The following is a 72,089-nucleotide window of genomic DNA, read 5'->3' as shown; positions in this document are numbered from 1 at the left end:
AATTATATTGCAATATATAAACGTATCAAGTCCACTCATTGTACACTTTATTTATTTATTTTTAAGATTTTATTTATTTATTTATTTGACAGAGAGAGAGATAGTGAGAGCAGGAACACAAGCAGGGGGGGTGGGAGAGGGATAAGCAGGCTTCCTGTCGAGCAGGGAGCCCGATGTGGGACTCCATCCCAGGACCCTGGGATCATGACCTGAGCCGAAGGCAGACGCTTAATGACTGAGCCACCCAGGCGCCCTCGTTGTACACTTTAAATTTATCTAATGTTATATGTCAATAATAGCTCAATAAAAATAAATTTTAATTTAAAAAGTTAACATTTCATTGAGAGAATTTTTCAATAATATGAAGTTTTTGAAAGGCAAATTTTAGCAGGCATGTATTTTCTAACACATTGGTATAATGTAATTGCCCATTTCCTCCTATGATTTATTTCTTTTGATTTATTTTTCCGCCCTCAATTTTCTTCTCTTCTCTCTCTCTCTCTTTCTGGTAAATAAAGCTACAAGGAACATCAGATTACAGGCCTTGTGTGTGATTAATTACATGACAAAGTCCAAAGGAATTTCTCGGAATTAATGGCCACTAGGAAAGAGCTCTCCATGGGCCAGACCTCCCATCTGGAGACCGAGGCTCTGGGAAATGCCCAGGGATAACATCCTTATGGCTAGATCAACATTTTTTCTTCCTTCCTCAAGAATAATATATTTTTCAAAGTGAGATTTTCCCAGAGGCAACAGCTTTGTCATGTTGAACACACTGGTATTCAGGACAGTTATTTGTTTTTGAGGTGCTGATAAATAAATCTAGGTATTCAAGAGCTTATAAAATAGATTTATTCAATTGTCATTTTTTTAAGATTTTATTTGAGAGAGAGAGAGAGCACAAGTGGGGGTGGGGGCTGGCAGAGGCAGAGGGAGAAGCAGACTCCCCGCTGAGCAGGGACCCCGATGTGGGACTCGATCCCAGGACCGTGGGATCATGACCTGAGCCAAAGGCAGATGCTTAAATGACTGAGCCACCCAGGTGCCCTTCAATTGTAGTTTAAAAATGGTTTTATCTGCCTTAAGAATTTGCTTACATTACTTAACAATATTTAATTGTGTATATAACACAATGCACTATGCTTTTTGCAAAAATAATTTTTAGAAATAACTATATTTCTTCTTTGGCACTGTGGAGTGTGAATTTTCTGGAATATGTCATTTTATCAACAGCCATCAGCTCTGGCTGGGTAGTTCCACAGGCACTACACAAAGTCCTCAAGATCTGCCATTAATATGTAACAACATCCCTAATCTGAGTAGACTTTGACACAATTATTAAATATGTAAATAATCACCCTGGGCTGGTGGTTCCAGGGTATCTGATATCCAAAGGATGTTGTGTCCAATTTTATTTTTATAAATATATTTATGATATACTACAATACAATATAATGTGATATTATAATAAATATTACAGATATATAACTATATTATAAATACAGTATGTATAAACATAAATTTTTGTATCTATAGCTCTCCAGAAGTGTTTTCCCTTGACATATTTTAGTCTAGATGAGATGTTTTCTATGCTTCTGCAGCATTGTATTATGTGACCAATTAATCCATTTCAAAGAGCAAGAGTCCACTTTTTTTCAAGTCTCACCTTTGGCTGTTTGAATAATAACACTGCTTTACGGTGCTTTCACCAGGAGGAATAAATATTACTAGGTTATTTCCTACCTCACCTGTAGCTTTACCTGTGAACTTTACTTTGATGCCTCTCACATCCCTGGTGCTGCCCTGGACCTCCTTTGCTCTCCAACCCCCCACACGAGGTGGATTTTGGGTGTCCCCCGTGAATTCACGCTCCGTTCAGCAGAGAACTGTGCATGAGTCACGAGCTGCGGAGCCTGTTGTGAACTCCACAAAGCCTCTGTCCTTCGGGGTGCAGGCGGCAGTGGGTGAGGATGGAGGGGCATGATGGGCCAATACCTCGGACCCAGTCCAAACTTGAACTTCTTCCGGGCTGTGCCCACACCTGCTCTTCTCCCCTAATCACCATTTCAGTTTTTGGTGCCCCCCATTCCCCTCTCTTTCCGTTCTTATAACAAAATGTGCACCCACTTGGCTGGATGCTGGCAACACGACAGGGAAGAACACAGACCTTGAGCTGACACCTGGAAGGATCACAGTGACAATAGTCTGCTGAGGCAAATGCACACAGCTGTGTTTGCAGGCAGGAGGGGTGAGAGAGGAAGGGTCCAGCTCTGGGATATCAGGCAGTTTGCATTTGGTACACAGACTCCAATCATTTAATTCAGGCTGCCCTGAGCTCTGGGTTGAGTAGGCGACATCTAGGTGGAGGCAGAAGATTACTGTGATCAGTTAGTAATGTCTGTCACGGGCAGTAGCCAAAGGCATGTGGTCATGGATGTTAAGCATTTACATCCTATTTTGCTATTTCTATCTTAAAGAACCAGGGAAAACCACCCCTGGATGCTTGCCTGAGCATTAGATGGTTTGCTGGGCTTCTGTTTAAAGGGCTCTGCTCCCCCTGCATTCTTTTTTTTTTTTTTTTAAAGATTTTATTTATTTATTTGAGACAGAGAGAATGAGAGAGAGAGCACATGAGAAGGGGGAGGGTCAGAGGGAGAAGCAGGCTCCCTGCCGAGCAGGGAGCCCGATGCGGGACTCGATCCAGGGACTCCAGGATTATGACCTGAGCCGAAGGCAGTCGCTTAACCAACTGAGCCACCCAGGCGCCCTCCCCCTGCATTCTTATATCAACAATCAAACCTTCCAAAATTGTGGCTGTTCATAAACTATACTGTGTGTGTGTGTGTTTTTAATGCATGTGACCAGTGAGAATCATCACCTTGATTTCTTAGGATAATATACACATGGGTCTTAAATCATATGTGTTAAATGGATTTTCAAGAGACTTCTAGAAAGGGGTATTCTGCCTGATGAAGGATTATAAATGCATGAGATTATTGTATGAGTTATTATGAGTTGTTATTATGGTCTATGTATTATATTAATAATACATATTATACTATAACATTTAGGGTTTGGAGGAAAACAAATTTTGTGCATTCAATGGTACGGAAAAGGCAAAGAATAAGTAATACTTCAAATGATGTGGATTTGAGCCTTTGTAGTTTTGTGCTCACCTACATGAAAGGATGGGTCTTTTCATGTTCCTGGTCCCCTCAAAATGCCGCTTATTACTACTGGTTTCTTAGAGTTCATCCTTATTAAGTGGATTAAAGATGCCATTATATTTCATTTTATGTAATTTCCTGGTCAATAGAGGCAGGGGTGATGGAAAGTGAGCCTGCCTGAAGGGAGGAAACAGTGACAGTCCTCATACCCTGCAGTTTGGTGTGTCCCAACTGGGGCTGTAGGCTGAGCTGGGCATTTTCCACCATGCCTGGCTCACCTGGAAACCATGGGAGGCAGTTCAGATCAAGTTTGGGTCAGTAGGGCAGGTGCAAGGGTCTCATTGTAAAGTAGGCAAAATTCAGCCCCGTCAAGCCCTCTTCAGTATCTAATCACAGTGTCAGTCATCTAATCTTCGCCTGAGACTTTAGTTCTTCAAGATCATAGCTCAACTATTGTATTTCTCTTTTCTCCCTTAGTTCCTATTTGTTCCTTTTTTCCCCTGAATTTCCTGCTGTGGGTGGGGATACCTACCATTTCATCAGAGTACCCTACAATCCATGCATCACAGGAGGGAGGAACAGGGCTGCCAAAGATGTGGAGAGGACCCTGAGCAAGTTGACAGGGCACCTTTGTATCCACTCTCTTTGGACTCTACCTGGAGAAAGCTCTATACAGGTCTGTTCACCCTCCATGACTTAAGTCTTATGAGAGCAGATTCCCATTCCCCAAAGGGAAGCCTGGATAAGCTTTATGCCTGTCTAATTCTGGGCAAAGTGTAAAGAAGCTGCTTAGCTCTACAGCAAAGCCATGCTCTATAAATGGGACGTTTTATACATCATCTGCCTGACCATTGCTTGCACCTCAGTTATTCCTACATTTTGGCAAGGAAAATGGAGTGTTAGGTATTAACCTATAAAATTTATATAAGGTTCCAGTACAGCTTTTCATTTCATAAGTCCATTCAGTCCTATTTCCATGAATGTCCCAGATACCATGAAAATATTGGAGAGAAAGAAAAGAAGTAAATGAAACATGGCCCATGTCCTCAGTGACTTCTTAAATTGGAGAGGACATAGACAATTTAAAAATATCAGAGAACTACATGGTAAGGGCTTGGGGAGAACTAAATCCTAGTGCTTGAACATTTCCAAATGTAATATGGCTATAAATCAACTGGAGATCTTGTTAAAATGCAGATTCTGATTCTGTAGGTTTGGGTGAGTTGAGGGTTTGCATTTCTTTCTTTTTTTTTTTTTTAAGATTTACTTATTTGAGAGACAGAGCAGAATGAGTGTGAGCGTGGGAGGAGGCGCAGAGAGAGAAAGAATATCAAGCAGATTCCACGCTCAGCATAGAGCCTGATGTGGTGCTCCATCCCACGACCCTGAGGTCATGACCTGAACCGAAATCAAAAGTCAAATACTTAACCACCCAGGTGCCCCAGAGTCTGCCTTTCTAACAAGCTCCAGGTGATGCCTTTGCTGTCGGTCCATGGACCACACTGAGTAGTGAGTAGCAAGGCAATAAACTAAACTACACTTACTCACTGGTAACCATGTTGCATGGAAAAGAGGCTCTCAATCAATTTATTTTGGAAAGGCCTGGGAAGACTTCTCTGAGGAGGGGACAACTAAGTTGAATCTTTAAAGATGAGCCATTCATCAAGAAAGATCTGGAGTAATGGAATGTCCAAAGGTGAGGAACTGTGGAAGGACATGATGGTTTGCTGTGATTGTCTGAGGAGCCATGAGAAGCCCCCACAAGCATGAAATGGAGCATGAGTTGGAAAGAGGAGAAAAAGAGAGCTGGTATTCGGTGCTAAGGATGGAGTTTTGATTTTATCCTGCAAGTCATTGGGACCATTTAAGAACTTAAAGGGATTTTCAGCATCTAATTGTAATCTTTAATAGGCTTTCATTTTGAACAACAGTCACAGAAAAATTAAAAAGAGATTAGAGGATTCCCATTTATCCAACACCCACTTTCCCCTAATACTAACATTTTACATTAGTTATAGTACATTTGTTATAATTGATGAACCAATATTGATACATCATTATTTATTAAAATCCATACCTTATTCATATTTTCTTCATTTGTCTCTAATGTCCTTTTTTTCTGCTGTAGGATACACTAGATTTAGTTGTCATGTTTTCTTTGGTTCTTTCCGACTCTGGCAGTTTCTGAAACTTGCCTTATTTTTGATGACCTTGACAATTTTGAGTATTGCTCAGATATTTTGTAGGATGACAGTCCTCTACTGGGGTTTTTCTGACATTTTTATCCTGATAAACCTGGGATTATGGCTTACCTGGAGAAAGACCACAGAGAGAAAGTGCCACTTTCATCATGTAAAATTAAAGGTACATAATATCTACATGAGTGGGGGGGGGGGAATGAATGAATGAAGTACAGGGATTTTAAGGCAACAAAAACTATTCTGTATAATACTGTAATGGTGAATACATAACATTATGCATTTGCCAAAATCTGTAGAATTTTACAGGACAAAGAATGAGCTTTGGTGTATGCAAATTAAAAAAAAAATCATTTGGAAGTTTAGATTAAGAAAAGCAGATGGGACCAGAGAATCTAAATATATTACAAATGAATGAAATAACTGCATTAAAAGGGATGAAGGCAAAGGTGCTGACCTATGTCATTCTGGAAATGAGCAGAATCTGTAAGACTAAAAGCTAAAGGAACTGCATAGAAAGCTTGCACTGTAGTTGATAAAGTTGTTTCCCACGGGGTGTGGATTAACCTGTGAATATGTTATCTTACTTGGATAAGGGACTTTGAGATGTGGATTAGGATTACTAATCAGCTGACCTTAAAACTGGGAGATTATTCTGGATTATCCAGGAGGAACCAAAGTACTCATAGGAGCCCTTAAAAGCAGAAGCAGGAGAGGAAGTCACAGAGATTGAAAGAACAATGGGTATTCATTGTGCTGTTTCTGCCTTGGAGATGGAGGGGGCCGTTGTCAGGGCAATGGGGACCTCAGTCCTACAATGGCCAACAACCAAGATGCGTTTGGAGGGAGCTTCTTCCACGCAGCCTCCAGAAAAGAACCCAGCCCAGTCAACACCTTGAGTTTAACCTTGTAAGATCCTAAGCAGAATAACCAGTCATGCTGTGTGGACTTCTGACCAAAGAATCAGTGGGGTCACAAATGAGCATTTTAGGGTGCCTGGTTTGTTGAACTTGGTTCTGCAGCATCAGCATCCCAATAGAAGGAGCTGAGAAGAGTTCCTGAACCCTGCTGAGTCAGTCTCCTCAACTGTAGAGAGGAGCTAACGGTAGATGTGCTCAATGAAGATTAAATTAAGTCATCATATGACAATCTCGTGTGATTCACGGAATATGGTGGCAATTCAGTAAATGTGGGCACATTTCATGAGTATACAAAATTCACTGTGGGAGTGAAGAGTGAAACGGAGAAACTCTGACTAGGAGAAGTGGCACTTTCACTGAACTTTAAGGAACCGGCAGAGTTTTGATAGACAGTCCAGATTAAAATTAAGCCAGTAAAGAATCAAGCGGAGAAAACCCCACGGTTTACACAAATCCATCACACATTGCAGTGAAATATGAATTTGCATTTTAATAGGCAGAAGAAAATTAACTGATCTCAGGCTGTGGCAGCTTCCAGAGGCAACTTTCAATCCTAAAAAATAAAACAGGAGCCAAAAAAAAAAAGGAAGGAAGGAACTCAGTATAGACTATACAGCGGTTTACAGCCCATATGTTCATCGAGAAAGACCACAGGCCCAGCACCAACACAGGCTCGTTTTGACTTCAACTGCGTACCGTTCACTCTGTGTGTGCAGCGGCGAGCTGGACATTTCCGTGTAAAGCACACCAGCTCACCTAAAGGCAGCAGGGACCATGCATTCACGCTCGTGATTAACATCCGACAGCGTGATAGAACAACCTCCGCGTTTCTACAGAACTCGAAGGAAGCCAGACTGAAGTGAAACCACTGAGATTTTAAATAGTGTTAATTCAGAGATGACAGTTCTGCTGACTTGTTGGGAAATGCCAATAGGAAAAGAGGGAGAGCGGGAGGCGATCCCGCATAACATGGTTGGGAGTGGATTCGTGTCCTAAGGTTGCCACAACATAATCTCCTCAACTGTCTGGCTTAAGGCAACGGAAATTTCTTCTCTCATGATTGTAGAAGAGTGAAGTCTGAAATCAAGGTGTTGGCATCAGCTGGTTCCTGCCGGAGGCTCTGCGGGAGAACTGGACATCGCCACTCTCCCCGCTTCTGGGGGCTGCTGACAATCCTGCATTCCTTGGCTTGTAGATACATCACTCCAGTCTCTACCTCTGTTTTTACGAGGACTTGTCCTCTTCTCTCTCTTGTCAGGACACTGGCCGTTGGATTTCGGACCCAGCTGGGTAATCCAAGATGATCTCATCACAAGATGCTCAACTTGATGATGTTTGCAAAGGCTCTATCCAAATAAGGTCACATTCATGGGGGAGAGGGGGTGAGGACTTGGAAATATCTTTTCTGGAGGTCACCATTCAACCCATTACAGGGACTATTACCTAAAACCTATGGAGAACAGCATAGACCTTTATAAATGTGGAATTATAAGAGAAAATAAGACAGCAAGCTCAGCATGGCTAATTTCTGTGGGTAGCATTTTAAGTTAAAAAAATTATCTAATTTGAATGTCAGATAAATAATAGCATAATCTTCCACATGAACAGAAAAGTTTATTCTTAAAAGGAAAAACAGGAAAGTTTAAATCTCTGAAGGAAGTTGAGCCATTAGAAGCGATTGGAATTTATAAACCTCTCTTCTCCATTACAGACTTACAAAGATTCGAGCATGAAAAATAAGAAAATTAAAAAAAAAGTACAACTTAAAAATATAAGCTATTTTTCTACCTTTATTTCAATTTTTAAAAAATATTGCTGTTGTTTGGGTCCAAAAATTCCAACTGGTAGTTGGGGTGATTCAGTATTATCTCTTTGGCCTTCTCCCCCCACCTTTTTTTTAAAGCACAGATGTTTTTAGAATCACCTTTATTTAGCAAAGTTTACCCAAGAGTAAGCTAATTTCTAATTATTGTCTTTATAACTTTGTTATGAATTAATATAGGTAAGAGTGCTTTATAATGTAGAAGAGTATTCAGGTGTAAAGTGGGATTTCATCGAAGCAAATCACCTGACAACATTTCATTTTAAGTAGGGGGGGAGTAGCCAAGGCTCAAAAGGAGAAAGGGCCCACGATGAGAGAGCCCAAACTACCACACCTTGGAATCCAAGCTCTATGTCGTCCAAAGAAATGGCAAGAGATTTTTTGAGTCAGGATGTAGCTCAAGTCCACATCCTTCCATAGCTAATCAAAGCTCATCTGGTCTTGACAAGGAAATTCAATTTAAATTATTATCTCTGGAACAAGCAAAGTAGAATTAGCCCTCCTAGGAAAATTTCTTATGGAAGTGACAGAAGTACAGCCTGTCTTGTTCTTCTTTCTTTACTGATGTATAGTTAGAGAATATAATTTCTGGAACACTGATAGCGTTCCAGGTAGCGGGAAATATTTGAGGTGTCTGGGTCACTCTCCAGGCTGATGGTGTGTGTGTGTGTGGGGGGTGCATATATGTGTGTGTGGCGGTGCATGTATGTCGTGCTGCTTGTTATCAAATATCTTTGCTCATATTTGAGTTCCCCTCTCTCTGGGCAAATAATAAGACTTTACCTCCCCCTGTCCTGAAGGCAAGTGTGATCATATAATTTACTCTGGACAGTGAGCTTGTTGGGCGTAGCCTATGTCACTCTTGGACAGAAGAATTTAATTGTCTACAAGACACTTCACTGGTATCTTTCCCCCAGTTAGGATAACCGACACAGTACGTGCTGCGTGGGGGAGTCAATCCATCAAATGCCATCCTGCATTTCCGAATGAGGAATAACTTGGAGCTGAGCCCCTCGCAGACCATGACAGACGTGCAGCCTGAGTCAAAATAAACCTTTGAGATTTGGGCTTTTGTTAGATTATGAAAATAGCCCTAAGTTCCTCCATCACCTTTGCAATAGCGGCTTGTTGCTCTTCCCAGCAAGGGGCAGATTTTCCTCCTCTGCCCCCTGAAACTGGGCTGAACGCGTGGCTTACTTTGATGAGTCGACTGAGGGGAGCAAACTGAGAGTGAAAAAGGCCTCCTGCTCACCCCCCATGCCGCCCTCAGCCCGCCTTTGAAGCCAGCATCCTTGGGGAGGGACCATGTGCAGAGAAACCTGGCTGATGGCCAGCATCCACCTCCAGGACTGCCAACAGGCCCGCCTTGGACCACTTGGCCCCAGATGACTGCACCACATGAGTGACCCCCGGCGAAACACAAAGAAGAACTGCCAACTCAGCCCAGTCCAAAAACTGTTGGCCTGTGAGTGAAGAAAGTTTTGCTGTTTTGAGTCACTCAGTTTGTGTGGTTTGTATATGGCAATGGATAACAGATGCAGCGTAAACTAGGCTCATCCTGATGAATGCATATACGTGTGTATGCCCGTGTGTGCGCGTGCCATTGTGCATGATAGAAATCTGTGTATATATTACATACATCTACACACACACGGATATGTGAATATATATCAGACTGATTTTTATCATCAGGCTGGGTCAAGAATGTGATCCCATTTTTATTTTATAAACAAAGAAATTCAGATGTTCACTCAAATTTTCCTTATTTCTGTCAACATAATTTCAGCAGATGGCTAGATTAAAGTGGTCTTACAAAATGGACTTGAGGAAATCATTCTCTAATAGCTGATTCTTCTAGAGACAAATGATATTAAAACCAGATTGTGAGGTTAGAAGATCAGCATCTCTGTTTTTCCCTCTTTGCCCTATGCATTCCAGAATATTCTATGCAGTCATTGCCAGACGTGATTGAGACCACCTTCAGGGTCAGAAAAGATAGCATTCATTCTCCTTTTTGGAGGTTAGGATTACATCACTTCTAACTGACACTGCTGTGATTAGTCAAGCTGGAATCATTTGGGCTAAAATCGAACATGGAAATCCACTGATGTTTTTAATAGAGAAAGTTTTGTACAGAAAGTTATAAAGACCTTTCTAAATTACTTCACCTGAGGAAGAGGGTTGCTTTACAAGAAGGGACCAGAGTTCAGGCCGATTAGAGTTTGCGGCTAGAAAGATTAGGATTGGCTGAAGTGGAAAAGTTTTAATTAAAAAGGAAATTTGCTTGAAAACTATGTATACTCTATTGCTGCCATAACAAATGACCATTAACTAAGGGGATTAAAACTACCCAAATTCATTACCTTCCAGTTCTGGGGGTCAGTCCAGTGTGGGTCTCAGTGGGCTGCAATGCAGGTGTCGAAGGGGGAGTTCCTCTCTGGAGGAGAAGCCGTCCCGTTGCTCATTCAGGCATTGACGTAATTCAGGTCATCGTGGTTGTAGAACCGGGACCCCCATTTCCTTGGGGACTGGGAGCCGTTCTTTCCTCTCAGAATCCTCTCTCCAATGCTTGGACTTCTTCTTTTTATTTTATTTTATTTTATTTTATTATGTTATGTTAATCACCATACATTACAACATTAGTTTTTGATGTAGTGTTCCATGATTCATTGTTTGCGTATAACACCCAGTGCTCCATGCAGAACGTGCCCTCCTCAATACCCATCACCAGGCTAACCCATCCCCCCACTCCCTCCCCTCTAGAACCCTCAGTTTGTTTCTCAGAGTCCATAGTCTCTCATGGTTCATCTCCCCCTCCGATTCCCCCCTTCATTTTTCCCTTCCTACTATCTTCTTTTTTTTTTTAAATATAATGTATTATTTGTTTCAGAGGTACAGGTCTGTGATTCATCAGTCTTACACAATTCACAGCGCTCACCATAGCACATACCCTCCCCAATGTCCATCATCCAGCCACGCCATCCCTCCCACCCCCCCACTCCAGCAACCCTCAGTTTGTTTCCTGAGATTAAGAATTCCTCATATCGGGGTGCCTGGGTGGCTCAGTCCTTAAGCATCTGCCTTCGGCTCAGGTCATGATCCCAGGGTCCTGGGATCGAGCCCCGCATTGGGCTTCCTGCTCCGCGGGAAGCCTGCTTCTCCCTCTCCCACTCCCCCTGCTTGTGTTCCCTCTCTTGCTGTGTATCTCTCTGTCAAATAAATAAATAAAATCTTTAAAAAAAAAAAAGAATTCCTCATATCAGTGAGATCATATGATACATGTCTTTCTCTGATTGACATACTTCGCTTGGACTTCTTGATCCTTCTCTTGCTGCCATCTGATTTTCCCCCCTGCTGTCTTTTTCCAACTTTATGAACTCATGTAATTAATTTGGACCCATTCATATAATCCAGATAATTTTCTCATCACAGGTGTGTTACCTTAATCATGGCTATAAAGCCCTTTTGCCAGGGAAGGTGACATCTTCACGGGTTCCGGGGATTGGAATGTGGACATCTCAGAGAGCCATCATTCTGCCCCCACAGCCTACAGAGAGGCAGAGGGTCATTAGAGGTACATGTTTTGAGCATCTTGAGACCATTGTGTCTCACTTCCCAGGCTGGGCAGTTTGGGGTTCGAGCTCAGGGAAGGAAGGAGTGCATTAGAGATTCTATGTACCTCGGTGACTCCTAGGGTGTGTTCTATGGGAGGGCAAATGGGGTTCTTATTTAGGCCTTATATTTTGTCAGTTTACTTAGAAATACTTCAGACTTTTCCATTATACCTTTTATTTATTCTTAAAAGGTATTCTTAACTACTTCTGACTATTTAGGGACTCCTATATAGATGAATATTGACTGTTCATGTCCCAGTCTTGAGAAACTCACTGGTGAGACCAGGGCACAGGGAATATGTGTGTCTTGGAGTTTGGGTGTCCCCCCTGCAGGGTGGGACAACCCAAAGGATGTCCCAGCCCTCTTTTCTGATTCTGTGGGGCAATGGTCCTAACCCAGAGACATTCTCTTCTTTCATGGTGAGTGTAGACAATGAGAGGATGCTCACAGGAAGGGAAATCATTTGGGGGTGTCGTACGGATCTCATCCAGAAACAGGGTGATATCAAAGGCATATCTGCTCTGGGCTAATTGTTCCAAGGAGAGGAAGGGTCAGCCTGAGATCTGTTATTAAATGTGGTACTGTCACCCTTCCCAGAGGGCAGCCAGTCTAGGTCTGGAGGTGAGTCACAATTAAGGATGTCAAAGTGGCCTTTCCGAAACCAGCCTCCCTCGCTGCAGTCCCCAGGTCTTTAGGGAGGGATACTCTCTATTTCCTGGGGCAGGAGTTCAGGGATTCCCATGCTCCCTGTGGTCCCACCAAGTCTGGACTCAACTCCCCTTTGAGAGTCCAAGAACTGTTTTTATCAGTTTTCACAGAGGTTATCAAGCTTTAGGGGGTTTGAGCCATACAGGAAAATTAATAACAGACAGATTTATTAAATCTGAAGGCCGATTTGCTAATTTGCTACAGGGGATAGACTTTACAGGCATAAGGATACTTGTATCCAAGGCAACATCTCCTGGAAAAGCCGACGTAGAGTGAGAGCAAGGGGAGGGCGAGGTTTTGTGGGATGCTATATTCATATCCTGTCTTTCGTGACTTCTGAAAACAAGGTTTTAGTGATTATAAGCCCGTGTTGTGCAGTTATGGAGGTTTTAGAGTAAATGATACTCCTCGGTTTTCCATCGCCCTGGACTCCCAGCAGGCTTGTTGCAGGAACGCGTTGCCTCATCCTTGCCGCAATATAGTTGAATAAGTAACAATTTTTAAATTGGATTATCAGCCAACTTTGCTACCAATTACTTCTATATCAATAGCAAGTCATTTGGGGTAAATTAATTTGATCCGCGAGTAACTCATGCATTATTGATTGTTTACTAGATTTAATTCCAGGAACTGGTGCACTTCATTGCAACGCTTCGAGAGTGTCTGCAGCGCCGCTCACTGAGTGGGCCTCGGCCCGGCCCGGTCGGCGCTGCCGGGGAGCTTGGCAGACATACGCAGGAACGATTCCTGACTCAGACTCCGCGAGGACCTGGGTTTAAGGACGCTTCCGGGTGATTCTTCTGTCCCTGCAAGTATGAGAGCCGGGGCTATAGTGGTTAAGAGCATGGATAGTAGGGCCAGATGGCCTGGGCTTGTAGTTTGGCTGTTCTACTGCAGAGGGATACCCTCGGGAAGATTACTTCACCTCTCCGAAACTCAGGCTTCCCATCTGTAAAATGGACCTAATTATGATTCTTGCTTCTCAGGGCTGTTGTGAGGGTTACCAACTCAACACATGTAAAGTGTGTTCTGAATGGCCCCTGGCCTTAGGAAGCATGTTCTAAGTGTTTGCCATTATTTTTGCCTTCATTCGAGGGGTGATAGAGAATAGAAGTGTGCACTCTACTTGCCCTGATTTGCTGAGGGCTCAGCATCTGAATGGTGATGTGATGAAGGCAGAGGAGCCCAAGATGGGGCACTGGGGAGAAAGGACATGCATTTTGGCCACTCGTCTGTTCCAAGGCCATGACCGGATGACTGAATTTATCTGACTCTGATTTCTTCACCACTGCAGGCCTGTCGGTTTTTAAGATCACCTTTGTCTTTGAAACTCTGTCCCTAAACGTCACCCCAGTCTCTTGTCCTGCTACGGCCACATTAGGAGGAGAAGTGTAGGTCAGTCAGTGCTGAGACCAATCAGAGCAGGAATATTTGTAGTAGAAGCAAATGGAAACTTTTAAGAAAAGAGTGGGTTTCAGCAAACTGCTTTTGATTGCGATCCGTTGTGCACTGGAACCTCAAGGTGAGGTCCAGCTATTTAAGATAACAGGGCTTCCAAAGCACATAGTTAATGTTTTCTGTTCTATAAAATTATACAAATGAATCATGTCAACTGACATAAAAACTAGGAAACACCAGATTAGCAAAAGGAAAAAAAATCACCCATAATTCTGTTGCCCTGAGAAAATAGCATTTAATTTTTTAGATGTATGTTCCTCCAGCTTTTTCTGTGTATATATTTTAAATTAAAATTGGATTTTACTATAATTCTCTTTTTAACTGGCTTTTAAAACCTAACATATTGTGAATGAGTTTTTAATATCAACAACTGTAGGTTATTCTATATCACTGTTAATGATTGAATTATATTTCATTGTAATTTATGGTTTATTTAATAACTCCTTTAAGTATTTAAAAAATATCTTTCGGGGCACCTGGGTGGCTCAGCTGTTAAGCGTCTGCCTTCGGCTCAGGTCATGATCCCGGGGTCCTGGGATCGAGCCCCACATCGGGCTCCCTGCTCAGCGGGAAGCCTGCTTCTCCCTCTCCCACTCCCCCTGCTTGTGTTCCCTCTCTCGCTGCATCTCTCTCTGTCAAATAAATAAATAAAATCTTTAAAAAGAAATAATAAAATAAAAAATACCTTTCCATCTTGTAACAAATATGCAATGAGATCTCATGTACGAATATCCGACACTTATCTGATCGTTTTCTTAGAGCACATTCGTAAAGGCTGAATTACTAGATCAAGAGGGTAAAGTATGTTAATGGCTTCCATTAAATGTTGCCAAATCACCTTCCAAAAAAGTTTAGATCTGTTTCTGCCTCCACCAGTAGTAGATAAAAATGCCACAACTTCACACTTTGCCAACACTGGATATTTTTGTTCATTTTAATCTTTCCCAATTTCAAAATGCTGTCTCACTCTATCTAAAACATTCACGAAATATTTACTGAGCCCTTGCATGTCCCAGGCACCATGCAAGGCCCTCGGGCTGTAGCTTCGTCCTTATAGAACTCACATGGCGGCTGTTGGAAGAAGCCTGCCTCTTCATGACAGTAGGACGAGCGCTCTGCTAGGAATCATGGGTGGCACAGCATGCCGGAGGCAGGGCTTCCTAATCAGAACAGGGGTCAGGACTAACTACAAAAGCTGGTGGCATCAGAGGACTCACCCAGACATCAGGGTGGAAATGGTGCTGGAGAAAGAATGGAAACACCAGTCCTAGGAGAACGCAGGGCAAGATCAGGATGCAGTATGCAGCCATTTTAATTTGTCTCTCTTTGATTTCTAGACAAGTTGAACATTTTGAATGCTTATTGGTCTTTTTTTTTCTTGTGAACCATTTCTCCATATCCCTTCTCTGTTTAGCTATCCAAGGATTCCATTGACTTTGCTTTTCTAGTTCTAAGAATCCTTCCATAGTAGAGATACACTGACCTTTGGCCAATCGTGTGACACATTTAAAATAGTATTTCGGGCACGTCTACTTCTTTAATAAATTGCCTATTTTATAATCTTTGTTCATTTTTCTTTTGAGGTGTGTAGTGGGTTTCGTTTTGGGTTTGTTTTTTTTTTTTTTTGGTCTTTTTAATTTTGAGATTTGTTTCTAAAATTAAGATAGTAACTCAGTCTCTTATACATAATGATTTCTTTCTGGTCGTTATTCATCTTTCAATTATTGTTGGTGGTTTTTTGATCCACAAAAATTTAAAATAAGTAGTTATATTTGTCAGCCTCTCCTTTAAATATTAAACCCCTTCTCTACCTAATAATTTTATGAAGATATAATTATCATTTAAGGTTTGTAGTTGGATGAATTTTGGCAAATCCACACACCATGTAACCACTGCTACAATCTAGACGTAAAATATTCCTCTCATCCCAGAAAGTGTCCTCATTTCCTGTTCCAGTCAATTCTCTCCAAACCCCGTGCCCGGACCACAGGCCACCGCTGTCACCACAGACTCATTTTGCTCATTCTAGAACTTCATATAAATGCAACCATCCAGTACGTACTCTGTGTCTAGCTCTTTCCACTCAACACCATGTTTTTGAAATTTATCCATGTTGGTGCGTGTAGAAGCATTTGTTCCTTTTAATTCTGAATCATAATTCATTGTGTGACTATATTTCCATGTAGTTATCCATTTATCCAAATGTCTTTTTGGTGGACATTTGGTTTCTTTTATGTTTTTGGCTATCATGAATAGCTGCTATGCACATTCTTTCTATAAGCTTTTTTGTGGACATATGCTTTATTTCTCTTGGGTAAGTAGATAGGAATGAAATCGTTGGATCATGGACTATGTGTATGTTTAACTTTACAATAAGCTGAGAAACTCGTTCATAGGAACCATATCATTTTCACTCCCACCAGCCAAATATGTTCTAGTCACTCTGCATTTCTACCAACACTTGTTTCATCTTTATTAATTTCTACATAAATTCTGAGATAGGAGGAATCTAACTTCATCTTTCCCTGGGTGGTTAGCCACTTAACATTATTAATCAGATGGTCCATAATCTCCCCATTTCTTTAAAGACCAGAATGGTTTTATGAACTTTTTTTCTTTTTATGGACTATCCATTTATTCCCCTGGTTTTCCTGAGGCCAGCATCACTTGGTTGGAGTCATTATTGCTTCATAATCTATTTCAATATCAGATAGTGAAAGTCATTCCTCTTTACTTTTTTTGCTGTTGTTCTTCCAAAAGGTACCCAGCTATTCTTATACATTTAATCTTGCTTGAAATTCAGGATTGTTTTCTTAAAAATGTGATTTTTATAAGTCAAGGAATAATGGAGGGATAGAGAATAAAATTGAGATTGTTCCATTCTTCTGTACATTTTTGCCCAAGAAAATAACAACCCAAAGTCTTATTTTTTAAAAGGCATTAGGTATTATTCTTACACAACAAATGCAAGAGGGTTCTGTTTGTTTATTTTTTAATTCCATACCTAGCTGAAGTTGAGGAGTCTTTTTAATTACTTCTTCAGGCATGGAAATTCTTATGGAAAGTAATTTTAAATGTTCTTAACTTCCTATGATCTATTTTTGGAGGGGAATTTACATTTCTTGTTAATCTGCTCCAGACACGGTTACAATGCTCTCAAGGCTTGCCACTAAAGTGACCTAGCTGAGTTGTCAGACTCAGACCAAAGTTTGATGTCCTGAAGTTATCCACTAATGCAGAAGTTTGTTACCAGAAGATCATTTACTAACCACAAAGCCAACTGCAACCTTACCTTCATGCTCAGAAATCACTATATAACCACGAGCTGGGTTTTAGGAGAGAAAATAATTGTGGCTTCTATCAAGGAAAGAACAGTGGACTTTGAATAGTTGGGAATTATTCTGCCTTTGGGACTAATTTTCAGAGCTGTTGATTAAAATTTAAGACAGTAATTGATGCAATCCCATTTGGTTTCTTTTCTTGACTTGTGCTGGGGGTTAAGATCCTGGGGAATTCAAAGAGGAAACAATGGGGCTGAGACTCTGGAGAAATTGGAACACTTGTGCCAGGTTGGTGGGAATGTAAAATGGTGCAGCTGTTATGAAAAACAATATGGCCGTTCCACAAACAATTAAAAATGGAACGATCATATGATCCAGCAATTCTGCTTTTGGATATATACCTAAAAGAACTGAAAGTAGACTCCCCAAGAGCTATCTGTGCACCCATGTTCACAGCAGCATTATTCACAGTGGCCAAAAGGTGGAAGTGGCCCAAGTGTCCACGGACAGATAAATATATAAACAAAATGTGCTCTCCACATACAATGAAGTATTATTCAGCCTCAAAAAGGAAGAAAATTCTGACACATGCCATGATAGGGATGAGCCTGGAAGATATGCCAAGTGAAAAACTCGAAAGGCCTAAAAAAAATAAAAGTAAAAAAAAAAAAAAGAAAAACTCGAAAGGCCTGACATCCAAGGGAAGCCGTCTTAGATCTCTTCCTAAGTCAACATGACTATTTAGAAACTTTATGCAAACCAAAGCCTGATTTATGGCTAGCCATGCATGCATTGTACATCTGCTTTGTGAAGGACTAGCCTAAAGGAATCCATCTTGTCCTTGAGATATCCATCAATGCTCCTACTCCCTGCATTCCTTTACGATAAAACTTGTGATTCCTGCTTATACGTTAATCTGTAATCTTTTGAGCATTTACAAGAGGTAAAAAGTATATAACTCTGTAAAAACTGTTCATTCTCCAGAGCACCTTCTTCCCTGGGAAGAGCGTGTTTCCCAGGCAACTGTCCTAACTTGGGCTCAAATAAAACTCTCTTTCATACTTTTAGAGATTCTAAAAGGTTTGTTCCTTTTACAAGAACACCAGTCACAAAGGTTAAATACTGTATAATTCTACTCATCCACAGTACTTAGAGTGGTCAAATCCACAGAGACAGAAACTAGAATGATGGTTGCCAGAGACAAGGGTGGTGGGGATGGGGAGCTATTGTCTAATGGGGGCAGAGTTTCAGTTTTGCAAGATGAAAAAAGTTCTGGAGGTGAATGCACAACAGCGTGAATTACTTACTGCCGCTGAACTGTACACTTAAAAGTGGCTAAAACGGTAACTTTTATGTTATTTACAGTTTAGCACAATTACAATTCATTTTAAAAAGTAAATGAAACAAAAAAGATCCTAGGAAATTCAGATTCTGAAAACCCATGAAGGGTCATCATGCTTGTCAAGGTACATTAACGGAAACAAGCAATCCCAAAATGTAGGTGGCTTAGTGCAATACAAGTTTATTTTGCACTCATATTTCAGCCCATTGTGAGTTTGGTGAGGGCAGGTGGGCAGTGTATTTGCTTCATACAATTATTCAGGGAACCACACCCTGCCGTCCTGTGGCCCCAGCCTCCTCTAGCTCTCTGGAGTGCTATTCACTGGGGAGAAGAGAAGGAGGATGAAGATAGTGCTTGGGTAGTTTTTAATGGGCCAGGCCTCAGAGTGGCACACATCTGTCCCAGCTACTTTCTCCTGGGGGGAACTTTGTCCCAGTGACACATATAATGCAAGGGACACTGGGAAATGTAGTTCAGCTGTGTGTCCATGAGGAAGAAGGGCCTTAGATATTTCTGAGAACTACAGGTCTCTGTTCCAGGTGAGTCCCACTAGAACAGCATATTTGATAAATGTCTTGAGAATAAGATCTGCAATATTCTTAGTCAGAATCCTGTAGGAAAGATATTTCTTATAGGAAGCAAAGAGATACTATGTCTATATGATTGGTCCCAAGTGCTTAGCATGATAATATATAGTCATACATGGAATTATTTCAATTAATCCACATTTTGATCTGAAGATCCATAGCTTTGACAACAGACCTCTAAATCTTCTTCTGACATTCAGGCGAAGAGTGACTCTTATGGTGAGAGTCATTACTAAGATCAAGTTCAGAGATGGGATGGTAAGGAAAGCTGATTGGCCCCCCTGCTCAGATGGGAATATAGAAACCCAGCCACTACGGGCTCCTTGTGAGGTTCTAGACGACTTCTGTCATCTAGATGTTCTAGTACTGAAGTGAGTGGGAGTGGGTGGAGGGGTTTGGGTAGGCTACTGAGTCCCAGTCACAGCTTTAGTGAGTCATAAGTTTGCTTTTGGCCTCTGGAATATTCGTCATCCTCAAACCTTCACCTGGGTACTTCAGAAAAACCTATAGGGGCATACCTCATTTTATTGCCCTTCACAGATACCCCGTTTTGTACAAATTGAAGGTTCGTCGTACCCTGCATCCCGCAAGTCTACCAACAGCGTTTGCTCACTTCATGTCTGCGTGTAACATCTTAATGTTTCCTACAATATTTCTAAGGTTTTCATCATTATTGTATTTGTTATGGTGATCTTCGATCAGTGATTAGGAGTCGCTGAAAGCTCAAATATGGTTAGAGTTTTTTAGCAATAAAGTATTTTTTAATGGAGGTAGGTACCTTGTCTTTTCTAGACATGATGCCTTTGCGTATTTAATAGACTACAGTACTGGATCTACATGGAGCTGGGGCTGCACTCTCTCAAATGGAGTGAGCTACAAATATTGACAGTATATGTATATTCATAAAACTTTGGGTTTGGTTATAATCTTTAAAAAATGAGGACTTTAGGGGCACCTGGGTGGCTCAGTCGATTAAGTGTCTGACTCTTGATTTTGGCTCGGGTCATGATCTCCAGGGTCATGAGATCAAACCCTGCATTGGGCTCAGTGCTGGACATGGAGCCTGCTTAAGATTGTCTCTCCCTCTCCCTCTCCCCACCCTCCTCCTCCCCCTCTCTCTCCTCTAAAATAATAATAATAATAATAATAATAATAAAAATCAGGACTTTAAAATTTGTTACAGATTTCTCTATTAAATGTGCCTACATTAACTTGAAAAATCTTCATGATATGTGAATCACTTCCCAACTTATCTTGTTTGTCAGATCAGAATTTAGTATATTGGGTGATTTTTAAGTAACACACATGCTATTGAATTATTTCACACTTTTCTGCTGGAAATTCTTTCATTGCCGATTTCTGGTCTGGCTATCCTTCCCCAACCCAAGCTTTCCATACCAGCACTTATTTGAATAAACAGAAGTCTCTGCCCAGGTTCATCTTAATGAAATTCAGTCACTACATTGAGGATCAATTCAGTGATGCATTTATGAAACTGGAACATTGTCCCTCCCTCAGGCTGCCTGGTTGACCATCTTGAGAACACCAGTCTGATAGGGTCTGATGACGGATTTTGTTTAGTTTTTCTGTTTGGGATTTCTCTGCACCACAGCCCGACACAGCCTTTGACGCTTTTCATACTCTAAGTCTGTCAGAAGCACACGGAAGTCTTGATATTTTCTAAGTGTTCAAAACAATAGCCATTATAGGAATTGTTTCCAAGCCGATCTGCAAGCTGCACTCTCTACTGGACCTTTCCACAATGTCACTGATGAACAGATGTATTTTTATTTTAGTCACTTAATTATGCAGTCATTCAACAAAGATTATTGAGCATCTATATGTACCAAGCACCATCTAGATCCTGGGGATACATTGATGGACAAAAATTGTCTCTGTTCTAATGGAATTTTAGATGCTAGGAAGAGGAACAGATAAAAAAAATTAATATGTCCAGTAGTGATGAAGTGTTAGCAAAAAAAAAAAAAAAAAAATAGGGAGAGAGAGAGAGAGAGATATGAAGCAGGGGAAGGAGGTGGGGAGTGATGCTGGTATGGGTGGAGGAATCAGGTAAGGCCTGAGGTGACACTTGATCTGAATTAGGACAGGGCACGGATCTCGTGGCTATGGAAGAGTGCTCCAAGCATGCTGGACCTCAGGCCCCACAGAGGGTAACCTGGGCACATCACAGGGTCCACCCTGGTATTTGCACCGGACCCAGCGAAACCCAGTGTGAAACCACAGGCATAAAGTCACGTACTCACCAGTGTAACAGATTAGGAGCTCCACAGAGGATCTAGACAATGCAGTAGAAATGCCAGTGTGCAGGGGCACCTGGGTGGCTCAGTTGGTTAAGCGTCTGCCTTCAGCTCAGGTCATGATCTCAGGGTCCTGGGATCGAGTCCCGCATCGGGCTCCCTGCTCAGCGGGGAGCCTACTTTTCCCTCTACCTGCCGCTCCCCCTGCTTGTGCTCTCTCTCCTTATCAAATAAATAAATAAATAAAATCTTTAAAATAAAAAAAAGTAAAAAGAGAAAAAGAAATGCTAGTGTGGATTCACTCACCCTACATGGCCAGTAGTGCAAGAGAAGGACATCACACATACACACGTGCAATTTTTATTTTGCTTTCTTTCATACCATTTTTTGCTCAGTGTTTTCAAGGGTGAACATGGATGCTGAATTAGCAGAAACCCAACTTCTTTAATTTGGAAAAAAAGTTTTCTTTGGTGAAGGCAGCCATAAACGAGTTTAGCATGTATGTAATAAGATTATAATTCTTAAGCTGTGTTAGAGCTGATTTTCTTTCTGTTATCTAACTTAGAAAATGCAAATTTTCCTATAGCTATACACTTTATTTGTATATCTTGGGTAAGAATTGGCTGTCTCTAAAACTCATTCTTGAAAATCACTGAATGTCTTTTATTGCTCTATTACTAATTTTATTTTTCATATAAAAATTTCCAGGACCAATTGCAGACTGTATAACTAATTCCATTTAGGCTGTAAACTGCTTATAATTAAGTTTGCTTTTTAATTGCATATTTATGTGTAGGCCATTATACCTGGTTCAAAATTCACATTTGGTAAGTATTCTCAGTTTTAGATAAGAAATAAATGCCTACTATTTTAAAAATGCAGGCTTTTCCCCCCAAATGAGGGATATTAGCTCTTCTATTGGTCATGAATCTAACTTTAATAAAATTTTCTTTTGCTCCGAGGTATTGAGAAGAGGGGATGCAGTTTGCATATTTTTACCTCTTAAGTAACAAACGCAAAACAAATGTAAATGTGCCTCCACTTTTAATACACTTTTCATAGGGCAGAACGATTCGCTGGAACATGCATGTGCATATCCATGTTTCATTAAAAATCATATTTGAGAGAGTGCTTGCCCTAGGACATGTTACTGCTGACTTCTGACTGAATTATAGGAAACTGAGAAAATAGAAACTGATGAAGTTACATTCCAGAGAGATGATAAAGAAGCCATTACCGAGGAGTATTTTGGGAAGATAAGACGTAGCTAGAGTCACCCTGAGACTGAGGTCATAAAATTTGAGTCAGCAAATTTCTGCACAGATCCTTTGCAAATACTTCCGACTCCTGCTATTATATTCTCCATATAATATTTGCCATATTGGGCCAAAAAACTGGCAGATAACTTGTTTCAAGTGCAATTGTGAATGGTTCCTTGAGTAGATAAATGAACTTTCTTAACATCCTGCTGCTTCCGCACTTCGCTAGTGATGCGTATGAATAAACGCGTAGCGTAGTGGATGCCTGGTAGGTATGTTGTTCAGTGGACAAATAAACGAGGGCAATGCCAAAGGTCTGGGGGTGCCAACATACTTGATACATCTGCGAAATGAAGTGGTGGGACTCGAAGACTGCTTTGCATTGTAAAAGTGCTCCTACTCTGCAGCTTCGGTCAGGTGCATTGGCGAAGATGAGCCTCAGGATGAAGGGAGTGTTCCTAGCTCTCTTGCAACAGCTGGGAATCGGGGACCTTACATCAAACACTATCAGAACACCAGGCGGAGGAGTTTTACGTCCCTCAGGAGTGAGCTGGCGGGGAGGGGGCTTTCCGGAGGAGAAAAGCTGAAGAGATCCTTCAGGGATGCCTTGGTGCGGGTGCTAATCCCTCGCTCCGCATGAGCTCGTGGGCCTTGCCGGGGCTGAGCTTGGCTTGAGATCCAAAGGCGTGCCAGATGTCCCGGGGCATAGATTGTTAGTCTAGATTCTTCCTAAATGGTGATACCAGTCCCGAACAGAAAAGGGGAGGGGTGCTATAAGAAATTGAGGTTTCCATTTTGGCAGGACCCTGCCTTGCAAACAATAGGTCATTCCTTGTTGCTGACCAACCCCCCCCCCCCACCCCCGCCCATGTGTTAGTGAGTGTGGAGCCAATGGAAACTTAGCTGAGGTAAGTGCTTCTGCTTGAGGTAACCAGCCCTTATCCCACAAGGCTCAGAGCATTGGGAGCTTTAGCTCACCTTAGAGAGGGCATGATTCTGGCTCCTTCTGTCAAACTTCAGTCCAACCAAAATAATGCAAGAACGATGCAGATCAACGCTTTTGTAGATCCGACAGATTGTTAGGGAGGGGAAACAAGGCATGAAAATGGTTTTCATAAATCAATTTTTAAAGTGGTGGGAAGCTGTCTGTACCCAGCAATCTGGGTCAACAGGAGAAGTTTGGGCTGCACTAATTATCAGTACATATCATTAAGATCATGTTTTTCTCGGCTGAGTTGGACAGTTCCCTCTCCTTTCCCCCACTCCACACCGCCATGTTGCCACTGAAATATTGACTTTCTCTGTTTTAGATCAAAGCATGATGCACTGTGAATATATCTGATAACTATTACTTTTGGGATATATTTGCTCTCATCTTGTTTTTATAGCAAAAATTGCTTATTTCATGATTATGTGAATTTTGAGGAGGAAATAAGTTTTTAAATCACTGTGTTAAGTCACAACCAGAAAAAAAGAGAGTCCATTGAAACCAGGAAAGACCCTACTCCTGATTGCTTAATTGTTAACAGTATCCAAATCTGTGCTGCTGTAGGATGTGTGATTATCTAAATTGTGCTTCATACCAGGCAGAAAGAATAGATTTTTTAAATTGGTATTATCTATTTAATTGCAACAAGACCACATTCAGATTAGTGGATAATTGAGGAAGGATAATATTTCATAAAATGAAACTTCCATATTATCACTTAATATGTATGGAGGGAGCCTTAAGTGTACACAGGTAAGTATTAATGATGACAGAAAACTGGAATTTAAGGTTTCCCTTATGTTTCCCTTTCTACATATATTATGGTTGCAATTTAAAATATGTTGGAGTAAAAAAAAAATGTTGGACCAATTTCACTCTATACAAATACCTGCAAAGCCTTGGGTACCATTGCCAGATAGTCTTTCCTTTTCTCACATTTTGAGGAAGGACTGCAGATTCCTGTGTGTGTCCTTTGCAATAAACAACAGTGGGATACAGATATACGGATGTGGGGTTTGCCCAGCTTTCCCCAAAAGCATTGTCATTAGACATGTCTTGGGAGGACCTATAAGACACCATTGTCCCATCAATTGACTGCATTTTATCGTGCTCCCACGGAGGCTGCGCTAGTCACACCCAGGTGCCGCAAATCCAGAGTTTTCCTTCTTCTAGAATACCCAACATTTGAATTCCCTGGAACAAGGCACAGGGCGTTATACATCCTTTCTGAAATTCTATTCTCTCTTCTCTCATCCAATAAAGAGCCAGCACAAATAATCACTAATATCCTTTGCAGATCTGACATGATGTGGTTCAGTATTAAATTTACTGTATTGAATTTAAAAAGCCAAGTTCATGTTTTTTTTCACACCCTCTGAATTAGTGAGATTCACTTCATTTTTTTTTTAAGATTTTATTTATTTACTTGACAGAGAGAGACACAGCGAAAGAGGGAACAGAAGCAGGAGGAGTGGGAGAGGGAGAAGCAGGCTTCCCACAGAGCAGGGAGCCCGATGCGGGGCTCGATCCCAGGACCCTGGGATCACAACCTGAGCCGAAGGCAGACGCTTAATGACTGAGTCACCCAGGCGCCCCGAGATTCACTTTATTTCCTGGCCACACACCTTATTCTTCATCCTATTAATTTGTCTGTGCAGGATGTCCACAAAAGGATATTAGTTGATGGTGGGTAAATGGAATTATATTTTCTGCTGTAAGAAAGACATTATGAAGTTTATGTAATACTCAATTTTGAATAACAACATCTTTCTAAAGATGAGAAGCTTTATTCATTGTTTTCGTTGCTGCTCATTCAACAATGCTTATAGAGCATCCCCATATATATATCCATACATAAATATCTGTTTCTGGATGCAGGGAATGGGGCCAATGTCCCTAAACCACATGAAGTGAGAGACCATGAAGCCTGATCCCAGCTGCTGGGGAAACAAAGCAAGGAAAAATAATGTGGGTCCTCTAGGAATTGATAAAATTAAGTCTGGAGAAAGTTGGCTCAAGGAAGAGAAAGAGAAACCAGGTGCTGGACAGCCTTTTTTCAGGAAAACCTGGAATGCTCAGTCTTAGCAAGAGATCTGGCTCCTAAGATGAGAGAGAGAACCATTCAAGATTGGACCAGGGCAGAAATGACGCTATGAGTTTCTTTCTCCCCCTCCTCCTCCTCCTCCTCCACCTCCTCCACCTCCTCCTACTCCTCCTTCTTCTTCTTTTTTAATATTTTACTTATTCATTTGAGAGAGAGAGAAAGAGAGAGAGCGAGAGCACACAAGCAGGAGGAGGGATAGAGGGAGAGGGAGAAGCAGACTCTCCGCTGAGCAAGGAGCCAGACACGGGGCTCGATCCCAGGACTCCAGGATCATGACTTGAGCCTAAGGCAGACGCTTAACCAACTAAGCCACCCAGGTGCCCCTGACACTATGGGTTTCAAGACCACATATGCACCTTCTTCATTCATGTCTCCAATCCAACAGTTACAACCAGCATATATGTAGATCAGCATAGGTACTGTGTGGTCCAGTAGATCCAAAGATTCATAGATCTACTGGATCACACATCCTCTGGGCAGAGGATAGCCAGTCAGCATACCAGGGGTATTCTGTGCAGTTTGGAATGAATGAAACTTCTAATGCCCATATGGTAGCCTTATGCTTTGTAAATCCTTCTTATAGCACAATAAAAATCTGAGCTGTCAGACTGAGTATGTGAGGGGAAATGAATAATTAAATGTATAAGGGAGACCCCAGAAAAGTAACCTGTATTTTTTCTAAAAAGTTCTTCTACAAATACGTTTGAGAAAACTATGAGTTCAGTGAATGCAGCAGTCAGCTCTAATTTAGAGATCACAGGTTCGTGCTCTAGGTATATTGTTAAATGCCTGGCTTTGAGCAAATCACTTCTCTGGCTCCAGTTGCTAAATGTGAAACATGGAAAGCACATCTCTGCCTTTCTAGATAACCTGCAGCTGTTATATTCTAATACACCCAAAGTGACAAAAACCCACTTCAAGCTCACTTTAGCAAAAGCTGGGAATGTATGAGTTCATTTAAATGTCAAGGCCAACAGGAAATGAAAGCTGGCTCTGAGCCCTGGTCTTGCTGTCTCTTCTCTGATCACTGCTGCTCTCTGCGCAGAGTCCATTCTGAGGCCGGTTCAGGTCTGCCTCTCATGGTGCAAGATGGCCGCCAGCAGCACCCGACAAACATCCTATCTTGGACAGAGAGGGACAGTTTGCCCAGCCTACTCCAGCAAAAGTTCTCGGATTACTTCTGACTTGCCAAATTTGGACCTCATGCTCATTCCTGAATGGATCGCCCCTGCTCGGGTGAATGGAAATGTTAGTCATCACACCTGGGTCGTGTGCTTATTTCTGGATTTAGAGATGGGGAATCCCAAATAAGACACAGAAACAAAGATGGAGGACAGGTGGTTCCTCCAAAGAAAGTCAGGGTAAAGGCAGGGGGTAATGAATGCTGAGCAGGCAAAATATAGCAGTTGTCCAACCTTCACATTAAACCATGGGTGGGAATCTTCACTATCATTGTGAGTGTTAACACGGAAGGCCGTGGTACTGAATGGTTAAGGACACACACAGGATTTGAAGTCAGATTGTGGTCCACATCTTGGAAATGCTACTTTTTACTTGCATGACTGAGGGCAATTTCCAATCCTCTGTGCACCTCAACTTCATAATCTCTAACGTGGAGATAGTACCGATTTCATAGAGTTGTCAAGAGGGCAAACAGAGACTAGGTCTGTCAATTGTTTAGCACTTTAAGTGCTAAATACATGGCAAAGATTCTGCCCCTTCCCAAAAGCCCCTGGCCTCAAATTCTTTCACTGTGAATTCTTTCATTCCCCAAGAAACAGATCATTCCCATGCTATTTAAATTGCTCTGGTGCATAGAAAAATAAGAAAAGCTGAACAATTTCTTGATAAATCCAGCATAACATGTATAATCAAATTTATCAAATAGAGCACCAGAAAAATCTACAGACCAATCTGCCTTATAAATAAAGAAGTAAAATTTCTAAATGAAATAGCAAATAGAATTGGCCACATATAAAGAGATTAGGGTACCATGACTGGTAGTGTTGACTTCAGGGAAGCAAGCGTTAACTCATGGATTCTGCTTTCATCAGGTTTCCTTCCACAAAGAGATGGCATCAGATGGGACAGGCAGGGTGACATGAATGCACAAAATATTCTGTTTCTTATTTATGGTTCTCAGACACTCCTTTTGGCAATCTCTTTCCTGCATAATCTTATCCAGTCTCATGACTTTAAATATCATCTATATGCAAGTAAATTCCAAATGTGCATTTCCAGCCTTTGTGGTTCCCCAAATTCCGAATTTCTCACTCACTGCTTAGTAATACCTCAACCTGAAATAGGCATCTCAGACAGAACATGTCCACACCAGAGCTCGTGATTCGAACCTTCCTCCAGCCTCCTCCTTCTTGAAACATGGCGCCGTCACTCACCAGTGGATCATGCTGATGACCCAAGAGTAATTCTTATTTCTCTCTTTCTCCATCAAAGCCATCTGAAATCTCTGTTGGTTCTACCTTCAAAATATATTACAAATCCGGACACTTCTTTCCACCCTGTACCACCAATCCAATTTAAACCAACAATATCCTTTGCCTGGTCTACCGAAATAGCCTTCAGATTGGTTTTCCTGCGTCCGCTCTTGCCCTTTGCTGACCCCCAAGTCTGTCATCCAAAGTAAATGTTGTTTTTGGATTAACAACAGCCATAGTAAATGTTTTAGTCATAGATCTGATTATGACAAATCCCCCACCAACACACACACACACACACGCACACAAACCTTAGGATGGTTTTCTGTCACATGGAGGATGCAGTCTCGTTCTTACTGTGACCCAAAGCTCTCCATGATCTGGGCATTCCTGCCCCTCCATTCTCCTCTCCTTGGGTTCTTCACCTTGCTCATGCTGCTCCAGCAACTGCAAAGTTTGGTCCCTTGTTTTTCTGGAACACTTTAAGCTCTTTTTTTGACTCAAGAAGGCATTGCCATCTCCTGCCCTCTCCACTTGGAATGTTCATCCCCTGGATATCAAGACATGATTCCTTATTCAGTTCGCTTTTCAATTATCACCTTTTCTTGGGAGAAATCTGCCTTCCCTGACCATGCTCTCTAAGATAGCATCCCTCTCTATGTTACCTGGAAGTATTTATTTCTCTACTTGTTTAATTCTCATCTTCCCCACCAAATTGCCAAAATGTAATTTCCAAGATGACAGAGACTCCGTCTCGTTCATTACTATGTCCCCCATGCTTGAATAGTGCCTAGTCCGTAATACATACAGTAAATATGTGTTGACATATGGACAAAAGGAGGAAGGGAGAAGGAGAAAGAGAGAAAGGTAGGGAGACAACAGGTGAAGAAGAAGGGAGGGAAGGATTTGAAGTTCCATAGCTCACTTTCGAGCTGAAGACAAAATCATGAGGACTAGAGATTATTTGTGGGAATCACGGGCAGCCTCTCTGGCTAGCCTTTCCACATTGTCACTAACAAGGGATTCTTGTTTATAAAGCACGTTGAGTTCTTTACTCAAGTGTAGGACTTGAATTCAATGTATTACCACATTGTGTCCTGATTCTACTTGCTGCCATGTACATAAATTTCAGCATATTGAGAAGAGTAAAGAAAAGCCTAGAAATACATTACCAGGACTCACAGAGAAAGAGAAGGGACAAGTAAATGGGAGTGACCTGAATAGCAAAGACAAAAATTGTAGTCCGAAAGATCAGCTGCAAATTCAAGTGGAGAGAAACAAATGAACGGATTTAAAGAATGATTAGTCTGAAAGAGTCTGGAGCTTTTTAAAACCAAAAGGCTGTCAATTTGAGATGTGATAAATTCCGCATACGCTTCCCCAGGCCTGAGCTCTGTTTCAGGGAAGATTCTGTAAGGGTGTCTGCACTGGTCTGCTCAGGGTCTATCTCTCTCTTATTCGAACAATCTTATTAAATATGCAATAATATTAATACATGCACATGATCCTTAAAGCAGGAATTGTTCCCTCGATAACCAAGTGGGAAGAGCCACTTGGGAAAGGTATTAAAACTATCGCTCACTTTCATGATGGCTCTAATCTCAAAGTAAATGTCTGGGTGCCACTGGAAAGCAGAAAGATGATCATTGCAGCCTTCTACCTGGTGAAAAGCTCGCCACTGTCAATCTAAGTGCCTGTGAAAACCTCGCACTTGCTTTTGAGGAGCTGAATGATTTGAATATAAATAAGCAACTCTTTCCGCCTGTCAGTTACCTCGAGAATATTTAGTGTTGTCTCCTTTAATGATTGCTCATTACAGATGAGTGCGAGTGAGCGGATTTAATCAGGGTAATATGGGGTAATCATCATGTGAATTTCTCCACCTCGGGACTGGCTCCATCTGTTCCAAGCCATTTGTCCATGTCAAACTGTCACCATTCCGAGCCGATGACTGACAGGTGAGGCCAGACATGTACGTTTTTCATCTCAGACCCAGAAATTCTCTGACGTGTCCTTCTCACCGAAACAAACTGCTCAAAAGACGCAAAGGGGTTCTGGATTTAGGACCATTTTCTCTTTCGTTGGTCTGTTGGGTGGCTCATTAAAATACTTGGCTCACTCGGGCTTAGCACAAGAGCCTGGCCGAGGCTGTGGGTTATCTTGATTGGGTGGTGGAATCTAGGGGGAAGGCCAGGGAACACCACCTCGCAGGGCTCACACCGCCACCAACACACAGCCGCCTGCCGCCCCCCGCCGGGGGTTGAATGGGGCATCGGCTTAGCAACCACACATGCTGTTTTCCTAGGAACAGACATCGTATTCTGCCTTCCTCCCGTGTCAGAAGGGCGGCGTGATGGCCCTTGTCGGCAGCCTTTGTGTGTACTCACTGAAGAGGTTGATGATGGAAATTATTTAATGAAAAAAAAATGTAGCTTAAGCCTCATGAATTTTTATTTTTTCCTCCCTGGGATTTCTGCATCAGAAGACCTACGTGAAGGAAAGTTCTCTGTGAAGGAGGGCCTCTCCTCCCCAAGCCCGTTGTAACAAACACTACAATAGAGTATTTGAGAACCACATATCCCCTCAAGATGCTTGAATCCAAAAGACAAACAGCAGTTAATAAACACAAGTGGACAGAGTTATTTCCTTTAAGTCTTTGGTGTGCCGTGCATTATCTCTGCCCTTTTGCTGTCAATGCTGGAAGACTGGACTGCGGTTTGAGACCCAGAATCGAATTTTGTCCACTTTCGGCCTTGTGTCACCATGACTTTTCTGCAAGAGCGAAGTGCCCAGACCATGCTGAAGGGCTCAGTACGTCAACGTCGTGACAGTACTGAGGCAACAGGCAAGAGCTAGACGGTGAGCCTGGGGTCTGATGTGTCCAGGAACAGACAGAAAACAAAAATTCCCTTTCAAGGTGACTTTGTAACGTTTACTTCTCTTTTCCTTTGTTATGAAAAGCTTTATGTAACTGGCTTTGGCTCTACTTCACAGAAGCACCATATGCCAAACACTAAAGGAATGAATGGGGCTGGGGATGAGGAGGAAGCCCAGAGAGGCCCTCACAGAGCAGAGTGTCCCAGGCCCCCAGGTGATGGGTGCAGGTGCGGGGCTGTGATGGAGAACCAGGGAAGGAGTCGCTGCTGCTCTCGCGAGAGTTCCTGGCTTCATCATTCCCTAGGTGGAGGCCCTTCTGTTTTGCTTTTCCAGCCTGCAGAATGTAAAACCCCAAAGCACTTTTTAAGTACTTTTTTCTTTCCACCTGAGGGAGAGGAACAAGATTGACCCTGATTGTCATGCTCGAATCTGGATTTTTTTGATAGAATCCACTCACGAACTGCCTCCCTCGGTATCTCTTTCATGATGGTCCTGCTCGTCCCCTTCATCTCATTGAAGGTGAGACAAGAACAAAGTAGAGTCCCACACTGCACAGACATTACATATTCGGGGAAGAATGATAAAGTAACCTAGAGATTTATTCTCACCGCTAATGTTTTCATATGGTTTCTTCCCCAGTTTTCTAATAGGAAGATTCATTCTAAGTATCCTTTAAGACACCTTTGGACAAAGTAAAATGTTTCCATAAGGACATGCCTCACTGCGGGGGGAGGGGGGTTCTGCAGGGAACAGTATGGTCACATGCTAAGCTGGAAAAGCTTCAATTCCCCCCGATGTGTAATAAATTGTTCCCCACTTTGCGCTCTGGTAGTGAATTGTCCAAAAACCTAACGTGGTTTTATGTCACACTGTACATGTGGCTGGCCCTTAGTCTCTGAGCATCTTGAGGACAAAAACCACGTTCCGTTCACCTTTATCCTTCCAATAGCTGGGATAATGGTGTTCAACCAGAGATAGTTTTGCCACTCAGGGAGCATTTGGCAATGTCTGGGAGCACTGTTGGTTGGCACAGCAGAAGAGTGGGGTGTGCTACCGACATCTAGTGGGTTGAGGCCCGGGATGATGGACATCTCACAGCACACAGGACATCCCCCCTCCCACAAAGAATTATCCAACCCAAAATGGCAACAGTGTGGAGACTGAGAAAACCTGGTTTAGTTTAACACCTGGCACAGCATACATGTTAATAGATTCCAATTTAAGTTTTCCAAAAATAGTCTGTTGGACAAGTATAACAACAAAGTGAATCAGGTACTCTTTTTTTTTTTTACTTTTCCCCTGGAACAACCAGCTCATGTCATAAAAATCTCATAGTATTGAGAAAACAACAGGAAAAAGCTTTCAAAGCCTGTGTCATCCCACACATGGTTATGGGTATGAATGGTGCTAAGTGATTCTCTCAGCAGCTTTGGCTTCCTTTAGGCTTTGGACCGATTGTATCCACATATATGCAAGCTTAATTCCTTTGTCTCTATCTTTTGTGACCCTCTCTGTTTATCACATATATTTTATTACATAACTGCTTTAAAACTTTCGGTGGTCTCGAATCGCTGAATTATTGCATATTGGATAACTACTACTCAGCAGTCCTATGTTGCTGACCATTCTATGCAGTCACAGCAGAAGTGATCATTTCAAAGACATGTCTTTTTAAAGAATGCCTCACTGACATTAAGTAGAATTACACCTATAGGCAGCACTCAATCTCCATGGTGGGGATGAAGGTTTGAGGAGCGTCCACTGATTATGTAGTGAAGGAGCCCTTCTCCCAGCCCTGAAGGTGTCTGGTTCCACCATTTGCTTGTGATGGCGTTGGAAGCTAAGTAGACCTGGAAAATGCAAAAGCTGTCACCAAGAAGCAAATCGTTACTGGGGTATCTCTTTCTTATTTGACTGCCTTGGAACCAAACTGGAGAAAACGGTGATATAAACAAATGTACACCACCTTCCTCTTTCACTGCTTTTATTGTCAGAGGCATGGTCCCCAAAGGGCTTCTAGTCTAGCTGAAGAAAAACAGAAAGCTCGAATACTCCAAACTGTCCAAAAATCTATAAATACATCAATTTTTAAAGTAACTGATTTTTTTTCTTCTCAAAATGCTAGAGTTTTACCTTATTATCCATTTTCTTTTTGCAGTGTTACAATTTCTCATCGGGGTTTTAGCAAACGGCATCATTGTGGTTGTGAATGGCACTGAGTTGATCAAGCAGAGAAAGATGATTCCATTGGCTCTCCTTCTTTCCTGCCTGGGGATTTCCAGGATTTGTCTGCAGTCGGTCATCTTCTACATTAATCTGGCTATTGTCTCTTTGATTGAAGTCCCTCTACTTGTTGAGAATTTTGTAATTTTCATGTTTGTAAATGAATTGGGACTTTGGTTTGCCTCGTGGCTCGGTGTTTTCTACTGCGCCAGGATTGCCCCCGTAGCTCACCCACTCTTCTTCTGGTTGAAGATGAGGATATCAAAGTTGGTGCCATGGCTGATCCTCGGGTCCCTGCTGTATGCATCCATCCCCTCTATTTTCTACAACAAATATACATGGGTTCTTTCCCAACAACTCTTGTTGGGCTTTTTCTCCTCCAACGCAACAACTCAAATCAAAGAAACAACTGCCTTACAGATTGTCTTTCTTGTGAGGTTATTATTGTCGTTATTTATCTTCCTTGCTTCTGCCCTGCTCTTGATATTTTCCCTGGGGAGACACACCTGGCAGATGAGAAACGCGGCGATGGGCACCAGGGTCCCTAGCACAGGTGTCCACGTGAGATCGCTTCTGTCTGTTCTGTCCTTCCTGGTCCTCTGCCTCTCCCACTACATGACAGCTGCTTTGCTCTCTTCTCAGATTTTTAAGCTCAGGAGCCTCATGTTTCTGTTTTGTATCTGGGTGTTTGGGTCATATCCCTCTGGACATTCTACGATCTTAATTTTAGGAAATCCTAAACTGAAGCAAAATGCAAGGAAGCTCCTCCTCCATGGGAAGTGCTGCCAGTGAGAGAGAACTTTGAACCATTGGAAGAACCCATGGTTCCAGGCGTTAACATTACCCTCCACCCCTCCGTCGGTCAAACAAAGCTGTCTGGGCATAAATACACGAAACCTCATCTAAAGACCGCTTGTCCAACCTGAGGCATTTTTATGGATTTGATCTTTTTTCAAAGGGTTAAATTGATTTTCAAAGCACAACACACAGGGGCGGATTCCATCAATGTCATTATCCCGGTTGTGATATTATACCATCGGCTTGAAAGACATTTCCTCACTGGGAAAGACTGGGTAAATGGTACAGGGATCTATCTGTATTATTTCTCACAACTGCATGTGAATCAGCAATGATCTCAAAACAAAAAGTTTAAAGAAAAAGAAGATGTTTGAAGTCATGATGTCCAAAGGATGCATGAATCCCATGGGGTCCCTGGGTGCCTGATACCTCATCTTAGATGATCTATCCTGACAGGACTGCTGCTCCTTTCTTGTCTACTTGCAGATTATTTTTGCTCTGTTTGTTAGAGTCATGGACAATGGAACCATTCTTCCTCATCAGATCTGAGAGGAAGCTGAGGACAAGCCGGCTTTCTCTATCTGTGTGAGCTTGCTCACTGACTCCACACAGCTGAGATGCTAGATGCCATGTTGACATGTCCCATCAACTGCTAAAAAAAAAAAAAAAAGGCAGATGGAAGAGGAATCCAGGGCTGGATTTTCCATTTCCCCTAATTGGGCACACAGTCCAGAAAATAGCTTGCAAAGATGTTTCATTTTGCATTTGTGTGCTGGGCTTTGGGACCTTTTCAACCGATGGTAACAAACTAGAACTCCTACCACATTGCCTGTCTTCCCAACGAAGCAACATCGGTAGGTGGGTGGGCTGGGGGTGTCTCCATCTGTTTCAAGTCACAGATGCATTTTCTATTTGAGTGATGATTTTAGATGCTAAGATATATATGTATTTCTAAAACAGCTTCAGGACCCTTTTGCTTCCAGTGAAGTGAAAGATGTTCCTCAGTTTGGCTAGAGCTTGCAGTTCACATGTGATGATGGAAAGCCTGTTTAGGTTTGGGTTTGCCAATTGCCAGGGATGTGGATTCCAATGGTGGTTTACTAGCCCAACACACACAGGCTTGGTTGCACCAAACTAACAGAGGTCTTTGCTTCAGAAGATGCAGGAAAGCATTTATCTTCGTGGGTGTGGGAACTGAGATCTGAGGCTACTCTTCGTCTTTCCATGCATCCTATCCTTCATTCACCAAGGAGCAAACTAACAGCCTCCATCTTCCTGCTATCTCATTTTCCTTTGTCCCAATAGGTGGAAAGTTTTATAACTAACCCCGTGCGCACAGGCAGCCAGCTCTGGGAACAGTGGTTGTGTGCTGCAGGTGATCATTGTTCCTGCTTTGAAAAGGGACAGTGAAGAGTTACTTTTATTTTCTCAAGTTCAGATGCCGGCTCTTTGAATCCTGGTGTGTATACCAGCAGGTGGATAGAGAGAGAGTGGGAGAGCGATTTCAGACATTCAAGAAGAAACTCGTAAATATACAACTTGTGTGTTTTTTTTCTCAGCTACCAAATTCCGATTCCATTTCATGCAAATTCTGCTTCAATAACGTTAGTTAATGAGATGAATATTAAGCTACGACTGTTGGTATACCTAAACGTTACCAAGGAGTTCTAAAGAAGAGAAGGCAGGCTAAAGAAAACTATTCTGGAAACATTTTCACAGTCTACTTTCCTCGAGATATTTCTTCCAGAAATGTTGCCTAGCTATCACATTGATGGATACTATGTAGGACACTGATTGCTCCATTGGAAAAGCGAAACAGACCCAGCCTTTGGTCTCTCTCGAGCCGCCCTTGTCTGGGTTCTTCAGCCTGGACGGATTGCTTTTGTCTTGCCCATCTAGCATGGAGTAGCATGGACTTAACCTCTGTAGTGATGCAGATTCTTCCTCTACCCTACCCGCATCTGTAGGGATGGCCTGGCCATTGTGGCCCGTGGGAGCCTTGGCTGACTTGGCTGGGGGTCACATGCCTGCGGGTCAGGCCAGAAAGCTGCTAACCACAGGGCACGGTGCTGTGCACTCTTTATCCCCTGCCTGTGGTCCCCCATTTGGAGGAGATCTGGCATCCTTGTTCAGTCAAGGACGAAGGCGGATGGGCCACCAGGCAGGCTCTTACTGAGAAGGGAGCCAGCACAGTACCTCATTCCATTTCAGATAGGGTTTCGGTAAATGGCCCCAAACCAGAATGCAAGACTTGCTGCATCATGTCCCATTGCCCTTTCTGACATTGACTCCTTTAGCACCCATGCTACGGGGATTCTTCGTGGCTTCCAGTGACTAAACATGGTGGCCGACTGAAAAGGCTAAATCTAGGTGCTTCTATTAATGCATTTTTTAAAGTATAAATGCGATAGCAATTTGAATATTCAAAAAATAAACACAACGGTTTTAAAAGTCTCACAAATTGCAAATGCCTTTTAAACCCTCGGTCACTCATTCAAATATAATAACTGCTTGAAGGTAGAATAATCTGGACCTGGAAGTGCTGGGGGCACATTAACATTTAATATCTACCGGTCTTCAGGCTGATGACCACCCATTCCAGAAAGATCTTATGGGCTGTCATATGCTGAAGTATAGTCGTACTCACCAGACTATGAATATTCCCATCCTAGGCTTGGGAAATATGGTTGCCATAACTTTAGTCCATAGAGACCTACATCTCTTTGGGTAACAAAGGGGACAGGTAGTCAAAAATATCCAAGAGAGAAAGAAACTGGGCAGATCATCCAAATCGACTCTGGCAATCAACAGGCTAACAGATGTTACAAACAGATGGTACCCATACTGGAGAAAGCTCCAAACGACAGGGGCAGGGAGCCCCCACATGTTTGAAAAAGTGTCTTGCTAGAATATGAGTTCAGAAATCAGAGTAGAGATGGTGTTAACACAAACTTAGTATCAATGGTCTATTCTTATTTTAAAAAGTATTATTTTGCCACCCAATAATTGCAGACTGTCTTCTGGAACCTTAATGCCAGGGGAATGGGTAGGTACTGGGGAAATCTGTCTCAATGAGCTGAAAATATTAAGCTTTGGGGGAGGGTCCACATAAATTCAGAGCGCTGGTGGACACTTGCTTCACTACCTTTCTATGTCAAGCCAACGTCTCCCTCCCTTCCCCTGATACACTCATGTACCTGAGCTATCACTCCGTACCTCCACAGGATTAAATACTGATTGTGTTTAAGATGTGATGTGAACATTTGGCTTCATATCTGTGACATCTGGATCTACTTCATCATTTTGGCTGGGGGTCAGGAGTTGGTGATTTTATCCTATAATCTAAAACATATTCAAATCAATGAAGTGTGGGTTTCCTCTTTTTTTGGCGTTTTATTAGTTTCTATTTTAAACAGTTCTCCATCAACCAAGATCATCAACATAACATAATATTAAATAGAATATCCACTTAAATGCCTGAAAATATGTCCATTTTTTAAATGATGACCGAGAATTCATTTTGTGTAAACCTCAACATTCTTGAGAAAAGAAATACATTGTGACTCTCTATTTTTGAGGCTGGAATGCACATTCCTAAGTGAAATCTTCAGCTTCTTATACCTAAACTTTCTTCTCAGAGGTTTGTGTGAGTAATGCATGTAAGTACCTGCTGATATATAGCTGGGTAGAATTTGAATTGGAGAATATCTGAGGTCCTGTAGCTAAACTGGGCTCAGCACTTGGTAGGCATGCTCTGGAGGTCCTAAATTCTAGAACCACTGGGGAAACCAGATTCTTTTGAAACTAAGCAGGTGGAAAAGGATTTGGAAAATAAATAAGTGGCTAATAGTGGGATAGGATATTACTTTACTAAATATATGGATTGCCCTCTGGCAGTAAACCCACTCATTTAGAAAGCAGATGACTTGTGATTGTAAATTAATGTTTTACTCCACTTAAAACCTAGGCAATTTGCTTCCAGAGGACATTGACCAGATATGGCCAGGAAGCTCAGTTTCATGATAGATACTCTCCAGCACATTCACCGCTGCTTGTCTGCTCTAATGCTCGGAATTCTTGAAATAGGGACTTGTGCCTTTGATCATGGAGGCATGATGTTCTTAATGGCACTGGTTGATGATAGATCCGGAAAACAGGCTCTATGGAAGGAGAGAGGAAACCTTGAGCATAATATTTAGATTCGGAAACCTAAGTGGATTTGTATAATACCGTATAAAGAGAGGTAATTCGTCCATACACAAGCCAAACCACTGCGTTTCAAGGCTGATATCCTGGTTTTCCCTGTTCTTGTTAAAACCGCACCTGCTATTTTGGTCATTTAAGCAACTTCTGTGCAATGCAGTAAGCATAGTAATGAACTGATCCTCTCTTCCTTGATCTGTGAAATGGTGATAAAAAGGATGGATACCACACACTTAACAAAGTTCCAGGTACATAACTGTGAGCTCTAACGATGTAACTCCCAAGTCGTGGGGACGGAGGTCCGTACTTGCACAAAGAATATCCAACGGCACTCTGAGAGAAGAGGAGAGCACCCTGGGAAGGAGCATGTTGAACAACAGAGGGTCACAAATGAAGCTTGATGTGGAATCTAGATCCACCATCAATGAGCTGGGTGGCTTAAAAAACCTGCACATCATGCTTCCCCATCTTTGAAGTGGGGGTGTGAATAATTCCAAGGTTTCCGAGAGGAATCGACGAGCTAGTAGAATCAATGCCTTGTTGCTACTAGTGTTTTCAGTTGTTAAACCGTATACACCTGCTGACACGTGACCATTTTTGACCTGCAGAAATGGCAGTTTCTTACATTTCACGTTCATCATCGATCAAACAATCAATCAGAGGGCTCGGAGGGGGAAGAAAGGACATGCTGTTCTTGAGGCAGAGGGCAAGGAACAAAGACTGGGGAGCCACACCATAGTTCTAAAATTCTGCCATATCTACTCCAATGGCCAAGGGGCCCAACCCCATAGAAAGAAGGGAGAGCAGGACATCCCCTCAGAGAAGGCTGCAACTATCTGGGAATAAGAACAATAAGAAGTTGTGTGGCCAAATTCTGGGTAATGGTGACTCTGCTGTGCAAAACAGCTTGGTGTTTCCTCAAAAAGTTAAACATAGAATTATCACGTGACCCAGCAATTCCACTCCAGGGTATATAGTCAAGGGATTGAACAGAGACTTGAGTAGACATCTGCGTACCAATATTCAGAGCGGCGTTATTCCTAATATCTAAAGAGTGGAAATCACCCAAGTGTCAAGCAATAGATGAACAGGTATATGAAATGTATGTCCATACAATGGTGCATTATTCAGACATAAAAAGGAATAAAGTCCTGACACGTGGTACATCATGGGTGAACCCTGAAAATATCGTTAAGTGAAAGATGACAGACACAAAAGGATCAATACTGTATGAATCTGATTATATGAGGCACCTAGAGAAGGAGAATTTATAGAGACAGAAAGTAGAACAGAGGATACGAGGAGCTGAGGGGGTTCATGGGGACAGAATTTCTGCTTGGGATGATTATAAAGTTCTGGAAACAGATAGCAGTGGTTATACAACATTGTGAAAGTACTTAGTGTCACTGAATTGTACACTTAAAATGGAAAATGTTATGTATATTACCACAATAAAAAAATCTATCATAAAAGGAAAGAGGCAGGAGCGCCTGGGTGGCTCAGTCGGTTAAGTGGCTGCCTTAGGCTCAGATCATGATCTCAGGGCCCTGGGATCCAGTCCCGGGTCTGGCTCCCTGCTCAGCGGGGAGTCTGCTTCTCCCTCTGCCCCTCCCTCCCCGCTCGTGCGTAAGCGCTCTCTCTCTTTCAAATGAATAAAATCTTTAAAAAAAAAAAAAAAAAAGGAAAGAGGCAGAGGCTGGGTGTCCTAGTACAGCCATGTCCTGGTGCCGTTCACTGGCAAACGCAGGTGCCCGTCTCCACTGGGAATTCACTCACCAGTAAATCCTCAGTCACCTTCCCTATGAGAATCTGCTTGCGCTCAGGCTCAAAGGTAAACATTATGGACCTAGATACCTTTAGAATCTAAATAGATCATTACCGTTCAAACACGCGCTCCTCCCTTCAGAGCCCGCAAGGCACGTTACGGGCCACCGGACCTAAGAATGTGCGGTGGTTGTTGGAATAGAGCTGGGAGAACCCAAGTCCTTTGACATCTTCCTTAAAAAGAGGTTAGTCTGTGGAATTTAATAAACAAAACAGATGAACATAGGGGAAGGGAAGGAGAAATGAAATAAGAAGAAATCAGAGAGGGAGACAAACCGTAAGACACTCTTTAACGCTAGGAAACAAAATGAGGGTTGCTGGAGGGGCGGGAGGTGGGGGCTGGGGTAACTGGGGGATGGACGTAAAGGAGGGCACATGATGTGAGGAGCCCCGGGTGTTATATGCAACTGAAGAAAAACTAAACTCTACCCCTGAAACTAACTATATGGTAATTAATTGATTTTAAATAAATTTTAAAAAAAAGGTTAGTTGGATTTTCATCTCAAGGGTGAAACACAAATAAACCTAAGCAGTAGATTTCACTCTTTCTTCCTTTCACTCTTTCTTCCTTTCTCCCTTTAATGGGTACTGACTGGGTGCTTGGGGAAAGCCGTCAGGGAATAGAAATTCTAACCCCTCAGGGCATCGAAGTTGTGCTTGATTGCCTCTAATCAAGAATTTTGAAGACCGATTCCATCATTGGTAGCTAATTCAGAGGGAGTAAAGTGATTACGGGTAGTATGCTTCTAGAATGTTAAAAATAAAAATGCCTCCCTGGATGGGACCAGGTTCTGTGGAGGTGAAGGCCCTCAGGGAGCATGCTGCGGGCGCATCTTTGGGGGATAGCCATCCCTCCCAAATATGAGTGTGACCCGAGTTTAGTTCAGCTAGCTCAGCTGGGCAATTTCACCTGAAAACAAACGACTCTTTGATTTTGTCCATGCTCTGTGTTTTGTCACGCTCCAGGGCTCCACCCCTGCGAATCACAGCGGCTTCGTCCTGCTGCGCACCCAGATCGCCCAGCTGTGGTCTGAGGGCTGCCTCTCAGGGGCAGGTCGAGTGCGATGCCTCCCAAAGAGTTCCCAGCAGGGTCCCAAGGATGAATAACTCCCTGTCTCCCTGGCTTTCCAGGAAGAGAACGAATGGGCCTCTTGTGAAGTAACTCTCCAACGTGTTCTCTTTGGGGTTTTAAATCATATCTAAAGAGACCAAAAATTTAAAAAGTGGAACAGTGTGGACAAGCCAGTGGGGACATCCTGGGGAAGGAGACTGAGGCCCGTGGGGCTAAGCCCTCCGAAGGCCAAGGTCAAGAGAGACCAGGGCATTTTCTGCCCCTCAAGTGCAGAGCATCCTGACAGAGTGTGAGCTGTAGAGAAGTCCAGTGATTCTTTTGCTGGAATTTTACATTTCTAATTGGATTTCTTACTTAGTGCAAATAATGTAGAATTGAATAACAAATGATGAAGAAGAAAATCATCCAAAATTCATCATCTTAATAAATCAGCGATTTTTATTTGCCCATGTTCCCATTGAAATGTTGTAAATAAAAATACTTAATTTTATATCATTATAATCCTGACAAAGCTATATTTTTATAAATTTCATTTCCTTTATTATGTTAAGCATTTTCTTGCTGATCATTGTAATAACTACAGAATATTCTGTTGAGCTGTTATATAGCACAGTGCCCAGAAACAGAGACGTTTAGAAAATATTTGTTGAAAAGATGAACTAATGTACTCTATCTATTTCCTTATCTGGGGAGCATTGGATGTGATTTCATTTCTACTTTTATGAATAATATTTAATAGAAATCTTTGTGATTTTGTTTTTCCTACCTTTTGCATAATTTCACAGGGAAAGTTCTCAGAAATAGGATTCCCAGGTCGGTGGCTATAAAAATGCATCGGCAAATTGCTTTTTAAGGAGATTGTATGGATTTGCTGCATTGCCGGTTAGCAAAGCACGCGTCTGCTGATTTTTTCATATCTTGACCAGCACTGCTATTTAAGATTTTTTTTTACATTTACTAATTTAATAGGTGCAGAAAGACTTCAATTTGAAAATCTTTCTCTTCTAAAAGAATGATGGAGTAACTTCTGCTTTTCATCTTCATTTTATAAACTTTTCCTGTGACCTGACATAGAACCTAATCAGCTTTTCATGTTTCTCAATAAACCTCACTTCACTGAGTTAGACACCTTCCAAGGGAGCTTGTGGGGCATCTAGCACCTGCTCTGTTCTGCAGAGGACACGTTTGAGTCACTGGACTCTCCTGAACCACCCTGAGCACAGAGCCTGTCAATGCATGCCAGGTAGGAGGCTGCAAGGTGACAGAAACGCTCTGAGACATGGAGCAGAAGCCAAAGGCTCGGGGCAGCTTGCGGCTGGCAGGGAAGGCTCCCAGGTGGGGGTGCACTGGGGCCGTGAGGTTGTTACTGACCACCCTCGCTGGAGCCCTGGTAAGGGCTTACTATGGGCCGGGCTCTACCCTCCACATGTCCCAAAGGTTAATTTATTAAATCGCCCCAGCAGTGTGAAAGGCAGCCTCAGTTTCATCCTGAGTTTCCAGATACGGGAACAGGGCCCTGGGAAACGTAATTTGCCCTCAATGCCTCAGCTGTCAGCATCCAGGCTCGGGAGATGAGATCCCACAGTCCCTGCTCCGAGGGCTCCCCTCGGCCGGTGCTGAGGCGCAGGGAGCCCCGAGGCTAAGGTGTGAGTCCTTCCAAGTCTTAACTGGAATAAGATTTGCACAGATGGAATGTACAAATGTATTCAATGGTTACACCCTGTCTTCCTATTTGTTTTTTTTGTTTTGTTTTGTTTTTTTTATTTATTTTTATTTTTTTTTAAAGATTTTATTTATTTATTTGACAGAGAGAGACATAGCGAGAGCAGGAACACAAGCAGGGGGAGTGGGAGAGGGAGAAGCAGGCTTCCCGCGGAGCAGGGAGCCCGATGCGGGGCTCGATCCCAGGACCCTGGGATCATGACCTGAGCCGAAGGCAGACGCTTAACGACTGAGCCACCCAGGCGCCCCTGTTTTGTTTTTTTTTAGAAATTAAGATTAGGATACCCATAATGATGATGATGAAGTGCACTTGACTGGCTTGATCCTAATATTTTGAAAACTGAGACCTAAGGCAGGTATTATTGATCCCATTACCAATGAGGAAACGGAGACTCAGAGACTGAGAGACCAGCCTGCTGGCAGAGCTTCTAAGTCACGGGTACAACGCACTGGAGAGCAAGGCTGACCCTGGGGGTGCTGAGGGCCAAGTGCAGGGTGAGGCCAGGTTCCCGGAGATGACAGAGGAGAAACAAGCAGAACCTACCTGCGCAAGAAGGTGGACATGGAGGTCAGGTTCAGGGAACGTTTGCTTCACAGAAGACCAGCGATAGGAGGAAGAGTCCTGGGCAGGAAGAGGTTAGACCAACGCCACGTGTTGTTGGGCCCTTCTAGAATAAGAACACAGGGGACTGAGGGTCCAGGGCCGGCTGGAGTTCAGCTTGGCCAGAGAGGGAGCTGAGGAAGGAGGTGGAGAGGAGGTGGGGAGGGCCACCTGTGGGGCCCGTGGGTCGTTCCCGTGGGGCAGGCAGCTGAGGACGGAGACGGAGTCATGGGACAAGGTCAGGGTCTGCGCTGCAGCAGCCTAGTGCCCAGGAGCCGCTCGGCACCCCGACCCACAGACAGGCTGAAAAGTCCCCTGTGGCATCAGCATGGAGGACACTAGGGTCACATTATATGGGTGACAAGACCCAGGACGAGGGGGTGTGTAGGCCCTCTAAACAGAGTTGATCCCCCAGGACCCACCACCCCCCACAATCCGTTTATCGATGGCCCCTGCCACCTAACCCCCACTCCGTACACACGGTTTTCCTTCACCCCTCTGGGTTTCTAGGTTTCAGGTCAACATTTTCTGGAAGGGGACGTGGAGGACACCTTTTCCTCATGGTGCTAGACCGGGTCTCTCCACTTTGACACTATGGACATGTGCTGGGTGACCTTTAGGGCAATGGGGGCTGTCCTGGGCGCTGAGGGACGCCAAGCCGGGTGTCTGGCCTCACCCTTTAGAGGCCGGCAGCACCTCCCCTCCCCACTGTGACATCCAGCTAAGTCTGCAGACATGACCCAGTGTCCCTGAGGGCAGAATCCCCCCTGGGTGAGAACTGTGCTAGAGGGACCTGCTCTTGTCCTCTACAAAGGGAAGTGGGCACATAAATATGTAGACTAACAATTTTATAGTTTAAAAGTCATCGGTGACTATTGTTCTACAATCAAATAATAGAGCATTGGTTGGGTTTCTGTGAATACCACCTTCCAGATAAAACTGTGAATTGTGTCATTCAAACCAGATTCAAACTCAGTCTGTTTTGGTTTTTCTCCCTGAAAATTACCCCAGGACACGTCCTCTCTGGCTTCGTACTCCAAGCCATCGTGTGTCATCTCTCAATAACAGCTGCTGGGCCCCAAAGTGAGGACATCTCAGTGGTTCATGGTGCATCCCTGCATCTGCAGGTGTTGTAGGGTTTAATAAATTGGTGGGTACAAAACTCAGTGCTGTTGGGACAAATTGCAAGAGAAGGGCAACTTTGCACATGGATTAAGAAGTCAGTGGATGCATAACCTCTTCCTTTGATTTGTAGTTCTGCTTAAGGAGCATGCTGTCCTTAAATCCCAGACGGCACTATCTGATGATCTGAGTGGGTCGGTCCAAGTGGGGCCACCATCCAAATGGGGGGGCCTGCAGAGCGGGAGGGCAAGATTCGCAGCTCCTCTGATCCAGACATCTGCGTGTCTGTTTCTGGGTTCACTGAGGGTGTGGACAAGCTCCCACCAGCAGTTAAGGGCGACTCTAGCCCGGTCGTCCATCATTGCTTTAGACACGTGGAGGGAGATGTCCAGCCAAGCAGGCGGGGCTGTTCGTCTCCTCCCTGAGAAGCCAGCTGTGGCCACTCCAGACCTGGGGACAACCCTACCCTCTGAGGAGGGCTCACAGCAAAGGAGCTTAGGGACTGAGCCTTATCGGATGGGAGCTGTGAAGCCTCAGGGTGAATGCTCTGGAGACTGAAGAATGTTCGTGTGACAAGGAGGGCAAGCGAGTAACGTGACTATGTTTTACGTATTTTTTTTTCACAGCAGAATACCACTGGCACTAAGACAGCCCACTGGGTTAAAATGTAAATATAAGGCTTTCACCAACAGAAAGATAAACTGCAGATTGATGGAATTTGGGGTGGGGGAGGTCTTTCTGAGCAGAACATTAAAGTCAAAAAATCCATAGAGCTGATGACATAAACATTTACAATATCTCTGCAGAGAAAACATCTCAGTGATAATCATCAGAATATTAGGAAACTATCCCAACATATATAACAGAATTAATATTAACAAGGTAAGAACTCCCAAAAGCAAAAAGAAAAAGACAAGCGTGCTCAACAGAGTAGACAAGAGATATGGAGTAGGCGACTCAAAAAAGATCCAGAAAGTGCACGAAAAAGTCATAATCAAAATGCAAACTGGAACAACAGCTGGGTGGCACGGTGGCCTAGCGGGCAGGTGAACCAAAATGGAAGAGCGGGGCGGGGGCTGGTGAGCGTGGTGAGCATGGGTGAGCCCTGCACGCAGGAGGGTCTGACAGCGGCGCAGCGAGCTGCTGGCCAAGGTACCTAGAGAGTTCACAGCGTGGACACTGCCCTCGCAATCCCGCAGCTAAGCACTTAGTAGCAGGAAATAATGAGATCAGCGCCCCAGATGAAAACTGAGACAGCCTCATTTCATTGACATGCGGTGCTGGGTGGCTCACCCTTCGGGGGCTATGGAGGCTGTCCTGATACACGCTAACCATGTGACAGGGTTTTTGATGAAAGTGAAAATGTGGGAAGCCCTAAATGACTGGGAGTGTTTACATAAACCACAGCTGAACCTTGCAATGCAATACTCCTGCGTCTATTAAAAATAGTTATGTTGACCCACATGAGGATGTTTGTAAAACATTAAATGCAAAAAATAGATAATCAGGTAATATAGATGATGTTATTTGTTTATTTATGGCTCTCTTTCTGCCTTCTGGCCTTCTGCCTTATATTCAATGCCGGGCCTTGGTCTGAATTCCCCTGACTCTCATGGGGTTCTCTCTCTCTCATTTTTATCTCGCACATATCCCGCTTCACTCCTGCCCAGCTGCTCCCTGTGGGATCCTGCTCCTTCAGGCTTTTGATAGGACCCCAAAATCAAGTTCCCAGAAGCCGACTTGAAAGAAAAGAGGCCTATTGCGTACCAGCAGCTATTTTAAAATATGTAACTCTGGTTTCTTGCTCTCCTGTTCAAATCCCTCCATCGTTTTGTTTTCATATTCAGAATAAAAGCCCTACTTTCTCTGTAGTTCATAAGATCCCATGAAATATGAGCCTTCTCTAAATTCTTTCTGAGTTCTTTCCTTCTGTCTCTTTTCCTTACTTGGTCTGCATTGAGTACATTAGCCTCCATACTGTCCCTAGTTAACATACCAAGGCTATGTCGACCCCAGGGCCTTTGCACTTGCTTCCCTTTGCTCAGAAAATGCAGCCTGGCTCTCTGCCTCGCGTATTCAGGTCTCTGCTCTAATGTCACCTCCTTGAAGAAGCCTCTCCGGATCATCCCATGTGAAACAGAACCTTCCCCCATCCTTCTGTGTCCTCAAATTCAGCCTTATTTTCCTCCTAGCACCTCAACTACCACCTGATAATAACTTATGCATTCAGTTGTTGTTTATTACCTTTTCCCAACCAGAACAAAAGCTCCATGAGGGGGAGGCTTTGGCTTGTTCTTTGCTGCATCTGTGGTTCCTAAAGGAACATCTGGTCCATATTTATTGGTGGAAAGAAAGAGAGGGAACAGTAGTAGAAATGCAAAGACCAGAAATGAATTTTATCAGTGGTGACGAAGGAGGCAAAACCTACGAGGGAAAAGTTTTAAAAATATGAGAGACTGCCCTGACCAACCTCGTAACAACAAACTGGAGGACCCCGGGACCCTGGGACGCTGCTCTGCCCCGAAGCTTCCCTGGTGGCCCCTGTAAGCAGTGGGGACAGCACGGATTGGCTGGGGTGGGGCTGGAAGCTCCTACAGCAGGCTTTCATGACACAAGCAAAAGAATCACACAAATGCACATGCTAAAAAGCTGACAAATGTTGCAAACCCCGTAAAATCCAGAAAAACAACATGAAATCATTATTCGTAGTAGTAACAGTAATTGACAGCCTGCCACTCTCTGCAATGCTCATTTCTCTGGGTTTTTTTCTCGGCACGCTCTTTTATTGCCTCCTCCTATGAAAATAATTTTGTAATATCATTTTCTGTAGAGAGAATAGAAAACTAATTCCATCTTTCCTCTAGCAAGGTTGACAGAAATTTGTTTTTTATTATTGATAGTTTAGAAAAGCTTCTTTCGGCACCACCTCTGATAAGGGGTACGGCCACAAAGGGTGACTTCCCCTCCAGTTTCTTGCTCCGTGGGTCCTTCCAGCAGGACTGGGGAGGTGTGCAGAATCAAGGGAAGCTCTCAGGGGCCCTGGGTCTTTCTGGGGACTGGCATGGGTGCAGGATCAGGCTAAGCCCTCAAAACCTCTTTCCCCCGCTCTCTTGGGATATAACCTCCCACGGCCACTGCCTAGGTGGCACGTCCAGCTCCCCACCCCCAGGCCTTTGCTAGATCCCCCACCAGCAGGGTGTCAAGGTGACTCGTAGGCTGGAGGTGCTGAATCCTCCCTGCATCCCTAGGGCAGGACACAGCCCAGTGGAACCCTCATTCTCCTCATGGCAAGCCCACCACTGAGTGGGAGCCAACCTTGGAATGGGTAGGAACAGCTCAGGAGCCCGCAGGAGGGGCAAATGGGACTGCTTGCTGGCACAGGCTTTACTGCCGTGGTTCTGTTTCTAGGTGTTCTTCCAGGTGTGTTCTCCCCCCGATGCTTCCTCACTGCAGCTGGAGTCCTGGTATTGGCCCTCCCTCCGTCATCCGCATCAATCCCCCTCTCACGCTTTGTACGAGGGACAAGAACGTTCACTTTGTTTTTACATTGGCCATTTTACTGTTTATTTTTTTATGTTTGATGTCTATTTTGTTCCTCTGTTCCTCTATGACTGTCTTCTTTCATGTTAAGTATATATACTTGAGGGTGCCCATTTAATTCTCTTTGCATTTATTCACCTGTACATGTTTTAGTTACTTCCATTGTGGTTGCTCTGGGATTACAATTTACATCTTAATATATAGCAATCTAGCTTAGATTAATACCAATTTAATTTCCATAGTACAGAAAGATTTTGTTCTAATGCAGTGCCTTTCCCTCCTGCTCTTTTGTGGTGTTATCATCACAAATTATGTCTGGGTTCAGGCACACCTCAGAGATATTGCTGGTCTGGTTCCAGACCACCACAATAAAACACGAATTGCAATAAAGTGAGTCAAATGAATTTTTTTGGTTTCTCAGTGCATATAAAAGTTATGCTTACACTATACTATAGTCTATTTAGTGTGTAATGGCATTATGTCTTTAAAAATATACACACCTTCATTAAAAATTCCTTTTTTGCTAAAAAATACTGACCATCTTCTGAGCTTTCAGTGAGTTGTAATCAATGATCACAGGTCACCATAACAAATATAACAGTAATGAAGAACTTTGAAATATCATGAGGATTACCAAAATGTGACAGACATGAAATGAGCAAATGCGATTGGAAAAATGGCATGATAAGATTTGTTCAACTCAGGGTTGCCACAAACTTTCAATTTATAAAAAGCAACAATAGCTGCAAAGTGCAATAAAACAAGGTATGCCTGTACGCTGCATGCCCATCAACACACATTTATCATTATTTCTTTATGCTGCTGTCATTTAAATTAGATAAGAGAAAAAGTTATAAGCAAAACATATGTTTACACCGTCTTATATTTACATACATTTTTACTTTTATTAGTGCTCTTTATTTCTAGATTCACATTGCTGCCTAGTAGCCCTTCATTTTGGTCTGAAGAGCTTTGTTTAGTATTTTTTTGTGGGGTAGGTCTGTTAGAGACAAATTATCTCCAATTTTTAAAATATGGGCGACACATTCAGTTAAGTGTCCGACTCTTGGTTTCAGCTCAGGTCACAATCTCAGGGTTGTGAGATCAAGCCCCGTGTTGGGCTCTGCGCTCAGCGGAGAGTCTGCTCGAGATTCTCTCTCCCTCTACCCTTCCTGCTCACGCGCTCTCTCTCTCTCTCTCTCAAATAGATAGATCTTAAAAAAATAAGATAAGATATGAGAATATATTAGTTTCTCCTTCATTTCTGAAGGATAGTTTTGCCAGGTATAGAATTCATTGTTGGCAGTTTGTTTTCCTTCATGGCTTTGAATATGTCATACCATTGACTTCTGGCGTTCATGGTTTCTGGTGAGAAATCAGCCATCAATCTAAATGAGGATCACCTGTACAAAATCAGTCACTTCTTTCTGGCTGCTTTCAAAATTCTCTCTTGGTCCGTGGTTTTTGACAGTTTGATGATGATGTGTATGTGCAGATCTCTTGAGTTTATCCTACTTGGAAAGCATGGAGCTACCTGGATGTGTAGATTTGGGGAGTTTTAGGCCATTATTACTTCAAATATCTTTTCTGCCCCTTCCTCTCTCTCCACTTCTTTGGAGATTCCCATTATTCATATGTTGAGAATCTTGACTGTGTTCCAGAGGTTTCTGAGACTCTGTTCATTTTTCTTCATTTTTTTCTCCTCTTTCTGTTTCTCAGACTGGATCATCTCAATTGGTTAGCTTCAAGTTCATTTATTCTTTCTTCTATCTGCTCAGATCTGCTGTTGAGCTCTCTAGTGAATTTTTCATGTTAGTTATTATACTTTTGAACTGCAGAATTTCTATTGATTTTTTTTTTAAGATTTTATTTATTTATTTGACAGTGAGAGAGACAGCGAGAGAGGGAACACAAGCAGGGGGAGTGGGAGAGGGAGAAGCAGGCTTCCCGCAGAGTAGGGAGCCTGATGCGGGGCTCGATCCCAGGACCCTGGGATCATGACCCGAGCCGAAGGCAGACACTTAATGACTGAGCCACCCAGGCGCCCCTCTATTTGATTTTTTAAAATTTATTTCTATTTATTAATATTCTCTATTTGATGAAGCATAGTACTTTCTTTTAGTTCTTTACATATGGTCTTCTTTAGCTCTTTGAACTTATTTAAATAATTTATTTAAAGTCTTTGACCATTAAGTCTGATGTCTGATCTTCCTCAGAGATAATGTCTATTGATCGCTTTTTCCCCTCTGTGTATGGGCCATACTTTCTTGTTTCTTTGCAAGTTCCATAACTTTTATGTTGAAAATCAGACACTTAATATAATGTGGCAACTCTGAAAATCAGATCGTTCTCCACCTTCATCCTGGTTTGTTGTTATTGCTGTTGGTTGTTGTAGCTATTGTTTGTTTAATGACTTTTCTGTGCTAATTCCACTTCAAAAAAACTTGTGTTCTTTTTCATGTGTGGCTACTGAAGTCTCTACTCAGCTCAGTGGTTGGCTAAGGATTGGACAGAGATTTCCTTAAATGCCTGGAGTCAGTAAGCCCCAGCTTTTGCCAAAGGCTCTGTACATGTTTGGGGACAATCCTTCAACACGCAGTCAGGCAGTTGACAATATTGCCTTGGCCTTCCCTTCGTGCTTGTGCAAAGCTTCAAGGTCATCCAAAGGTGAAAGCTTAGGACCTACTCAGGTTTTTCCCAAGCATGCACACAACCTAGGACATGTGTATGCCTCTATCATACACATGGCCTTCTAAATTCCCAGGAACACATCAGAGCTTTTCTAAGCCTGGCTTTTCCTCTTAGGTTTGGTCAGTCTATAGTTTATCCCCACTGTATCCCCCACCTCAGGCAATTAAAAGTTAAACATGTCCCTTAATGGTTTTCAACAAATACCCCTTGGAGAGAAGGCTCTTTGCACTGGGCAGCTCTAAGTTAGGTCAAAAATGGATAGCTTTGCAAGTAAGATCTTTCACAGAAGCATGGGAGAGGTCAAATAATGAAAGTTCTTTGGAACTGGGGCTTTGTGAAAGCTTCAGCTGTATTGTTACCTCTGGTGGCTGCCAGGTTCAATGGGAACACAGGCTTCCATTTCACATGGTTATTGTAGATCTGGAGAGCAGAGGATGGGAGTAGGGCAAGTTAAATACTACAGAGATCACTGATCTTACTGAGATTTAGCCAGTTATTCTCCAATATGCTCCTCAGATTACTCCACACCTTTGGTTAATTTCCAGAGTTCTCAAAAAGTCAATTCTGACCATTTTTGCCACTTTTCTCATTGATTTTATGGAGAAGAGAATTTCTGGCAAAGAGAATTTTCTGCCTTTTTCATTGATGTCATTTAACTTTTTCTTGATACATGAAATATCTTAATCATGCTGCCTTTATGTAGCCTCAGCCTGATCTGCTGGCTCTGTTTCTGAAGGGGATTCACCCTGAATCTTGGTACTTGTCTATTTATCTCTAGACCTGTTTTTGCTGTTCTATAACATGAGTATATCCCTAAAATAAGTTGGAGTAAAATGTGTGCTTATTGAGGCACCCAAACTAGTATATATATTAGCACCATTATTATTTGCATACAGAGGTTTTATAGCGAAGGATTATTCTAACTGAGGCTGCAACTGACAACATGAGCATCACCTGTGAGCTTATTAGAGATGCACATTCTCAGGCCCTAACCTGATTTATTAAACCAGAAACTAGGGGGCCCAAGTAACTGTTTTAACAAGAACTTCAGGTAATTTTATGTTCTTTAAAGTTTAACAACCACAGGAAAAAAGAAAAGCATATAATTTACACCAATTAAACATTCTGATCACCCGAGTAACCCTTTATTCTCTTACCTCCACAAAATTAAGTGAAATTGGATGAATTACTTATTCTCACTTATAAGCTTTATATCCAAATCTGTAAAGTGATGGGGTTAATATGTAATCAAAGAGACCATGGGGTTGTTTTGTTTTGTTTTCTGTATGGCATCTGAATTATAAATCTTGCTTAGAAGTACCTTCCCCACTCAATAGTTAAAAAAACAAAAGCATAGATAGCTCCTTTATCTTATTATGTCATTAAATGGATTTTAACTTTCATCTAGATTTTTAATCCATCCTTAAATCATTTATAATTTTGCATAAATGCATATATATATATATATATATATACCTTTTTTAAATTTTTTAAATTGTTAGCTATGTGTCTAAGTATCATTTATCATTTATCAAAAGCTCAAGTATTTTTGGTTTGGTTTCTGGATTCTATGTTCTGTTTTGCTCAATTTGTCTATTCTCATGCCATATTATTTTGGTTAGAGTAGTTTTAACATACATTTAAATATCTAGAAAATAAACTCTCTATAATGCTCTTTTCCAAAACATTCTCAGAAATTATCACGTTTATTCTTCCATATAAAACATATAATCAATTTGTCTAATTCTAAAAGCAAGGTCAGAATACATAAACAACCATTAGAATTTTGACTGGAGTTGCATGAAATTTATGCACTGATGTGAGAAGCATTTACAATGTTCAGTCTTCCCATTCAGGGATATGACATGTCTTCATTTACCAAAGCCTTCTTTTATGTCTTCTGTAAAATATTAATAGTGAAAGATGTGTTCTAGTCTTATGACATCCTTGATAAATTTATTTTAAGTCATCTTAAAGTTTTAGTAACTGTCATGAATGGAATCTTTTACCATTTCATTGCGAATTGGTTGTTACTAGTATCTAGGAAAGTTCTTAACTTTTTCAAATATTTATCTTATGTAATGATATCTTCCTGTGGTTGGTTTTTTTTTTTTTTATGACTTCAAAGATGTTTTCTTTTTAGTTAAACCTTCTGAGTTTTCTAGGTATAAAATCATATTATCTGCAGAAAGTGGTCCTGTCCTGTTTTCACCTCTTTTCTAAAATTTACACCATTCACTTGATTCTGTCTTATTACATTAACTAAAACCTCCCAAACAAGATTGAATTTTAGTGGGAAGTACCCTGTGCCTTGTCCTGTTTCCCACTGCTGTAGGGATGCATTTAGGATTTTACAATTTCATATCATGTTTTATAATGATCTCTGGTATCATTTAAAAATCATTTTAAGGAGTTTTTATTTTATTAGAAGTCCTTAATCAGTAATTTTATTGTACTTAAAGTCCTTAATCACACAATTTCTTCTCAATTAGATCAAATTTTTTTCAGGATCTGATGGTAATTCTTTACTCAAATTATTTATTAATATAATTAACTATATTGCTGGATTCCCTAATGTTGAACCATTCCGGCAAGTGTGGATTAAAACTTTTGTGTAGTGGGTGTAGTAGAAGGTATCATAAATTACATTAAATGATAAATGAGAGGCTCAGAGAAAATATTTGCAGTATAATGCATACTGTGTAACATGTATGTTATATATAGATACACATACTATAGAATATTAGGTGATCTTTACTAATTAATAAAAAAGTAGAAAATAGACAAAGGGTGTGAACATGCAAAACACAGATGAAAAATAGAAATACCCAGTAAATATTTGAAAATATACTCAATCTCCCCAATAATTTTTAAAACAAATTCAAATGAGATGCAGTTTTACTTTTCAAAATGGCAACATCTAAAAAGACTATTCACATTCTCCTTCTCCGTCTCCTTCTGCCCCTCCCCCCACTCGCACACTCACACCCTTGTGTGCTTTCTCTCCCTCTCTCTAAAGACCATTCACATCAAGTGCTAGAGAGAATGGGAAAAATTGGTGTCTTCATGCATGTGTAGTGGGAATATGAGTTAGTATAACCTTTTAAAATATAATTTCATTTCCCATATTAAAAATTTTTAGTATGTATATATGATAATCCAGCAATTTTCCTGCTGGGAACCTATACAAAAACCACGATGTGAGTTCGTAAAGACAAATGTGTCAGGGTTTTCACTGTTACCTTGCATATGAGAGTTAAGATAGGAAAATCTCTTAAATGTAAGTCAGTAGGGGCTTGTTAAGCAAATTTTGGTGGAGGATTCAATGCCATGGAATATTATGGAGTGGTTAACAGGAAAGGGTAGGTCTAAGCTAACTGAGTGTGTATATCAGAGCTCCATTCTGTTTGTTTTTGTTTTTGTTTTTTTGGTTCCATTCTTAAATATAAAAGTACATCATTGCTTTTATGTATACTGTATATAGACTCTGGGGCTTGTTTTAATAAGGATGGGATAACCGGGATCAGACCAGGTGATTAGTTGCAAGTAAGAGTAGCTAATTATGGTAGATTTAGCAGGAAAGAGTAGACTGAGGGACCCACAGTATCCTTGAGACATTTGGAGAAATAAGTTCACTGCTTCCAGAAATTGTGCCCCATGCCATGCACAAGAATGGCCTGATGGTGGGACCTTTGCTGTCACTGAGCTGGGCGTGTTACAGTTTGCACTGACACCAGGCTCTACCACAGCTGCTGCTGCCCCAGGTCCCATGTCAAGGGACTATCCAGGCAAGTACTGCTGCTCCAGGAGCTAGATACCTCTACTGGAAATGGATTCCACTGGATCCTCCTTCCTTAGGCTGCTTCTTCCCAAAGCAGAGCCTGTGTGTGTGTGAGGACCAGCTTGATGGAGCCTGGAGACATTGGGGATTCCACTGCCAAGAGCTAGAACCCCAAATCCTCTCGGTTTTGCCTTGGGGAAGTGGGGCTCACAGAAAACTCTACCTCCTTCCTCCCCTCCACCAATTCTCCAGCCCCTCACCTGCTCTCCTACCAGAATGTTACCTCCACAAGGAAAGGGACTTCAGTAGTCTGAATGTATGCATCTACCCAGAATCCATATGTTGACATCCTAACCCCCAAAATGATAGTATTTGGAGGTGGGGCCCTTGGATGCACTTAGATCAATCATGCAGGCGGAACCCTCATGAATGTGATTAGTGCCCTTATAAAAGAGGCTCCACAGAGATCCCTCATTCCTTCCATCACATGAGGACACAGCAAGAACTTTTTGTTAGATATTGAATGTGTATAAACTACATGGATATTCATATACAGGTTTCAACTGGTTAAAAAAATGAATGAATTCTGAACATTTCTTTGTGGCTGATCTGAGGACTATACAGCTAGAAGTGGATTACACTGGGAAACAGAGCAAAGAGCAGAACCTACTTAGGAACCATTAAGAGCTATTGGAAGAATGTAGGTGGATAACGTGACCCCAAGTAGGCAGATAAAAAGAGTTTTGAGCCACCGACAATGTTGTACAGAGCTGCCCAGAGGCACCTATGATGAGTCTGCATGGTCGGTTGTCTTAAGCAGGTCGTCAGTGGGGTGAGGCCATGGGGGACTGGGAGCTCAATGGAAGAGACAGGTATGGAGAAAAGGTCCACGGGACCAATAATGCAATCAGTTTCCTAACATGTTTGGGTGATAGGAGTTCAACAGGAGGCAGATTCCACGGGAAAGAAGCCCGCCAAGGACTCCAAAGGAAGCAAATCTATTCAGTACTGCAGTCCAGCTGGTGGTCATCCCTTGAATCCTTATATACTGAAGATCTGTGATGTGCAATCACTGGGTTGATGCTTCCGACTGTTGGAAGGAAATGCAATGTCATACAGCGTTCTTGCAGAGAAATTGCTCATGGGTTTGCAGACTTCTTTCTGACCACACCAAGACTCTTTGCTCAGAAAACATGCTGAACTTTTCCAGCTTTGATTGAAACAAAAAACTCCAAATGCTTATATTTCTTCATCTGGCATCTTATGCAGCAGAAAACATTAGGCTGCTTTAAAAACATACCCTGAGTCACTGTTGGATTCTACCACTGTGTCAATATTAGTTAAAATGTTGGCATTCTGTCTTGTTTCAGCCACCTCTTTGATTACTAAATCGGATGTCTTATCATACCTTCACCTTTTGATGCGAATTTCTACAAGCCACTACAGTTCTATCAAGCATGGAAAATAAAGGTGAGCGTTGTTTCCATTATTCATTCTGCGCTTGACACAGGGTGGAACATCACAGGAGAAATGAAAAGTAAGAATCTGCCACAAAGAACGTGTGGTCAGGAAAATCGTGAGAAGGGCTGCAGTAGTCTGAATGTATGCATCTACCCAGATGTTTATACCAGAGCCTAAAGGGAAACATGTTCACGGGACAGACCTTTAAAGGAAGAGGACACTTGCTCTCTGTTATTCCGTCAGGGGCAGGAGCACCAGGGTGGAAAATAGAAAGCTGTGGACAATCATCGATCTGGCAGGGAGTGAATAACAGGACAGCGACTGCCACCAGGATTTGAGAGGATTAAGGTACAAAGGAAATACAATAGTTTGTAACTAGACGGCTTCTGCTCTTACAAGTGCAGGAAACACGACCTATTTCTCCATCTTGTTTTAGGAATTCCATTACTTTTCCAGGCAACACATTGGGTGGAAGAAAGAATGAAACCCCCGTAACCCCAGGGGGAAGCCCGTTGCCCATCCCGACAAAGCCATGCGGACTTGGGTGTTGCTGGGTCTTATCGTTGAGTGTTATTTTTTAAGGCAAAAGATATTCTGCCTACAACGAGGCTTCAGGGTCCAACTTCAGAAGTTCTCGGTAGTATACCAGGTCTGTGTTCTAGCTCAGGGCAGTGACAAGCTCTCACTCTTTGTGACCATCCAATATCGTCCTCCCCTTCGAGAACTGGAACTTGCCTTCTGTGGTAGATGCTGTTTCGGTGGCTGGTCCAGATGCCTTTTCTGGGACAGACTCCGGGCCGTGGGCCGTGTGAACTTTGGCTGCTAATGATCTGCGGATGCCCCCCACTTTCCACACCCTCTGCTGCCCGGAGCTTGCACTGGCTCCTAGAGCTACAGACCCATGACTCAAATGACAGAAGTTTATTTCCTTACATTTCTAGAGGCTGGAAATCCAAGATCAAGGGGTTGGCAGGTTGGTTTCCCTGAAGCCTTGGTTTTCTGCTTTTTTGGCTTGAAGATACCCATCTCCCCACTGTGTCTTTAAATGGTCTTCCCTCTGTACCTGTCCATGCCCTAATCTCCCCATCTTGTAGGAACACCAGTCATGCTGAATGAAGGCCCACCCATACAACTTCATTTGACCTTAATCACCTCTTTAAAGGCCCCAACTCCAAACACAGTCACATTCCCAGGTCCTGGGAGTTGGGATTTTAACACATGAAAGGAGGGAACACAATTTAGCCCATAATACACCAGAAGCCTTTCTTTTTTTTTTAAAGGAAACTTTCTAAAGCTATTTGGAGTCTGGTCATTACCATCCCCTGAGTATTTCATGCCCCCTAAGGCAATTTCCTGTCCCGAAATCTGCAACCACAAGAACTGCACTGCCCTTTTTTTTTTTTAAGATTTTATTTATTTATTTGAGAGAGAGAGCACTAGAGAGAGAGAGAGCAAGCACGAGTGGGGGTCAGAGGGAGAGAGAGAAGCAGGCTCCCCATTGAGCGAGGAGCCCGATGAGGGAATCGATCCCAGGACCCCAGAATCATGACCTGAGCCGAAGGCAGATGTTTAACCGACTGGGCCACCCAGGCGCCCCAAGAACTGCACTTCTAAAATTACACCCACTTCCCCCCCAGAAAGAGGCATTCTTCCCCCAGGGTCACCGACAACGTGGCCAGGGAGGGACAGGACATGGACAAGCAAGCCTCTCCCTAGGAGCAGAATGGGAGTCAGGGAGAGACAGGACGAGACAGACCCTCCAAGGTTGCACAACAGAGTTGTCCAAGGGCTCGCTTTGCCACCAGGGGGCGGCGCTCTCACCCAGCAGGAGGCGGGGAGGTGCTCCACCAACCGGTGACCACCGGTGCCATCCTCACTCGCCCCTTCCCTGAATCGGCGTTGAAGATGAATAAGAAGCAGAGACTAGATGGGACCAGAACAGTCCCATTTCCTGGAGCTTCCACGGCTTTTCAGCAATTCCTTACAGATTCGAAGGTGCCAAAGCCTCGGGCTCTCCATGGGTGTCAGGCTGACTATGGGGCCCAAAGACGCCTATGTCCTGCTCTTGGGCACCCGTGAATATGTTACTTCGCATGGGGAGAGGGACCTTGCAGATGTGACTAAGTTAAAAAATTTGAAATGGGGAGTTTATCCTGGAATATCTGGGTGGGGCGGTGTAACCCCAGGATCCTGATGGAGGGAAGCGGGGCAGGTGACGGCCTTCAGAGTCAACGAAGCTGTGATAAAAGCAGCATAAGTCAGAGAAAATGCTGTCCTGGTGGCTGGGAAGACGGGAAAGGGAGCCCCAAGCTAAGAAATGTAGGCGACCTCTAAAAGGCGAGGCTCAGATTCTGCCTCCAGAGAAACGCAGCCCGGCCGACCTGCTGCCTTGGGCCCAGTGAGATGGATCTGGGGCGTCTGACCTCCAAACTGTAAGATCACCAATTCCTGTTGTTTTAAGTCCCCGAGTTTGTGGTACTTTGTGACAGCCACCGTGGGAAACTAAAGCAGTGTGTTGCAGATCTAAATCTGTGTTAAGGGGCTTTGGTCCAAGAACCATCACATTATCTAACTTCCAAAATGTGCATCATATTAGAAATATAAACTGTCATCTTGTACCTAAATGTAGAGCTAACTGGGCAAGAACCGGCCTGATGGGGCAATGTGCGATGTTGTCATTACCCATCCCTCCCTCGGCCTGGGATCTCATCAGTACCCAGGGGGCTGAGTGATCCGGAGAATTCATACAGGATCTCCTCACTTCAGGCGATGCTGGGAAGGGCGGCACACTCGTCTAAACCCGTAGTTCCAGCTAAGAGTTCGGGGGTCAGCACGCTCTCTTCAGCGATGAGCCAGAGAGTAAATATTCTAGACCTCGCCATCTCTGTCTTTTCTCCTCTTGGACCATGAAAGCTGACAAGATGCAAACAGGTGGATGTGGCCATGTGCCAGCAAAACTCGATTTACAAAAACAGGCTGCAGGAGGCCTGTGGCCCGCCAGCCACGGCTTGCTGACTTACCATAGGCCCCCGAAGGCAGGCGAACTGCTCCTCACCACCTCCATGCCCTGGGATGAATTTGGTGACTTGGCTCTTTCAGGCAGCCTCAAAGGGCACAGGTCTTAGGGGTAAGCCTTCAAGCCACCACAAACTCCCTTACTAGGTGACCACCAGATGGGGTGCTGCCTGGGGTCCGGGTTGCCCAGCAGAACTTGTCCCCTGCCCCCCGCCCAGCCCGTGACACCTGTCTGTGTGGGTTGGTCTGCCTTCTTCACGCTACCCCTTCTTTACACCTCTTCTTCTGCAAGAATCCTGCTCTTTCCCTCTAAGAAACCCTTTGGCCATTTGAGAAGAGAAAAGAAAAGGAAATAAGCTTTTCCTTTCATAACCAGAGAAAAATAATGTCTTCAATCAGATTATCCTTTATTTTTCTATTATTTACAGTCTGTTGGATATATGGTTAGACTTGGGTTTATTGCTTAGTAAACTGTAGGTAGTTTTCAGTCTACGTGAATGCTCAGTCATTATCAGCCAATCTTTTTGTTGCCTTAAAAAGTCACAAGTTACAGAACCCCACAGATAACAATGCAGATAAACATCTAACTTGCGAGTCATGTACTTGAGAACAACAGTCTGGGTTTTCGTGACCGGAGCTGGGAGGCTACGTGACCAGCTTTCCTTATAATATAATGGCCCATTCACCAGGTTCACTCCTGTTGGGGTGCCCCACTCATGCCGTCCTTGACCTTTTCCTGCTCCTCCGCTCTCCTCCGCAGGTTGTCTGTCTGGTTTTAGGAATCCCCGTGGTCGCTGGTCCGCTGAGAATGACAGTTGTAGATGTGAACAGAGCTGGGCTGAATAGGCTTATACTGAGGAGACAAAGGGACTGTCTTGGGTTTGAGCCACCTGCCTTACCTTAGCATCAGAACAAAACAAAAATAAGCTCTTTGGGGCTTAGTAAATATACATCTATTCTTTGGCTTGCCAGTTCATGTTAAGCTGATATCTGATTTTTAGCATTGGGACACATGTTTCCAATTGCTGCATATTGGGCTTCATTATAATAAAGAAAATGTTTAATGAGTTCATCTTGAATAAAATGGTGCACTTAATGGCAATTTTAAGAGTATCTTTATTCAACAAAGCTTTTTATTTGAAAGAAATAAATTTATAGCTTCAAAAGAAAATTTTTAGCAAAGGTTGTAGAAATGGCAAAGTATGCTATTTTCTTCACCTTTTGTTCTCTTGCTATTCAACCTTCCCTCATCCACCTACACTTACTGAAGAAGAGCCCATGTCTAACAACATGCTAGCTTATCTTCCCTGGCAAGAGCTTAGGAATCAACAGGAGGGGAACAAAGGCATCTGGAAATCATAGGTAGGCTTATCATCAAATCATATTTCTTAAGCATCCAGAAGGGGGAAAGCGCTATGCCAACGAACCTATGAGCTGAGTGAATGCGAAAACAGCCGAGACACACCAGGGAGGCAAATTAATCTGTTGACCAAGAAAACAAGCTAACAATTGCTGTTTCTACAAAGTTTAAAGAGAAATAGTGCAAATGTCTGTGATGTCAGCAGAAAACGATTTTTCTCACGTTATATCTAAGAATCTGCTTCAATTAACTTATCTGGAGAACTTGAAAACTTGAATGTTTGAAAGTAGGAATGATGCACTGTCTACTATTCTTTTCCAGTTCTCCATCATTGTTCAATTTTTCTTTAAATGAACTCAGAACAGGACAGCATGACGGAGCCGTGTTGACTTTGTCGACTAACTTTTGTCAGTTACTCAAATCAAGGAGGAAGATAAGTATTGATTGTCCCATAGAAAAACACCAGGAATAAGTCTCACACTAATTTTTGTTAATTTGGGAAATAAATCATAAGATTTGTCTTCATCTAGTAATTCGGGAATTGCACTCTGCCGAACACACTGGTACCCTCAATTTAATGTGTGTTGTATCAACAGTAACTGAACCAAAAACTAGAACTAGAAAAGCAGATATTGGATAATAGTATTCATTCCTCACAAGGCACCTACCTGGTCTCCTACAGAAAGTCAGATGCCACCTGAGGATCCTTTGTTTTCTTCATAAAGTAGGAGCTGTGGGCAGTCGGGCAACTTATTTCCATTATGTGGGAACAGGCCAACTTTCTGGATGCTGCTGCTTGGGTGAGGGAGAGAGACTGCCAAACAATTGAGGGGTGCAGAAGCAGGGGGGTGTCCGGGAGAGCCTGCCAGGTGCTCCTCACCTTCTCAAGAGCCACTGGTCATCTCAGAAAACTTTTACTCTTTTTTTGCCACACACAAGTGAAAAAATAGTTTGTTCTTTGTTGCAGTGCAAATACCCATATAATTTCAATGCTCTGTGAGAAAAATTAAAGACTGGGAGACTGATACTTAATAAATCAGAATACCAGAGGAGAAGAGGCAAAATGTAAAATGAGAGGAAGAGGAAGAGAAAGCTCAAAGGGGACAAGGTGGAGTTAAATAGAAGGAGAAGAAAAAAAAGAAGAAAGGCACATGTCAGTCCATTCAGGCTGCTGTAACAAAATACCATGCACTGGGCAGCTCTAACCACAGACATTTACTTCTCACAGTTCTGGAGGCTGGAAGTCCAAGGTCAAGGTGTTGGCAGATTCGGTGTCTGGTGAGCACCCAGTTCCTGGTTCATGGATGGTCGTCCTCTTGCTGTGTTCCCCACATGGCAGATGGGACAAGGGAGCTCTCTGGGGTCGCTTCCATAAGGGCATGAACCCCATTCATGAGGGCTCCACCCTCATGACCTAAATCACCTCCTGGAAGGCCCCACCTGTTAACACCATTGTGTTGGGGGTTAAGTTTAACATATGAGTTCTGGAGGGACACAAATGTTTGGTCTGGAGAAAGGCTCAGAGGAACGGCGAGAGGGAGAAGGAGAGTCTAAAGGTAGAGAAACCAGCAGCAGTGAGGGGAGGAGGGTCATGAAAAGGGGAGAGTGAGCGTAAGACAAGACAGAGTTGTTTGTCTTACAGACAGTTCTCTTGGGAACTGTCCTTGAGGAAACCCTGCTTCCCCCCCCCCCACCTCCCGTCTTTGGAATAAGTTATAACATGTTGTCATTAACAACTACCACACTGACTTCCACAGAGAAGTTCTGGGAGAACTGGTATTGGTATTCTGATTTGTTAACTATCAGAATTATTCACCCAGCAAATATTGATGCGGTGCCTTTTCTTTACTGGGTGATCCTCAAGGGTGCCAGTGTGTATCAGTAAGGCTCACGGTCTTGGGTGGGAAGCTAGAAATGTTGCTTTCGTCACTGGAAAACATGGCATGTTTTTGCCAGAAAATTCTGGAATTTGTATATTATTTTTTTATTTTATTTTATTTTTTATTATGTTCAGTTAGCCACCATATTGTACATCATTAGTTTCTGATGTAGCGTTCAGTGATTCATTAGTTGAGTATAACACCCAGTGCTCATCGCAACACGTGCTCTCCTTAATACCCACCACCCAGTGAAATTTGTATTTTAAATAAGGATTATTTTATCTGCAGGTGTCTTTACCTTTCGTATTCATATGAATGATGAAGGGTTTACACTCGTAGTTTGGAACACTGCAGAAGTCTAACTTTTTGGTATAGTTGAAAAGTCTTCCTTTATGTTCGAAAGCAGACAGATGGGTTTGCGATTGGATTAGGGGTTTGCAGGGACTGGGGATGGGATGGGGACTAGGACCAAATCATTTCAGGATCCTAAAGGTTACATTTGGAAAAAACGCTCATTTCATTGTCTTGGCCTTTTTTCCTCTGCAATTAAGCGCAGATGTCTGCTGAGTCCGGTCGAGTGTCAGAAAGCAGCACTCTTGGCACAATCTGGCAGGATATTAGGAGAACCTTCAGGTGAAATAAAGGAGTGAAACTCAGTTCTTAACTTTCCCAACTGCTCTTATCAAAATGCCAAGCTTCTCTGCGCTGCCGGGGAGGGGACATCAGGCCATACCACCGCGTCCTTGTGACCGAAGGGTGGGGTGGCGGGTGATGCAGCTGGACAGGGAGCTGCCCGACAGCCAATTAATGCAGGTCGGTCCTTCAGATCTAACTCTGTGCCCGGGACAGGGCGCTCTGGGCTGTCCCCCTGGGGTTGGCTTAGGGCCAAGGTGGCGGTTCCATGGCAAATAGGATGGCGTCACCCCAGAGACGATCTCGATGGAGCATGCGGTGGGAACTTGGGTGGTGAGTGGGATTTCCAAAGGAAAATCCCTATGATTTTCTGTCCCTATGCTCCAGAAGTTATTTTGATTAAAAAACAACAACAACAACAACAACATACCATTTGATAAGATCATTTGGCAACATTCATTTTCCCTGGGAAGCGAGATTTCTTTGAACTATTAGAAGCGTCCAGTTTTAGTCAGTAATGACCATCAGCAACTTTCAAGTTCAACAGTGGTGCTGGTTGGCACACCCGTGGTGAATGTCCTTAATGCTACTGAATTGTACACTTAAAAAGGCTTAAAATGGTCAATTTTATATTATCTTTATTTTACCCCAATAAAAAAGCTGAGTTGGCCAATTTTATAATGAAACAAGTTGCAGCAAGAATTAGGCATCAGTATAATAATATCTTGGTTTCAAATCAATGGGAGGAATGAAGTAAAATTTCACCAAATTTGAAACAATCTGCTCCTAGGCCTGTATTTTAGTATGATTTGATAATATAGACAATGAGTTCACAATGGAGACTAATTCCTTAGCAGAACCAGAGTTGCTGAGTTCTTCTAATGCAAGAGTATTAAAATCGGGATGGAAACAAAGAGACAAAAATTACCAGGAAAAATCCAGAGCTAATCATAATATCAGGAACTCAGAAGCAAGCAAATGGGCTCCCATGAGATAAATTGCACCATTTGGCATACAATCACTTTGTTTAGGAAACAGTAGGTTCAGAGCGAATGATACCTGCTAGGGGAGAACATCCTTTTTTTTTTTTAAAGATTTTATTTATTTATTTGACAGAGAGACACAGCGAGAGAGGGAACACAAGCAGGGGGAGTGGGAGAGGGAGAAGCAGGCTTCCCACGGAGCAGGGAGCCCGATGCGGGGCTCGATCCCAGGACACTGAGATCATGACCTGAGCCGAAGGCAGACGCTTAACCGACTGAGCCACCCAGGCGCCCCGGGAGAACATCCTTTTAATCTGATCAGAAAGAGCTCTGCACCTGGAGTATGGAGCCAGCGTCCTCTCCCTTCTTTAGAGGTTCAGCTTCACAGTGAGGAACTCCGTTTGAGGAAAAGCAAAGCTATTTACAATCATTTTTCTCCCTTCGAAAGCTGAGGCTGTTTGAGTATTGAGAAGCAGCTCTATCAGATCCCCAGGCAAAAATGAGGGTTTTTCAAAAATGCAAAAACTTACTTTTATGGTAAAATAATCCACCCAATAAAATTAACCGCTTATGTTGAGCCACCATCTGCAGAATAAAATTCATTTTTATTTTGTTTTCTTTTAAACTTTATAGATCTGCCGAGACTATGCATATGCTCAGTGGACTCCTCCCATAAAGAAGAGGTTGACTGTTATATAATGAGCAAAGCCTCGCTAAATGTTCCCAAGTTTGGCTGGTGGTGGGCTGGGGAGAATCCGGAGATTAATTCAAAGATACTCCATTTACCAGGATCTTAACACCTCACAACCTCCTTAGGCAATGAAATGCAAAGTCAGCCCTTTCTAATGTTTACCCTAAGGTGACTCTGCTATTAAAGAAATAATTTCTTTTTGTCTCCTCTCTAGCAAGAAGGAGGAAAACTATTTACATATTATCATGCTTAATGGCTGTTGACTGTTTCTTATCTTTAAGCTAATAAATCCAGAACCCCTCGCATCTTCATAAAGAGATTATTTCCCAACATTTTGATTAGGTAATTCTTCTCTAGGTGTTCTTTAAGGGACTCCACTGGATAAGCAGAACAAAATGGAACTAAGTTACTGTTGATCGTGCAGAAGCCGCTTTGAACTTGCAGAGTTAATTCAAATACAATTATCTGGATGGACTATCATGACCCAGTCACCCATGGAGGACCAGAGTTGAGTCCACTGACCTGGCTGACTGGGTGGGCCTCCTGCCCCTCATTACTGAAGGTGGTCCTTTCTCAAAATGACACCTGGGGAGAACATGTGTGTGATCACTGTCACCATCTGATGCTCCCTATAGCCCCTGGAAGCCTGGGTCCCTGAGTAATTGAAATGGGCAGAGCCTGTAATAGGCAGTGTGAACAAGAAATAAACTTCATCAGTTAGCCCCTGAGATTTTTCAGGTTGTTTCTATAGCATTACCCAATTGATCCTATCTGCTACTTCACCAATCACAACTGGAAATACTGGTGAGTTTTTCTCTTTGGATTCCCATGGAAGACTAATGACCATCAGCAACTTTCAAGTTCAATTGGTATCAATGACTATTTGTGACCTACTGATTCCATTGAATGAGGAGCTGGAGCATCTGGGATCAGCTCAGAGGGCAATCTTCCACAGATCAGTGGCACAGGTACGGTTTGGTAGATCTCTTGTGTGACGAGACAATAAAGAAATTGCAAGTGTAAAGTAGGGTAGAGTTGAGGGCATCCAAAATGACGTGTTATGTGGGGTAGCAGCCAAAATGGCTGCGAGAAGTTTTAGGGCAGGATTGCTATTCTAGAACTCATGAAAATTTAATGTGAGAATGTATTAGTCAGGGTTCTCCAGAGAAACAGAGCCAATAGTTGATAAAAATGATATAGATAAAAATGTAGATTTATTATAAGGAATTAGCTCATGTGGTTGTGGAGGCTCAGAAGTCCTGCTGTCTGCAAGCTGGTGACTTGGGAAAGCCAGTCTGAGTCTGAAGCCCAGAGAACCAAGAGTGCTGATGATATAAGTCCCAGTCTAAGGGCAGGAGAAGACTGTGTCCCAGCCCAAAATATCAGGCTCTAGAGAAAGAGGATTCTCTCTTCATTTGCCTTGTTGTTCTATGCAGGCCCTCAAAGGATTGGATGATGCCCACTCACATCTACCAGATTAAATGCTAATCTAATGCAGAAACACCCTCACAGAAACACCCAGAAATAATGTTTAACCAAATAGCTGGGCGCCCTGTGACCAGCCAAGTTGACATATAAACTTAACCATCAAGGGGCATTAGGACTATTTCCCAAGTCTGGTATTAATGAAATTAGGTGTGTATATGTGCACATAGGTTTTCACACATACTGCAGTTGGGGTTGGGGGAGCTAAACTTTTTTAGTGAGGCACAACATACACCCAGAAATGCACACAAATCGTAAGAATTCCAATCAGTGAATTTCTGCAAAGTGAACACACCAGGTAAGCAATACTCAGAAGAAACAATATTACGAGCACCAGAGAATCCTCTCATGTCTCCTTCCCTTACTCAAGAGTAGTTACTTTCCTGACTTTTAAAGCAGATTACCTTTACATGCTGTGTCTACTTCTTTTTCTCCATGCTGTGTTTGTGACATTCATGAGCATGAAGATGTTGGTCACATAGCTTCTTAGCACTGCATGAGTACATGTACACTGCAATTCATTTATCCATTCCATTGTTGATGCACATTTGAGTAGTTCCTACTTGGGACTGTTGCAGAGAGCACAGCTATGAACATTTTTGTACATGTCTACTGATGAACATACAAGTCCAGTCCTATGGGGTGTGTGGCCTCGCGGTGGAGTTGCTGGATCACAGGGTATATGGTATGTCCAGTTTCAATATTATTGCCAAGCCACTTTCCAAAGGAGTTATGCTCCCACCAGTGGTATTTACAAGGCTCTCACTTGTTCCATATCCTTTCTAACCCTTGCTGTTTTTGTCCGCTTGAATTTGAGATTTGACATCCTGATCATGATTTCGGTGATACCTTATTGTGATTTTAATGTGCACTTCCCTGTTGCCTCTTGAGATCTTTTCATGTGTTTATTTGCCATTGGGAGTATCCTTTTAAAGTGCCTGCTTAAGTCTTTTGCCCATTTGCCCTTTGGGTTGTCTGTCTGTCTTCTTGATGATTTGTAGAAGTTCTTTTTGTATTCTGGGTACAAGTCCTTTTTCTGATATATGTGTGTAAAATTTTCTGTCATTCCATGGGTTTCCCTTGCAATCAGTCTGTTCATGGTGTCTTGATACACAAACGTTGATTTTAATGTAGTTCCAATTTAACATTTTTTATGATTAGCATATTGTGTGTCTTACAAATCTAAGCCTAATCCACAGTCATGAATATGTTTTCATGTAGTGTCTTCTGAAAGATTTATTATTTTATTATTCACATTTCTATCTGTACTCCATCTGTAATTGATTTTTGTGTTTAGTGTGATGTAAGGCTGAAGAATCATTTTTTCCAGATGGATATCCAGTTGGCTCAGTGCCAGCAACCAAATAGGCCGTCTTGCCCTCCTGCCTAGGAGTGTCACTTTTGGTCACATACCAGGTGACTGCAGAAGCGTGGTCTTGTGTCTAGACCTTATATTCTGATGCATTGACTTATTCATCTAACCATGCACTGTGTTAACTGTCATAATTTTATAATCATGATACGTATTGCCTTTTTAAATTATTTTCTTAACACAAATTCATAGGAAAAGATGCACTGGTTCAAATGACACGGATCCTATTTGGAGAGCTGTTAACACATATAGTCAAATGTCCTCAAAAGATTACACATCCCCTAATAATACTGTGATTATTATTATATTAGTATAATTACTATTTTACTCGTTTGCCCTCAATTTTGTCCACTTTTAGTTCCAATGTTTAAAAACAATTGCCTCAGATGCACCCTCCACCAATGACACTGACCGCCACCACTTAGGCTACTATGTGCCAGGTACTACGTTAATGATTCTTTCAACAGATCTGCATGCTTGCTTTTATGTTCCCCATTTTCCATGTTAAGAAACCAAGGTCCTAGACAGTTCCTTGACTCATCCACAGCTGCCCAGGTAGTAAACATCAGAGAGGCACCATCTGCCTCTCTCCAGAGTCCTTTCCCAGTGTCCTATTGTATTAATTTGCAATTCTTTAATTTCAGGTGATGGAACTGCTTTCTCTTTGTGGGTGTAGATGCTCCGTTCCCTCCTATTCTTCTGTCCTTTGATCCTTGTGCCTTTCTCAGGAGGAATGATAATTCACAGTCTACCAGACTAGGGGAGGCTTGCATATTTTATCCCCTAGCCCACCTCCAGCCAGGAAAGAAGAATTGTAAAGATCCCTTTTGCATGGATATGCATTCCATGGAGGCTAGTGGTCTAAGGGAACTAGTTAAGCACAGATTCAGAAAATGTGTTGGCCTTCCTCACGTGTCGGTGAAGAGAAAGACATGTGGGTTGCCAGTTTGCAGGGGAAGTTGAGGACACGTAGAGAGACAGCTATTCAAATAGCTGAGCATGGGAGTTGCAAAGGCTTCTAGGAGAAGTGGACTTGAGGTTGGTTGGTTGACCCCGGAGGGAATTCTCAACAGACAGCGTTCAAATGGGGAGGGCCAGCAAGACACCTGGGAAGTTGAGGGTCATTGCCTGCCCTGGAAACAGTCTCCAAAGAGCACATGGACTCGTTCTTCTTCTAACATACATATTCTCTTTCTCTCACACACATGCACCCACAAATCTCTCCCTGTCGCTCCCCTACACACTGACATTTGAGATCTTTGCCAATATTCTAAAAGGAATTTTGGCAAAAGAAGGCTCCAGCTCCTTCCACAGCCTCTGACATATGTGCCTTGTTCTGAGCTGAGCTGTGCAAAGGCAGCAGGATGAAAGTGGGTAGAAGATCAGCAGAGGCGTGTGCCCTCTTTCCAGCTGCTTCATTATGTAATTGCCATGGATTTGTATATTTTCCCCAGAAAAATTAATGTCATTTTTAGAAGAAGGGTGTGATGTGTTGCTAAAAAATATGGAAAACATGGTTACTGGATCTGGGAAGAGTGATATCTGGAAATCAATCCCTGTTCTTGGAGCAGATGTCAAGGGGCTTTTCTATTTAAACTGGATCGTGGAGCTCTCAGAACCATGTTTGTTAACTCTTAAATCTTTGAGCTCCTCCAGCATGTCAAGAGATGAGGAAAGAAAGCAGTGAAGGGGCTCCCATTGTCACCAGGACAGCTCATCTTCCAGCTTTCTTAGATCTGACACTGACATCGGTGAGTGAGCAAGCACAAAAGCTGCAGATTGCTTGGAGGACAGAAAGTCCAGGAACCTTCTGAGTCCTGCATGGTGTCCTGAAGCTCTGAGACTGGAGGGATCGTTTACACTATTTTATCAAAATGGCGGAAGTAAGCCACCAGCACATCTGTAATCTTTCCCTCTCACAGAGTCCTGTGTCCTCAGCACCAGCCATGGTGGCCTTGCATTTTCTTTAAATGTCCACAAGATAAAGATGTTCCTCCAAAGAAGCAGAAAGAAAAAATGAAGAGTGAGACCAAGTCTGGGCTCAGCCTGGGCTTGATGAGGTTTGGCACTGATCATAGAACTGGGGCTTTTATTTTACTACTTATGTGTTTTATAGAAATTGGAAGGAGGGAGTCAAAGTTGTTCAAGTAAGAGCGTAAAATTGTGCCACCTGCCTAGAATGTGCCTCCTGCTTCCGCCGAATCAACTTCTGAACATAAAGGAAATACCCGTTTGGAGAATTTATAATGGTCAAGCCTTGGTGCTTCACCCACTGAGTCCTTAACCCTCACAACCCTGGAAGGCTGACATCCATTTTACAGATGAGGAAACAGGCTTAGAGAGGTTTTTCCTTCCTCCCTCCCTCCCTCCATTCCTTCCATCCTTCCTTCCTTCCTTTCTTCCTTCCTTCCTTCCTTCCATCCTTCCTTCCATCCTTTCTTCCTTCCTTTTCTTCCTTCCTTCCTTTCCCTCTCTCTCCCTCCCTCCCTCTCTTCTTTTTTCTTTTCTTGTCTTTTCCTTTCCTTTCTTTTTTTCCCTTTCCTTTCCTTTTTCTTTTCTTTTCCTTTTGCTGACAATCACACAAATAGTAAACGGTGAGCGTAAGATTTATTCTAGGTCTGTCTGGCTCTAAAATTGATGTACAGTGAAGTTGATTCTGGTCTCAAATATAATAGTCCTCAGGACTTAGATCCCCATTACCCTTGGGCACAGTGTTTCACAAGCAGCTGTAGGTTCTTGGCAGATGGGTTATCATGCTGTCCTTCCATATATTCCCATTTTTTATAGAACTTTTAAAATATTTTAAAGGATTAGTTTCCCAATCATGGAAATACAGACAGTCTCAAAATTTCTGGGAGAACCAAAATGTTCTTAGCAGGCTGGTTCATTTGGCATGAGTAGTTTTATCTCCAAACTTCATGACAATAGAGCAATGGGCAATCCCACTGAATGTTTTAAATGTGGCAGGAGGTCTGTTCTGAATGAGAAGGAAAAACTCAGAGGGCACATTTGTGTGGCAGATGAAGATGGCTGCTCACTGCCAACTGTGGGTAATCCCAGGTGTTCCTCATCCACATCTTCACCCAGATTTGAGATTTGGAATTAAACTTCCCAGAGCTCTGGTTGAACTCCCTCAGTCTTGCCTAATTCCACACACAGCATCCAGAGAAATCTGCCTCCCTCAGCTTTGGCTGCAAATGGGTTAAAACGGGTTTCTTAAAATTAGAGTATATCTCAATTCAAACAATTCCTTGAAGTTCTAAGCTGCTGAGTTTGCAGTTCCTCAGATGTCTAGACCCAGGAAGGCATGCCAGGGAAGAACATTCCAAATGCACTCACTATATGGACTCCACCTGATTGTGTGATGCCCAGGAATTACCTACAGAGGAAAAGGGGGATGGGCAGCATTGAGAATGTGAGGACCTCAAGGGGTTTCATAGTGAATTCTCCAATACCTACCATCTATGAGGAGCAGATATCAAATGGAAGTAGCTGAACTTTGTAGAAAGCGGATATAAAACCAAAGACTTTAAGTAACTAGCTTGTAGCCACACAAATCAATGCTGGAAGCTGAGAATAGAAACCAGCCTTCTGACCTCTAGTCTGAGACTCTATCCATCATCCCTGTCTCCCTAGGGCTAAAATACACACTTCCCTTTAAAAACAAATGGAACCAGCATGACCCAATGAAAAAGAGTCCTGTTGTTACTGTTGTCATAGCAACCAGATTTAGAATTTAAAATGTAAACTTTTTTTTTTTGTGTACTTGGGGTGTGGGGGGCACTGGAGAGAGTCTCTCCAAAGACATAAGGTTGAACCCTTCTATGACATGATTCTTAATGCGACCATAAAAAATTTTAATGATTTGAGTTTCAGAACATCTAGACGGGTAAATATAATTTTCTCTTATAGATTTTTTGCTATTTTTTTAACAAAATACATTTCAATAATGAAAAGTATCTCCACATAGCTTAGTGAGAATCTTATTTTAATTCTATGGTTATCTTTATAGTAGTCAACGTTCTTTATAAGCTTGATGATTCAATATATAATTAGTACATTTTGTAGGATTTCAGATACTTTCTAGCCAAGATGTAATTCTATATATCATCATAATGAATAGGCCAATGTTCTTCATTTATTTTGTTTCTAGGGTTATATGATATGATTGTTTTCAAAAAGAAAACTGTCCTCCAAAAGCAGTCCCTAATGCAAGTGTTTTACTTAGGAAGAGGATATAATTATATGAAGCAGAAATTCTGAGTGTCCACTCCCCCATTTTCCTAGTAAGAACCCCAATTTTTTCCTCATCTCTTTGCCACCAAGCCAAATTACTACTTGGCCATGTCCATTAAAACTAAATGTGGCCATGCATTTTGGCCAAAAAATGTAAGTCAGAGTGTTTGTGCAATTTCCAAGAAGTGTCTTTAAATGGAGGAAGGTGACTTTCCTCCATGGACTGTGGCTGTGATGGCTGGAGCTCTGGCATTCAGCCAGGATGCTGAGGTTATGGGACATATTCTAGGGACAGCAGAGGTGTTGGCAGGACAAATCCTATGTCTTAAAGACATAGGAGAGCAGGCCCAGGCGTGCCCTCACTGCCCATTTCTGGG

At 42.6% G+C, this 72,089-nt stretch overlaps 1 protein-coding gene across 1 annotated transcript; it reads left to right on the top strand.

Annotated features, from left to right (window-relative positions):
• Window positions 1-33,137: 33,137 nt before the first annotated feature.
• Window positions 33,138-34,034, top strand: TAS2R1 (taste 2 receptor member 1). The gene has a single exon (XM_032415237.1). It carries the CDS (start codon window positions 33,138-33,140, stop codon window positions 34,032-34,034), a length of 897 nt encoding a protein of 298 aa, XP_032271128.1.
• The last annotated feature ends 38,055 nt before the right edge of the window (window positions 34,035-72,089 follow it).

The sequence above is a fragment of the Phoca vitulina genome, unplaced genomic scaffold (genome assembly GCF_004348235.1).
Source record: "Phoca vitulina isolate PV1807 unplaced genomic scaffold, GSC_HSeal_1.0 scaffold17, whole genome shotgun sequence".
In the NCBI taxonomy this organism is placed as follows: Eukaryota; Metazoa; Chordata; class Mammalia; order Carnivora; family Phocidae; genus Phoca; species Phoca vitulina.
The sequence above is the reverse complement of the archived record's forward strand: the minus strand, read 5'-3'. Positions and strand labels throughout refer to the sequence as shown.

Bases quoted from the DNA above. Each gene is read 5' to 3' on its own strand.
- TAS2R1 (XM_032415237.1), top strand. From the start codon at position 33,138: ATGCTAGAGTTTTACCTTATTATCCATTTTCTTTTTGCAGTGTTACAA.